A 72,089-nucleotide genomic window follows, 5' to 3' on the forward strand; every position below is an offset into this window, starting at 1 on the left:
TTAAGTTATGGAGATGCATGTTTTCAGGCTACCTTCAGGGTGCTTAATTGTCAAAAGTGGTGCCCCTTATCTTGCAACCACCCACTTATATATTTTTAAGTGCCCCCCTCAAGAAGCACCATAGGTTGTCTTTACTATTACTACTACTTTCTACTCTGTTTGATAACCTAAAACCTCACCAACAATGGCCCCCAACTACTTCCTACTCTATTCGATAACCCAAAACCTTGCCAATAATGATAAACTATCTTTATCATAGAACCCCACATTTCACTCTCAAGAATAGTGAAGAAGTTCTTCATCATAGAACCCCACATTCCACTCTCAAGGATAGTGAAGAAGTTCTTCATTAGCCTCTTGTGAGTTAATTGCATTCTTTTATAAGCCTCTCTACTATTTTTTTTCTATAGAAGCTACATGAAGATTTTGAATGACTCACCTTCATGCACTTCATTATATACTTGTAAGAGAGCTTAAATGATTCACCTTCATGCACTTCATTATATACTTGTAAGAGAACTTAAATGCACAAAGAAGCACATGGGATGAAGAATGTAGGGACAAGGCCCCCAGTTCATTTGAAAATATTCTTACAACAACAAGGAAATCATCAAACCAAAGAAGCTATAACTTTACAATGCTTCAAAGTATTAAATGAAAAATTAAGACATTATCATTCTAATGATTATGTTTACATTCCTCCATACCCCCCCCATCTCTTTGCTAACCAATAATACCAACAACAATTGCAGTAGCAACATCAACCTAGATATGGAAGAGGTGTAGGTGGATATGGTTCTAAAGGTAGGGCTACCTCTAGAGGGATATGGTTCTAAAGGTAGGGGTACTTCTAAAGGGAGAGGTACCCTACCTCTAGATGGATACGGTACTATAGGTAGGGGTACCTCTAAAGGGAGAGGGATATGGTTCTAAGGTTGGGGTACCTCTAAAGGGATATGGATATGGTTCTAAAGGTAGGGAGAGGTTCTTGGAAAAGAGACTCTAACTCAAGATGTTTTTTATGTTTCTTTTTTGTGGGAAGGAGACTAACATACAAAAGGAAATGACAGAGATGGGCAACAAGGGAATTTTAACTCAAGATGTTTTTTTTTTTTGTGGGAAAGAGACTAGCATGCAAAAGGAAATGACAAAGATGAGAAACAAGGGAATTTTTTTATTGACATAGCATGGGTTTGGCCCTTATAGATGCACCTTCGGATAATGTATGGCATGTTGACTTTGGGGCTTCTAACCACATGACAAGCCATGGAGAGTGAGTTGAAGCCCACAGCTAGTGCGGGTTATGTATCGACGATAGGTGATGAAACTACTCAATCTATTACCCATGTTGGAAATGTGCCATTGAGAATGCAATATGGTAAGGTCAAGAGTTTGTGTGGGGTGTCATATGTCCCACAATTGCAAAGAACCTTATTTTGGTTAGTCAAATCATAGACCAAGGTATGCAAGTTTAGTTCAATTCACATGGTTCTTAAGGATATCAATAATATGACAGATTGATTACCCCAAAGGGAAGAGAAAAGGAAGGCAACCATGCATAAAAGAGAGACCTTATAAGCTATGCATAAATGAGAGCTCTTTAATACATGAGCTATGCACATATGTTTACCCAATGCTATGAGATCTCTACTTTGCACTCTATGCATAGAGTATAATCATCTATTCCTTTGGTTGGGCATGCATAGAGTATATTGCATGCATTGAGTACGAAGAGAGCTCTTATGAGCTATGCATAAAAGGGAAATCTTATGAGCTATGCATAAAATAAAGCTCTTATAAGCTCTCTTATTATTCATAATGAGAGCCATGTATGAACTCTCATGGGCTATGCATAAAGAGTGCTCTCTTATATGCAGCATAATGAGATCTCTTATGCATAGAGCTCTTATGTATTATGGGAGTTATTTTTTCCCACATGCATGAGAGATCTCGTTTGTAAGAACTCTATGCACTTCCATAAAGTCTCTTATCTTATATGCATGGATATCTCTTTGAGCTATATGTATAATAAGGTAGAGCCCTTATGTAAATACATAGATCTCTCTTTGAGCTCTATGTATAAGAAGGTAGAGCTCTTACGCAAATGCATAGGCCTCTCTTTGAAGAGTATGAAAATAAGAGTATGCAAATAATATTATCTTTTCTTCTTATAGGCCATCACTCCGGTTGGGCCTTCACTTGCCTGGCTCTCCATTCTCTTACGACGTAAGCTCTAAACCAAACACTCTTTTTTTTTTCATGCTGCATACCCTTGGGTTCTTTGAGAGTGCTTTTTTTCACATGCATGAATGCAAATTCATTGAGCTCTATGCATTTGTATAAGGGCTCTTACCCTATACATAGATCTCTCTTTGAGCTCTATGTATAAGGTAGAGCCTTTATACAAATATATAGAGCTCTATGCATTTGCATAAGTGCTCTTTTGCATACCCTTGGGTGCTACAGGAGTAACTTTTTTTCACATGTATGAATGAAAATGTATTGAGCTCTATCATTAGGAAAAATATGGACTCAGAAAGGGGCCGTGTAAGAGAGCCCATGTGGTGGGGACGTGTAAGCAAAAGGCGAATACTTTTGAATATAATATTTGCTTGTGGAGCCTTGGATCCCTCTGAAAGGCCCAATTTTTTATTCAAATGCCTGACATGTGGTGTATTAGTTTATTCTAAAGGCTGACATGGTGTAATAATTTATTCCAATGGCAGGAATCCTAGTTCTTTTGAGGGGGAAGCTCTTTGGGTTTATCTCTTTTCCACCCTTTCTTTCCATTTCTGAGCCGAAATAGCTTGCCTGTTTCTCATTTCCCCTTCCATTTCAATGAGTGTCTCTTTGCCTCCACCTTTGAATCTGTTGCACATTCAATGAAACATTGATTTAGCACACGTCGAGCTTTGATGAGATCTTTGGGCGGCATTTTTGAAAGAAGATGGAAGGGGTCTTGATCTTCAAGCTCTGGCCTCTAGGCAAGAGACCATTCGTGCGCTCCGGCAGCAGCAGCAGATGAACATGGGATCTCTCGCCGTCCTCGGACCACGATTCAATTTGGGAATACAAGTTTGAGGTGTAGAATGCTTATTCCCCATGCTGGACGAAGAAGTCCAGATTTTGAATGATCCTCACAAGGAGATGAACGACAAAATCTTGCGGTGTGTTTTGAGGTATGTGATAAAGCTCACCTTCTCCAACCCCTTTTTTTGTAACTTACACTTTGTAACTTACACGATTCATGACAACGCGAGAAAGATAGTGTTTAATTTTACGTAAGGTTCAACTCGCATTGTGATGAATCTAGAGATTTTTGGGCCTGTTCTTCAAGCAATGGTATTCTGATGCTGATTCCAATTGTTGTGCAGCTATCTTATTTCAATTTTACCTCGCACGCCCCTGAAGGTGCCGGTGCCACCCAACACGGCGATCTCATTGGTGGCCTGATTGATGAGGCCCTGCAGGCTGATGGTGCCGTTGAGGGAGCCGTCATCGTAGGAGAGTACCTCCACCTCCACCTCCACCTCGTGGCTGGTGGACGTGTACTCAAGGCTTGAATAAGATCCTCACCTTCGTGAGTGAAGGTAGGCGAGGTCGTGTTTGTCGCGTCCACCAGTCGCGGCGGCATCAACGACGGAGGGCAATATGAGCGCGCTGATGAGAAGAAGAAAGAAGGTGGTGCACCAGCTAGAACTCATCGAAAGCACGTGGGACCTGATTGATGAGGCCCTGCAGAGTGATGGTGCCGTTGAGGGAGCCGTCGTCGTAGGAGAGTACCTCCACCTCCACCTCGTGGGTGGCTGGTGGAGGTGTAGCTGGCCTGGATGGTATAGCCCCGCCCAGCTGTGTGGAGGAAGGGTCGGCGCCCTCCGTTATGTTGAGGGCGAATGCCTCAATCTCACCGAAGCTGTAGGTGGCGTTGGTGTCAAGGGCGTGGATGAGGTAGCCAGTGTCATCCTCGCCAACCTCCACCTGGACGTAGTACTCCAACGAAGCCTCATCGGACGAGTTCGAGTTGGTGACATCTGCCCCTGGTTCCGGGATGCTCAAATGGAACTCGTTGGAGTTGAGGCTTCTAAGACTAGCGCTGAAGTTGTTGGCCAACATAGTGTCATTGTAAGGAGGAAGGGACACCGCCTGAGTCTTCTTTTTTGCATGCTTCAAAGAGTGAGTATTTTTTTTGGAAGATGGCGTATCCATGACATGTGATATTTTATTCCTCCCACCACATATCGAAATAAACTAAGATATCCCTACTCATGCAGTTCCCACTGGAGCCTGGTACTCGTTGACGTGCAAACAGCAAGGGTGTACCTCACAAATTCAATGGCCGGCGTCCACGCCAACGTCGAGTTGTAAGTACAACAAAAGTAATCTCAGACTTAGTTTGTGGATCTATGTAACAAATTTGTTAGTTTGAGTGTGGTGAAAATACTTTTATATTGCTGAAGGTCTGACAAACAAAGCTAATAAACATTATTTTATAATATGAGGGGCAGATAGCAGGCGTGACAGAAGAATTTAAAATTATCATAAGACTGACACGCAGGTTTTGTTAATATTTTTTGAAGATTTGGAGTATCTCCACGTTTTGGGTGGGTTTGTACAGAGGACCCACCACCAATGAAGCCCATTGGGAGGATTTCCTGCCCCACTGAACCCATGTGGTTATTATTATATAGAAGTCTAAAACAGCCCCCTTTTAAGTCCAAATTTTTCCTAATGGCATTTCCATCAGGGTTCTTACCTTATGTATAGATCTCTCTTTGAGCTCTATGCATTTGCATTAGGGTTCTTGGTTCTTACCTTATGTATAGATATCTCTTTGAGCTCTATGCATTTGCATCAGTGTTCTTACCTACAAATGCATAGAGCTCAATGGTAAATGCATTGATCTCTATGCATTTACATCAGGGTTCTTACCTTATGTATAGATCTCTCTTTGAGCTCTATGCATAAAGTATAGCCCTTATACAAATTCGTAGAGCTCAATGTATTTGCTCCGCATACGCGAGTGCTATGGGAGTGCTTTTTTTTTCTTCACATGAATGCATTTACATAACGGCTCTACCTTGTGCATTGAGTTAAAAATGAGCTATACGTATCTACCTTATGCATGGAGCTCTCTTTGATATCTATGCATTTACATAAGGCATCTATCTTTTGCATGGATCTCTATGCATTTGCATAAGGGTTCTACCTTATGCATAGAGCTCAAAGAAAGCTCTGTGCATTTGCATAAGGCATCTATCTTATGCATGGATCTCTATACATTTACATAAGGGCTTTACCTTATGCATAGAGCTCAAAGAAAGCTCTATGCATTTATCTTCTTATGCATGTAGCTCAAAGAGAGCTCTATGCATTTACATAAGGCATCTACCTTTTACATGGAGCTCTATGCATTTAAATAGGGGCACTACCTTATGCATAGACTCTCTATGAGCTCTATGCATAAGTTAGAGTCCTTATGCAAATACATTGAGATCTATGCATTTGTATAAGGGCTCTACGTTCTCGGGGAGTTCAACTAAAAATATGTAAGTCTACTATGTGTGCTCAAAAGGAGGGGTTTTTCAAACCAAGATTTTGATAAAACTTTACAAAAATCTATTTACATAAAGAGTTATTAAATGGCACTTGGTGGCAAAAAAAACTCGTCAAAGTTTATAAAGAAAAAGAAGTCATTTTATTAAGCCAAAACTCACATAAAATGATATTTTTTAATGTAACCCTTTGAATGCACATTATATGTAGTTCTTCTTAAGAGTACACCCCTCGAGTCTACCTTATGCATGAAGATCTATACATTTACATAAGGGCTCTACCCTTTGAATGCACATTATATGTAGTTCTTCTTAAGAGTACACCCCTCGAGTCTACCTTATGCATGAAGATCTATACATTTACATAAGGGCTCTACCTTATGCATAGAGATAAAATAGACCTCTATACATAAGGTAGTCTAGCCCTTATGTAAAATATAATGAGATCTATGAATTTATATAAGGGCTCTACCTAGGGCTCTATCTAATGCACAGATAGAGTTCTCTATACTCTATGAGCTCTATGCACTCTGTCAATGTAAATACATTGAGATCTATGCACTCTGTCAATGTAAATACATTGAGATCTATGAATTTACATGAGGGCTCTATTTAATGCATAGATAGATTGCTCTATATACTCTATGAGGTCTATGCATACATAGAAAGTACTCTCTACTATGAGTTCTATCCATGCATAGAGAGCTCTATGTATGGATATAGCTCTCCATTCAACGATATAGCTTTCCATACATATAGCTCTCTATGCATGCATGGATATAATATAGCTATGCATAAATATAGCTCTCTATGCATGCATGGATATAATATAGCTATGCATAAATATATCTCTCATAGAGAGCCCTATGCATGCGTAAAGCTCCATGGGGCTCTCTATACATAGGGCTCTCTATACATAGGGATCTCTATGAGCTATATGCATTCATATATATGCATGCATAGAGTGCTCTATGTATAGATATAACTATGTATGCATGCATAGGGCTCTTTATGAGCTCTATATGTATGCATTCATATATATGCATGGATATAACTATGTATGTATGCATCATGGCTCTCTATGAGCTCTATGTATTTATAGAGAGTGCTCTATAAATACATACATAGGGATCTCCATGCGTGCATAGAGCATAGAGCTCTATATGCATACATAGGGATCTCCATGCTCTATATGCATACATAGGGTTCTCCATTATTGCATAGAGCATAGAGATCTCTATGAGGTAAATGTATGCATAGGGCTCGCTTTAATCTCTAATATCTATGAATACATAGAATACTCTATGCATGAATATAGCTCTCTAAGCATGTATAGAGCTCTTTGTGAGCGCTATGCATGTATATAGCTCTCTATGCATACATATAGATCTCTATGCATGGATATAGATCTCCATGACCTTTATGCATGCATAGAGTACTCTGAGGGCTCTATGCATGCATAGAGTGCTATATGCATGGATATACCTCTCTCCAATGAATGGAGAGCTCTATGTATACATAAAACTCTCTATGAGCTCTATCCATGCATAGAGTAATCCATGCATGGATAGAGCTCTCTATGATATCTTTCCATGCATAAAGTACTCTATCCATGCATAGAGTACTCTATACATGGATAGAGCACTCTATGACCTCTATCCATGCATACATAGAGCTCTCTATGAGATATATCTATGTATAGAGTACTCTATCAAATGGACATAGCTTTCTATGCATTCATAAGGCCCTCCATGCATGCATATGGCTCCTCTATGAGCTCTATACATACATAGAGTGCTCTATGTAGGGATATAGCTCTCTATACATGTATAGCAGACTATATCCCTATGCATACATATAGCTCTCTATGCACATATATCCATGTGCATATGGCATGCATATAGTGCTCTATGTATGGATATATCTCTTTATGCATGCATAGAGATCTATATGCATGAATATAGCTCTTTATGCATGTATAAATCTCTCTATGAGCTTCATGCATGCATAGAGTGCTCTACATAGAGATATAGCTCTCTATGAATGCATAGGACTCTCTATGAACTCTATGCATGCATAGGGATCTCTATGAAATCTATGCATAGATATATCTCTCTATGTATTCATAGAGCTGTATGTATACACGCATAGATATAGCATGCATATAGCCATGTATAGAGCTGATAGGTAAAGCATAGTGCAGGCTCCCTATCCTAGCTATTTCCCAAACAAAGAGAAGTGGTCTAGAGAGAACCCATAAGGCTATGCATAACAAAGGGTGGAGAATTGTCGAGAAGTGGTCTAGAGAGAACCCATAATGCTATGCATAACAAAGGGTGATAGCTCAATGCAAATTGGTAACAATGGGCCACTCACACTATGGTTCAGGTGGGAATGCCACCTTTCTTGGAGAATTTGTAAGCATTACCATATTTTTTTCTCCTCATCTATCATCTTATGCATACAATTGCTTAAGACGATTTATTTATTGTTAATAGAAAGAACAAACTATTCTCTCTCTAACAAAATATGAATATGATTATTGTCAAAGACAAAAATTATGAAAAATATGGCAATGGCTTCTTGAAAAGGAGAGAATAGTTCAAACTCTTATTGAGGTGAATCGAATATTCTTTTTTATCTTTTCTAACAACATTATTCTTCTCTATGTAATTTATTTCTTTTCTATTTTGTATTGGATGATGATGATCAGAAGAATGATGATGAGGAGGAGGAGGAGCTTGAGGATGAAGATGAATGGGACACTTTAGGATAGTTTTTTTTGGTTTAAAACACATGTTGAGGGTGTGAGTCCTTTTTCTATATCATAAATGTACTTTTGATATTTTTGACATTAAATGTAATGTCTTTCTCTGCTCTTAAATGTTATGAGATCTTTGTCTTCTCAATGTGCTCCTCTTAATGATGTGTACTCCAAAATTCGGGCAGAATGGGAGAGATTAATCTCCCCCTTTTTGTCCCTAATTTTGGCGATTTTTCATTTCACGGTTAAAACATGAGCATAATTGTGGTTGAAACGTGGACCAACCTATGAATCAATCTCTAGATCCTTTGATTTCTATGCAGATTAGAAATGCAACTATACTTGCGAACTAAAGTGGCCACACTAATCATATTTGTTGTAGTGTTTGCTACCTGGAGACGAACGAAGGTGGCCAGCAAGCATACTTAATGTAACCACATTTACATTGTAATGTTCCTTCAATCAGGCTATATAAAAGTTCATGTAAGCTTCTTCTTCTTCTTCTTCTTCTTCTTTTGGGTGTGTGTGTGCACGGGCGGGGGGGGGGGGACGGGGTGGTGTGTGTGTCTTAAGAAACTGTGATGATGTAAGCAAAGATGTACTTAAATCTATCTTATCAAATTATAAGATCATGAAATTTTGAAAAGAGGGACAACAAAAATGTATGCTTGATATTGTTGAGCTTTATGGGATGATGATGCATGTGCTAGCATCATTTACATACATTAGAGAATCATCATGGTTTGGATGTGTTCAAACTTCATCTCTAGCTCCTCCAAATGGGAGGAGATACTCTTCTGTGTATCTACACCAACAAAGGAAACAACTCCAAATGGGAGGACTAGATACTCCTGTGTATCTACACCAACAAAGGAAACAACTGGAAGGACATGATTGGTCAAAGGAAACAACTGGAAGGACATGATTGGTGATCAAATCCACAAAGAATGCTGAAAATTGCACTTCAATAATCATCAAGCTAATCACTACCAGTTATCTTAGAGTTATGCCTCCGGCTTGGACCCGAGGGTGGCACAGGAACATCCCTCGGCAGCATACTCTTGAAAATGCTGTCGGTTGAATTCTCACCTTGTTGCGAAGGATTAGGACTAATCAAAACTTGGCTCGATTTCTCATCAATAAGTGCACGCCTCCTCTGTGCAGCTGCTCGATTATTAGTCTCTGAGTTTACCCCAGGAGAAGGCGGCGAAATCGGATTCGGATTAGGGCTTGATCCAGGGTTAGGCCCTAATCGGTGGGAGGCAGAGGTAGGGGAGGCGGAGATGATATAAGGAGCCATTTGGTCTTGGTGGGTGGTGCTGTACTGTACTGCTGCGATGGGTTGGCGGCGAAGCTCGCCATGGAAGCTGTGCGACTGTGTTCTTGTGTTGTGGAGAGGAGAATGATGATGGGTTTGCAGGTGGGGTCTTGCTGAATGGGCGAGGGGGGAGAGGAGGGCGAGGAAGAGAAGGGAAAGACAGAAGGTGTGCGCCCACATAGCCGAGCCTGTTCGAGAGAGAAAGGGAGGTAGAAAACAAGCTCTCTGCTGAGCGCCTTTATCATGAAAGAAACGGAGGACTTTTCAAGTGCTGCATCAACCGTATACTTTTCACACTTGGACGCCTCCACTCTGGACGCCGGTGCACGACTTTCTTCACGTCTTTTGGGCGGCCGACCGCCTATAGACTTTTGTGAGCCTAACAAAGAGCCTTCCACACGTTTGCCTTAGTACATGCCTTGACTAAGGGGTCACAAAAAGGTGGTTTTTGCCCCCTCTCACACGTCATGGCTCACTCTAGGAGCCTTTTCATGTGGCATGTAAATGAAGCCATTTTTAGCAAGAATTTGACCGGCCACCTCCAGAGTGCACTCCAGGTACTTTAGTCGTTTTCAATCTTCTCTCTTTGAGACACACCACCTCCCACGGTAATTTAACCGTTTTCAACCTTCTCTCTCTCAATCGTATTCGAAACAACATTCGCTCCCCATTGCTCCTTCGAATGGATCCAAAATAGCCATTGCCCCCTCGAATGAATTCTTGCCATTAGATGCTTGCAAAAAACCATTTCAGACATCATGACTATCACCACCCTCCCAAAAAAAATGAATGATGCTCGAAAATATTACTATTGATTTTCTTCTCTCTTTTTTCAAAATGTATTTTTTGACCCTAAAGACCTTAGATCAAGGTGTTCTTGTTCTCATGCTATTTTAATCATGACCAAAGACCAAAAAAGTCTCACTTGACAAAAAACTACTCTTCACCACCTTGAATAAATTGAATAAACATAATAAAAGCCTTTGAAATTGACAAAATCCAAACGTGCAAGAATCTACTATATTGTGGCATCAAGCAAGGATCGATGCTTCAATATACAACACCAACCACCAAGACAACCTTGACCCTTCAAATTTTTTTGTTAAGTATCAGTATGAATTGAAACCAAACTAATTATAGTAGGTATCAAAGCCTTATAAACATGAGCATTGAAATGGTCATTAAAATTTTGACTCTCTACATGTCATGCCAAACAAATTGATCCACACTTTTTGTGTCAATACTACAACTTCAATGGATAATCATAGCCCTTATGGAAAACATGTCTTCACATGATTGACAAAACTTAGGTTTGAATCAAACTTCCTCAATGTTTAACATTTTTTCCATGATGAAAACAATGGCATTTGAAAATAATAAACATATAATAATGAAAGTGTTGAGGTGTGAATATCACTATACCACCATTCAAGGATGTGTTTTCTATGGCACTATATTGCCATTTGGACACTATATCACCATTCAAGCATGTGTTTTTTATGGCCACTATATCACCATTGTTTTTCAACACATCTAATTTGATAGGATTATGGTTTAAAATGATTATCATTTTTAAGGTGTGTTAACATTGCAATTTATGTGTTTATAAGCTTTGTAGCATGTAAAATTTTAACATAGTGCATATTAATGTGTAGGTACCTAGTCAAAATGTCAAGATAATTAAAAAAGTATGTGTTTATGTTTTGTGGCATGTAAAACTTTAACATAGTGCACATTAATGTATAGGTACCTAGTCAAAATGCCATGATAATTATAAAGTATCAAAATTCAAATATTTGTGGAGATTTCTTCTAACTATTGTATGAGAACATGTTTTGATAAACTTTGGAATACAACAAGACCTATCTAAGCCCTAATAGTATATGCTCTTTTGTAGAGAAATCAATATTTTGGTATTAAAATAGTTTTATTTCTTGAATTTTCCCTTGATGCCATAATAATCATATTTTTACTTGCAAGGTAATATGTGATACTTATAAATAATGTCCATATGACCAATTTGCATCAGGTTTTTAAAATTGTTGGCATTGACCACCTACTAATACACAAGCATCCAAATCACATCCTCAAACACATTGTCAATTTCTATTGCACTTAGCTTTAGTAAAACCACCTTGTTATTGACTACCCTTGGCTATGTCCTTTCCATACATCCCATATCCTTTAGGTCATCCCTTATTGCCTTGGTGTCTTTTTTACCAATTAGATGGTCCCAAATCTCATTGATGCTACATTCTTAAAAATGTGCATTAGATCCAAAAGATGATTTATTCTTACCTATGTCCAATATGGTAGATGATAGAAGATTGAGTACCTTTTCATGCATGCGGGGTGCTGTGATGGGAGTCACCCTCCATCTCTTGTCCCAATCTCCATCCTTCCATCGTTCCTCCAATGGCATTATAGGAGGCGAATGCCACATGGCTTCCCAATCTGCACCTCTCATCACAATTGGAGAAACCTCTAATGGAGCATAATTAGGGTGGTTTGGAGGAAGAAATCTATGATGTTTAACATACACCACTTTCTTTAGTGCATGTGCTTGTTTTGGATACAAGTGATGGCCCACAAACTGGACATGCATTATATCCTGCAGCTATGAGACCTATCAAAATGGCATGTAAGAATTGAAAGTTAATAGACATTATAATACATTAGAGTTATAAATGAAAGTTATTCATGTGTACATAATAATCAATTTATTTAGTGATGTATGAGCACTCCGTATAGCGTGAAAAATCATGCATAGTCCACATCCACATCCACATACCCTTGACCATTGCATTGAATAAGCACTCCGTATAGCCTAGAAAATCATGCATAGTCCACATTCACATATCCTACCATTGCATTGCGCCATGAAATTGGACGAGAGACATCATGCACCCTTATGCATCTCCACGATTACTCGAGCTAATCAAAGAAGCGCAAGCATCACATGACCCTTCCCATGGAGGAATATTATACTTCACAACAACAATGGCTCATGTGGACCTCAATCCAAATGGTTTCACCCCATCCATACCCAATCCAAGTCGTAAATTACAGGGCTTATCTTTGAATACTGACCATTCATTCTCAATGTGATCCCAAGCCGGTGAGTCGACAAGAATCCTCATCATGCCATCAGTTGAACGATGGTTCACATGCCATGTCATTAACTCAACAATAATGGATTGATACCTAAACATATATTGAATGCGAGGTATAATAGGAAAGTGCCTTAATATCTTTTGCAGAATTTTTTCACCCTATAAATCCTTCCTACTAATAACGATCCTCTCCACAAACTGGACATTGTATGATAGTGGCAAAGGCACCCCTAAATAGTACACAATCATTATGGCATGCGTGAATTCGAGTGTAATCCATACCAAGCTTGTATTCACACTATTATTTCTCCATCCATATGTTGTTTGCAAGTTCAGGATTTCTAAGTATACCCACACAAAGTTGAGTACTTTGCACCCTCATACAATGGTGAATTAGCTTCCTTGTGTAACACATCCTCTCTGTTAGAAGTTTGAAACTTAGGTATCTCTTTCTCACCCTTGCTTTGAAAAAAGTGAGTGATCATCTCCTCCATAACATCCTCTTCCTCTATCTCATGTGGCGGCAATCCTGGCTCTTTCAAATGTACTCAACATGCTCCACTTCTCAAGTGCTCCTTATTACGATGCTTATACTCCTTCCTCAAGTTTCCCCCAATGGCAGTTTAATGAGGCATATTGTGTAGTACTTGTGCATGAATTTCCATGCCCTCCTCATCCTAAGGAATCATATTTAAAAATAATAATCAACATTACATATGTCAAATCATGAGTATAGATATCATCTCATAAGTTCATATAACCGAGGAATTGGCTTGAGGCATCATGTTGTGGTTGGCATTGGTTCAAAAGATCCCCATTTACTAATGTGATCCAATGTGACTTGATGTTCACGCACATATAAACATTCTTGGATCTTGCACATGAACAAGGGATTCTTCTTCGTAACCACTATGGAGCCCCAATGGATGGTGACCCATCACTATTTGAACTAGTAGAAGACATCTGTATAGGGAAAAAAAATGTGCAAATTAAAACTAAATATAAATATATGCACTAAATTTAGTGGTATCAATGGTATATGGAATGGTTTTCTCTTTGGAATTTTCCCAGCGCCATTGGGCATTGTTTATAGTGATGCTAGGAAAAGAACTTTTCAAACCTGTGACACCGTCGACGCAATTCTTTTCTCCCCCAAAATATTCCCTCCACTCCTTTCTTTGAAGGACTACACACCGGCTCTATCTACTCCATTAATCTACCTCTATCCCATGCATTTGTACTTCCTCTCTCTTGCTCTTTCTCTTTCTCCTTATTCATCACTACATGGCAATGATGTGACCTAATAAGGTATTCTTTTCTTATGCTTAACCCTAATGATTAATAGAGCACATAACGAGATTAGGGTTAAAGTTTAGAGTACTAACCTTCTTTTAGCTTCTTCTCCTTCTCCTTTTTGTGAGCATGCTTAATGTGTGTTGGTGTAAGGTCCCCCCCTTCCAAAATAGGGGAAACACTTAAGATAGTCAACTAAGTCTTAACTTGGAGAAAAATTTCCTATTCATCGACACCTTGACCATGCAGAGATTCAAGGATACGATTCATAGAGGTAAGGCCTAGTCCTATCCCGCAGGGGGAGCGTGATCTTCTAAAAATCAAATCACCCATAGGGTAATTGATCATAAATTGGGCAACTAGTAGACTTGATTTCTAGAGGCAACACTTTTTTCCTCATCCATGTAAGGCACAGCCGTTGGCCTAGTCTTCTAGAATAGAATTGCCCAAGAACCTATTTATCTAGCGTAGGGCTTTCACTTAATCTGTTGGAAAGCTACCCGACTAATCGGGTCCACCCGTCCATAGGATGGTGCCGTCGGGGCATTCCATCCTCCCACTTTCCACCCTACTCATGCGTCAATTTGTTTTATAATTAATCCTACCACATTGTTTGACATAAATAAACATGTTCCTTAATTAAGGCCCTTTTCACAAGTTTCGTTAAAATAGCCTTTTTCCACAGTACAATAATGCCAAAGACAAGATTTATAAAAACAATTTATACATGAATCAATTCCATACAAGCCAAACCAGCTCTCTTATTATTTTTCTTTATATTGTCGCGATGATCTAGAATTCCACCTTCCAGCCTCTACATGCTGGGCAAAACCCTACGGAGCTTCATACAATTTTATTTCATTATTATAAAATAAAAAGATACATATTTATTAACACTAATATTAAAAAAAACTCTTCTTTAAAAGATAACCAAGCTAACCTGGCCACCATTTCCTTGAGGAGCTTGTAATGGGAGGGTTGGGGCCGCATTAGGAGCATCTTCTCTAATTTCATTGTTGTGCACTCCTCCCCAAACAGTATTCTGACATTTCTAGGATGGGCCATCTTGGACGTCACCTTGTAGGGCTCGCTGTCGCGGTTGAAACGCTCCAGTCAGATCTCAATTCTGAGATCGTTTGCTCACCGTATGAGCAAAAGACCACAGCGCATAAACCCTCTCTAAGGTTAAAACCTCTTACTAAAGTCCACGCAAATGGAGGGGGGAGGAGGCATTGTGAGATGTCCTTAACACAAAAACGTTTTGCTGAAGGGGAGAAGGGTGCTACTGTCTCTTCACAGGGTAGGGGGGAATTGTGAGATGTCCTTAACACATAAACGTTTTGCTGAAGGGGAGAAGGGTGTTGCTGTAAGTCTCTTCACACAGGGTAGGGGGGAGAAGAGTTAAGGACATTGCCTTCTAGCATGGGGGGAGTAGAGAAAAGTTACCTTATCTGAAAAGTGGCAAATGAGGGGGTGTGGAGAGGGGCGACAACAAGGGCGGCTGCACTGCAGCAAGTCAGGGATAGATGGCGGTACGAACGACGACACGACAGAGTATAAGCTACGCAGACATGCATGCTACCCATGGAGCACCCTAGGGGTTTATATAACTGTGGGGTACAGGTGTGGCGCTGCGCAAAGCAAGGTAGAAAGCACGGTGTGCCAGCAAATGCTGTAGATCAGTGGCCGGCATGGCTCTGGGGGAAAGGTACGGTGGTGGTTAACAGGGAAAGGAGTGGTACGCATGTACCTTATCTAGGTAGAGGCAGCATGGGTGTCCACGTAGCGGTGCGTGTGGACCACACAGTGGGCAGTCGACCTTTCGTTCTTGTGCGGCCATCATAAGGGCACCCTAGTAAGTGTGTACGGTCCCTTTTTTGGGATGGGGTCTCCAAATTTGGGGCACCGACCTCGATTTGCATGCCGGGGACCCGCCCACGGGGGGGGGGGGGGGGAATTCTTTTCTTTTATTCAGGATGTTCCGTTGGGGTGTAAACCGTTCATCGATCGGACGCCTGGTCGTGCATTTATTAAGGTTTAAAGGTCGTTCTAAAAATAACCAAAATTTATGTATAAGCTTGATCCAGTGTCCATTTTGGATGTTGTAAAATCCTATATTAGGGTAAAATCGCACGCAAATTCCAAATTTGGGCTCGAATTTTGAAGATTGTAAGTAGAAATGGCTCATTTAATAAAATCATTGATTTTTATACCATAAAAACTCATAAATTTATCTATTTACAGGGACATTTCTTTATTAGTGAAGATGGGTATTATTTCTTTTAGGATTTTTGGAGCTAATATTTTTATTCTAACACTTTCCTAATGTTTCTAGCCTTATTGTCTCACTCTTCTCTAAGTGCACTCTCTTCCTTATTGAAATCTATATTAAAAGAGACACATACATGGCTTGGGAGGAACCTTACAAGTGGTATCAGAGCCAATCTTAGTTCTTAGGATTTGTTTTTCAAAGGTTAACTGTCAAGGGATTAAAACAAGTGAGTGTTTATCATATGAGGACGAATTAATCATCTCTATTGGCCATAGAAGTGATTTGAATATCCTCACTGTTGAGACAATCATCCTATGAAATTGTGCTTGTATCTTGGGGGTGCACACGCAAGATATTTGTACAATAAATTTGAGAAATAAGATTGGGGAGGAAACCTTTTGAGGAAAAACATAGGGTGATCAAATTAAGAAACTAGTGAGAGAGTGAATGACTAGAAGGATAGACCGAAACTTTGTTTAGAGAAATTTTTAGGATATATCTCATTAATTTGCATATTATAAATTATTAAGATTATAACTCCATTAAGGTTTTCTATTGGATGCTTTACACTAGGACGATCATCTAAGATCTTGAACCCATCTCAGACAAACATGGGTCTAACTTTGGATGTGTAATTTGCAGAGGATCATGCTTTTGGATGTGTTAATCCCAAGATACTAGATGTGTAATTTTCAAAAAACTGGATGTGTTAATCCCAAGATACTAGATGTGTAATTTTCAAAAAACTAATCATCTCAGACGTGTTAATCTTAATAATCTTTGGATGTGTCAATCCGAAGGCACCAGATGTGTAATTCTCAATAAATGAAGATCTCACTTCGGATGTGTAATTCCGAGAGGATCATGCTCTTAGATGTGTCCCAAGATACTAGATGTGTAATTTTTAGAAAACTAATCATCTCAGACCTGTTAATCCTGATAATCTTTGGATGTGTAAATCCCAAGGCACCAGATGTATAATTCTAAAAAAATGAAGATCTCAGATGTATTAATCATGAGTGCCTTTAGATGTGGTGCTATGATAAGTATTTGATAGTTTTTGAACTTTTCATGGATACAATGAAAGAAGCAAGTTTACCCTTGCTCGTCTAAAAATCATAAGAAATGCCAAATTAGTTGGAAGCTCTGTTGTCAATCTAACCACGGGAACCACAATCAGTTATGGGATGCCATGAAAGTATACCTTCGAGAAAGGTTTTGTCCTCTAGGATTCTAAGAGTATAAAATGAATGAAATTTTGTAGCTAACCCAAGAAAGGAATACCCTAAAAGAATACCACCAAACTTTTGTTAAACTTCTCCAATTTCCTCTAGAGATCGATGAGGTAACTCTTGTCCATCGATTCATTTGGAAGCTTAATCTACCATTGAATAACCTCATCAAGAATGCAAAACCATCCTCCATTTCAGAAGCCATAATTATAGCTGGAGACTATGATAAAGTTTTTTATATAGAAAGTGTCGAGAAGGACATTAGTCCCTCCATGTTAATCAAGAAGAGGTCCCCTAATTCAAGAGGAACGTCAAGTCCACCCTTGGCTACAAGGAATCATGAGCTAGAGAAAAATTAGGTCAAGAAATAGGGATAGCAAGGTTAAAGATAATTGAACTCAACAAGTATTTCTATGAGTAATTAAGAGAGGATTGGTGCAAGATTCATGTGAAGTAATGTGCATGATGAATAGAGCTATTCTACAAGACGATACTAAGATTATGAAATTGCTATCATAGGTTAGATTACGTAAAGGATTAATTCCCTTATGTTTTTCTATGACAATTTGTTAAGTACCATATTACATGGGGGTATAGAATAAGGAATTCGAAGGTTCATATCATATGAGAGATATATGGATGCATGAAATTAGGACAATAAGGCCAATTAACTTTAGAATAATAAAGACCTTTTGGAGGCACAATAAAATGAGCCAAACACATGAAATAAGGGACTCTTTTAGAACAATGTTTAGATAAAAGAAGATTTCTACCTAAAGGGGACACCACTTTGGATGAGATAGGAGGATTTACTTAGATACTACCCCAGATCGCGAGATGAGGACATCTCGAATCTTTTAAGTGGGGGAGATTGTAAGGTCCCTCCCAAGCCATGTATGTGTCTCTTTTAATATAGATTTCAATAAGGAAAGAGAGTGCACTTAGAGAACAGTGAGACAATAAGGCTAGAAACATTAGGAAAGTGTTAGAATAAAAATATTAGCTCCAAAAATCCTAAAAGAAATAAGAATACAAGAATAGTTCTATTAAGAGATAAGTAACTCCAAAAATAGAAATTTGAATTTAGGTGATAAGAGGTCGTATTTAGAGTACTTTTACATATTTAGAGTCCATGCATACTAAAAATGTGGAAAAGAAATGTGTTTCTAAAAATGGCACGTTTGCAGCTATATACAGACGTTTTTTCCTTTTGGAGGAAGAGACCAAAACTCCATAGCTTTTGCGGCACGTTTTGCAAACCTTATTCTTCCAATGGTACAAGGGATACCTTGTGCCATTCTCGGGCTTTGCTAACGATGTCGCCCGACTACACAAGCACGGAACGAAGTTAGCGTCGAAGCCAAGAAAAACTTGCACTCTTTAAAGATAAAAATTTCAATACAATTCATTGAATATAGCATCACTTCAAATCGTAGCTTCATATAATTTTATTTTATTATTTTAAAAGGAAAAGATACATACTTATTAACACTAATATTAAAAAAAAAACCTCTTCTTTAAAAGATAACCAAGCTAACCTGGCTACCATTTCCTTTTGAGGAGCTTGTAAACGGGAGGGTTGGGGCCGCATTAGGAGCATCTTTTCTAATCTTATTATTGCACACTCCTCCCGAGGTAATATTTTGATGTTTCCGGGATGGGGCCATCTTGGACGTCACCTTGTAGGGCTCGCTGTCACGGTCGAAACGCTCTAGTCAGATCTCAATTTTGAGATTGTTTGCTCACCGTATGAGCAAAAGACCACAGCGCATGAACCCTCTCTAAGGGCAAAACCTCTTGCTAAAGTCCACGCAAATGGGGGGGAGGGAATTATGAGATGTCCTTAACACAAAAACGTTTTGCTAAAGGGGAGAAGGGTGCTGCTGTAAGTCTCTTCACACAGGGGGGAGAGAAGCATTAAGGACACTGCCTTCTAGCAAGGGGGGAGAGAAGCATTAAGGACACTGCCTTCTAGCAAGAGGGGAGTAGAGGAAAGTTGCCTTATTCGAAAAGTGGCAAATGAGGGGGTGTGGAGAGGGGCGACAACAAGGGTAGCTACGCAGGGACAGATGGCGGTACGGATGGCGACATGATAGAGTATAAGCTACACGAAAATGCCTGCTACCCATGGAGCACCCCAAGGGTTTATATAGCTATGGGATACGGGTGTGGCGCTGCGCAAAGCAAGGTCGAAAGGACAGTGTGCCAACAAAGGCTATAGATCAATGGCTTGCATGGCTCTGGGGGGGAAAGGTACGATGGTGGGGTTAACAGGGAAAGGAGTGGTACACCTGTATCTTATCTAGTCAGAGGCAGCATGGGTGTCCACATAGCGGTGCGTGTGGACCACACAATGGGCGGCTGACCTTTGGTTCTTGTGCGGCCATTGTACGGGCACCTTGGTAAGTGTGTATAGTCCCTTTTTTGGAGTGAGGTCTCCAAATTTGCAATGCCGACCTCGATTTGTGTGTCAAACCTCTCGGGGGGGATTTTTTTTTGTCCGAGATGTTTCCCTGGTCGTTGGGGTGCAGAGCATTTGTCGATCAGACGCGTGGTTATGCATTTATTAAGGTTGAAAGGTTGTCGCTTTATAACTAAAAATAACCAAAATTTACGTATAAGCTTGATCCGGTGTCCATTTTAGATGCTGTAAAATCCTATATTAAGGTAAAATCACACGCATATTCTAAATTTAGGCTCGGATTTTGAAGATTCTAAGTAGAAATTGCTCATTTATTAAAATCATTGATTTTTATAAATGATTTTTTATACCATAAAAACTCATAAATTCATTGATTTTGAAGATTCTAAGTAGAAATTGCTCATTTATTAAAATCATTGATTTTTTATACCATAAAAACTCATAAATTCATCTATTACATGGACATTTCTTTATTAGTGAAGATGGGTATGTTACATGCTTCCCCCCTTAAAGAAACCAAGATGTCCTCATCTCATCATGAATTGGGAGTAATGCTTTAAGAGTGTAGCTTCATCTTCCCAAGTTGTATCCTCTTCAGGGTAATCTTTCCACTGTACTAGATGTTCTACAAGAGTTCTATTTCGGAGTTGCCTTTCCCTAGAATCTATGATCCTACTGGGCTGTAATTCAATGACTCCTTGAGTAGGGATTACAACTTGTTCATCATCAAGAATATGATCGAGACTAGGTACATAAGGTTTTAACAAACTTACATGAAATACATTGTGGACTTTGATATGGGCTGGGAGCTGGAGTTTATAGGCACTTTTACCTAGACACTTGATAACTGTATAGGGACCACAATACCTAGGGCTGAGCTTCTTATATTTCCCAAGTGATAGAGAACTTCATTTGGGTCGCACTCGTAGAAGAACTTTGTCTCCTTCCTTGAAGATCCTTTCAGACCTCTTGGTGTCAGCATAATGCTTTTGTCGATCTTGAGCAACTTTAATATCCTTTTGGATTGCCTTGGTTTGTTCCTCTATCTCTTCGAGCATTTTCCTGGATGCCTCAACTCTTATGTCGGATCAAAGAAATTTAGAGGAGACAAGCATTCTTGCCCATAGAGTGCTTTGAATGATGGTGACATTCCTATGCTCTGATGATAAGATGTATTGTAGGCAAATTCTACTAGAGGAAGGTATTGAATCCACCTTCTTGGTTCCCATCCACAATATGCTCTGAGAATGTCTTCAATTACTTGATTGACTCTCTCAGTCTGGCCATCGGTCTCTGGATGATAAGCTGTGCTAAAGCAAAGTTGAGTTCTCAGGGGGTTTGAAATAAGGACTGCCAGAACTTTGAAGTGAAGTCAGAATCCCAATCACTTACTATCCTTTTTGGGAGACCATGAAGTTTGAAGACTTCCTTGATGAATATTCGAGCAACATCAGAAGCTTTGAAGGTCTTCTTTGTGGTATAAGGTGAGCTACTTTGGTAAGTAAGTCCACTACTACCGGGATGGAGTCATATCCTCCTTGTACAATGGGGAGACTTGTGACAAAATCCATAACAATGCACTCCCACTTCATTTGGGGAATATCCAAGGGTTGAAGTTTCCCAGGTATCTTCACCCTTTTAGCTTTGATCCTTTGGCATGAGAGACATTGCTTCAAGTACCGAAGGACATCATTTTTCAAGCCTACCCAATGAAAGCTCCTTCTTACGACATTTAATGTTTTTGCATAGCCTGGGTGTATCATGAGCTTCATTGAGGGTTGGTTTCTTTAAAGCAAGATCCTTAGGGATACATAGCCTGTGATTGAAGCAGAGGCTTCCTTCATGAGTGGAGTATCCCTTGATTAGATTCTTCTCTTTCTCTAAATTTTTCTGTTCTTCTACTAACTTCATCATCCTCTGATAATCTAGATCATGAGATGAGACTTCTTCCACCTTGCCCAGTATGGGATTATTTGGCATTGAAATTGCACTTAAGAAAGATTTGTAGTGGCTAAGAGCATCTGCTACCACATTATCTTTCCCCCAGGGCAGAATTTGTTGTCGAAGTCATATTCTTGTAGAATTTCAATCCATCTCCTTTGTCGCATGTTGAGGTTAGGCTTGTTGAGATATCCAGCTCATCTAGTGAGGCGTGGGACACTGATGACCAGCCTGGGGGATAGGCCCCACACTTACATCACTAGCATATTCTTGTAGAATTTCAATCCATCTCCTTTGTCGCATGTTGAGGTTAGGCTTGTTGAGATATCCAGCTCATCTAGTGAGGCGGTGGACACTGATGACCAGCCTGGGGGATAGGCCCCACACTTACACCACTAGCATGGTTGGTGAGATTATGGGTGATATGCGGCCAGTGGGATGACAGGCTGTGTGACAGCCATTCTAGAGAGACTGGCATAGTTGTAGCGCCAGCTCATTTAGTTGGTTTCACACTATAGAGAACCCTAGTATGTATTTGGTTGAGTACCTTTTCATAGTGTGTACTCTTATCTTGTATATGGTGTGTTGAGTGTTGTGTGAAGAAGAAGAAGATTTTTAGCCTCTCACCTTCTGTGTTCTCTTTTAGGGTTTTGTGAGTGTGTGTGTGTGCTTGCAAGAGCTCAAGCTCTCTTCTCCCCTGCATCTTTTCATGGTATCAGAGCTTCATGCTAAGGGCTGAGATGCAAGCAAGAGAAGCATAGGAAGTGGTACGAGGGTAAGAGCTTCATCTACTCTTCCCTATTTTCGTTGGGACGACTACACCCTTATCGGGAGCTCTACAGGAGGCACCGGCAAACGATCTCTGATTGAGGAGCTTTCTTTGCAGAAGTAAAGCTATAGGGCAACTATTCTGTCCTATTGGACTAAATTTTTGGGCCAAAAACATGTTTCGGGTGCGTTACGACCTCCGTTTTTCAGAAAGCAGGCGATTTCGAGCACTACGGGTAAGTCATTGATTCTCTGCAGCAGAACTATGTTTTAAGAACCGCAGGAAGATAGATTGGTTGTGCAAACATTGTAAGGAGGTCAACAATTACCATTGGTGGGTGTATGTATGCACATTGAGATCACTAGTTGTTGTGACATTTGAGTGTAGTACAGTACCGCTGAGAAAATATAGCAGTTTGTGCAGGACAAACCAGAGTGTTGTTTCTGGCAATTTGTGTGTCTAGCAAGATGTCAAATGATGGCATAAACCAGATTGTTGCTGAGAAGCTAGGATAAGAACAACTTCCATGCTTGGAGGTTCAGGTTGACAAATTTCCTAATGGGAAAGGGTTACTGGGACTATATAGAAGGTGAGCATGAAGAGGCACCGGAGATACAGAAGATCAATCCGACTGCTGTAGATGTGAAAGAGTTCAAGGATTGGACCAAAGAGCCACAAAAGTTATGTATTGGCTCTCTATCAGTATACAGGACACCATGATTGGGCACATACAGGATGCCAAGATTTGGTGTCTATGTTGATTATAGAAGAGAAGAGCTTGGGTGAAGACCAATAGTCTTCACAAAACAAAAACAATTCAGAGCAACAGGCCTTCTACACAAGTTCAGGAAGAGGACGAGGTATAGGAGGCCATGGACACGGCCACGGAGGTGGCCGAACAGGTAATCAAAAATATGCACAGCAACAGTAACAACAACAGTCCCAGAATTTAAAACAACAACAACACGCAGGGGGAAGAGGCCAATTCAGAGGCAGGGGGAGTCAAGGAGGTCATGGAAATTGGCAAAGGCAGTATAATGATACACGTGGATGCTTTTATTGTGGCCTGGACATGTGCAGAGAGATTGTTATAAGAAGCAGACTGACATGCAAAATGGGAAATTGCAGCTAAACAACTATGCATCCTCGAGCAGAAACAATGAGGATAATGAAAGATTGTTTGTTATGCAGCATGTCGTTAATGCCATGTCTGAAAATGTTGAAGCAGCAGATAAAGATGATGTATGGTACATTGATTCAGGTGCTTCAAACCACATTACAAGTCATGGGGAGTGGTTGAAGAAGATGAAAAACCTTGAAAGACCAGGTTTTGTGGAAACATGGGATGACACTGCTCATCCAATTGCCCATGTTGGAGATGTGCCATTGTCTATGCAGGATGGCAAAGTGAAGTACCTTGTAGATGTACTTCATGTTCCAAACACAACAAAGAATCTGGTTTCAGTTGGCTAGATGATTGAGCAGGGTTAGCAGGTTCGTTTAAATCCTGATAGTTGTTGTGTTGAAGACTTTAAAGACAAGTGTAGGTTGGTTGCAAAAGGCAACAGAGTGGGCAGAATGTTTACATTGAATGTAAACATGCCTGAAGTGAGTGCTGTAATGTTTGCAAATAGTTTAAGAATTGTTGCAGATACACACATTTGGCATAAAAGAATTGGACATGTGAATGTGCAAAGAATGAAGTCTATGCAGACTAAAGGAATTGTGATAGGGCTACCAAAGTCTAAAGTTTAAGGTATGTAGAAAATATGTGAAGCATGCCAATTTGGAAAGCAAACAAAGCATGTATTTCCACGATAACAGAAATGTGAGTAGAAATGCACTAGATGTTGTGTATTTAGATGTATGGGGTGAAAAGATACAGGGGGGAAGAGAGCTTGAGCTCTTGCAAGCACACACACACACTCACAAAACCCTAATAGAGAACACACAAGGTGAGAGGCTGAAAATCTTCTTCTTCTTCACTCAACACTCAACACACCATATACAAGATAAGAGTACACATAATATGAAAAGTACTCAACCAATACATACGAGGGTTCTCTATAGTGTGAACCCAACTAAAATGAGCTGGCGCTATAACTATGCCAGTCTCTAGAATGGCTGTCACACACAGCCTGTCATCCCATTGGCTGCATATCACCCAAGATCTCACCAACCATGCCAGTGGTGTAAGTGTGGGGCCTATCCCCCAGGCGGGTCATCAGTGTCCACCGCCTCACTAGACGAGCTCGATATCTCAACACTCCCCCTCGAGCTCAACTCCATCTCATGTACACCAAGCGAAGCCCTGAATCTGCGGAGCTTCTCTGTACCCAATGCTTTGGTGAAGATGTCAGCTACATGATCCTCTGTGCTGACATAAACAAGGTCAAGATCTCCTGCCAAGACCCTCTCTCTGACAAAATGGTAGTGGACCTCTATATGCTTCGTACGAGCATGGAAGACTGGGTTCCTGGCCAACTGTATACTGCTAATGTTGTCACAGTAAATGACAACTTGTCTATTCACTGATAGACCCAAATCTGCAAGTAGCTTTCTCAACCAAGCTACCTCACATGCTACCATAGCAGCTCCTCTGTACTCGGCCTCTGTACTGGATAGAGCAACCGTAGGCTACTTCTTGCTACTCCAAGTCACAGCAGCACTCCCAAAAGAAAACATGAAGCCACTGGTAGATCTTCTATCTGAGATACTACCAGCCTAATCAGCATCTGTGTACCCATGTACACATATCTCTGTCCCAGTCTCATAGAATAGTCCACAATGCAAAGTAGACCTCACATACCTCAGTATGCGTCTCAATGCATCCAAATACGGTTTTCGTGGAACCTGCATAAACTGACTCACCAACCCAACAGCATAGCTCAAATCTGGTCTGGTGATCGTCATATATGTCAAGCTTCCTACTATGCGCCTATACATAGTAGGGTCCTCCAAAATCTCTCCTGAATCTGCACTCAACTTGCCATTCTGATCCAATGGCACTGAGATAGGCTTACACCATGTCATACCATACTTGGACAACATGTCCAAGCCATACTGTCTCTGCAGTAATCCAATACCATGTCGTGGCCTAATCACCTCAATGCCCAAGAAATATCTGAGCTCCCCCAGATCCTTCATCTCAAACTTCTATCTAAGCAAGATCTTTACATCAAAGATCTCTGCATCATGGTCCCCTATAATGATCAAGTCATCTACATAGATGACAACAACCCCTCTATCACCATGTCTCACATACAGCGAGAAATCTGCATTGGCTACATGAAAGCCAATAGTGACAAGATATTCTGAAATCTTGTCAGACCATGCTCTTGGTGCTTGTTTTAAGCCATACAAGGCCTTCTTCAACCTACAAACATGCTCAGGGTGACTCACATTCTCATAAGCAGGTGGCTGCAACATATACACCTCTTCTTGCAAATCCCCATGAAAGAATGCATTCTTTACATCCATCTGATATAAAGACCATTTCTTTGACGCAGCCACTGCTATCACAACTCTCACTTTTGCCATCTTGGCAACTGGGCTGAAAGTTTCCTCATAATCAATGCCATATGTCTGTGTATATCCTTTGGCTACCAATCTAGCCTTGTACCTCTGCTTATGCTTCCATCACTGTTATGTTTAGCCTATCTCAATGCCATTGGATCAGAATGGCAAGTTGAGTGCAGACTCGGGAGAGATTTTGGAGGATCCTACTATGTATAGGCACACCATCCAATGGCTTTCTTGCCTTCTTTAGGCAGTTGCACTAAATCCCAAGTCTCATTTCCATATAGTGCATCCACCTCCTCATCCATAGCTTTCTCCCAACACACATTTCCAACAGCCTCATCAATGCATGTGGGCTCTACAACCTGCACAACCTTTGCCATGTATGCATAGTGATGTGCCACATAACCATCATAAGTAAACCTCTGCACAGGGTTCTTCACTCTCCTACATCTTTGCAGCTTTTCATTCATGGCTTCCATAGCCTTCTTTACACCAGGTGTTCTCATAGCTGGGATCCCAAGCTCCTCATCAAGGCTCATCTCTGAGCCACTAGACTCTCCATCAACATGAGAATGCCCTGCAGAAATGTCAGGCATACTAAGGGGCTAAACCACTTTCTCTTTTCCTTTACGTGATGTACTAATCACATTTGCAGGACTGGTATTATGATGCAGCCTACCACTCCATGGTCTATCAACTGAACCACTAGATGAGGACTCTCCTGGTCCACTCAAAGACTGTGATTGCTGACTTGCATTTTGTGCAACCACATTTTCACTCACATTAGCCCCAACAGCTTCTTTTTCACTAGCATACCAACTGCTCATCTCATCAAAGACAACATCCCTGCTTACCCTCAACTCATGTGTAGCAGGGTTATAACACCTGTATCCCTTTTGCTCAAGGGAATATCCAATAAACACACATTTTTCAGCTTTTGGATCTAGCTTAGTTCTCAACTCATCTGGCACATGCACATATGCAATGCATCCAAAAACTTTTAGATGAGACAAGTCAAGTTTTCTGCCAGTAAACCTCTCCTCTGGAGTTACATCATCATGTGTAGAAATAGCCTCATCCCAATAGCTATGTGGCATATTCTTCTCTTCCATCAATGCTCGCTCAATCTCAGCAATGTGCCTGATTTTTCGCTCAGTAACTCCATTTTGCTGTGGAGTGTATCTGCATGTAAACTGTCTCCGAATACCATTCTTCTTCAAAAATTCAGAGAACTCATTGGAGAAGTACTCTCCCCCTCCATCTCACCTTAGGCACTTTACATATTTCCCTGTTTGCTTTTTAACCATAACTCTGAAATTTTGAAAGCGAGTGAACACCTCACCCTTCTCCTTCATGAAATATACCCACACTTTCCTTGTGTGGTCATCATCAATAAATGTCACATAATACCTGCAGCCTCCCATAGACATGGTCTTCGTAGGACCCCATACATCTGAATGCACAACATCTAGTGCATTTCTTCTCACATTTCTGTTACGTGGAAATACATGCTTTGTTTGCTTTCCAAATTGGCATGCTTCACATATTTTCTGCATACCTTCAACTTTAAACTTTGGCAGCCCTGTCACAATTCGTTTAGTCTGCTCATAGACTTCATTCTCTGCACATTCACATGTCCAATTCTTTTATGCCAAATGTCTGTGTTTGCAACAATTCTTGAACCATTTCCAAACATCGTAGCACTCACTTCAGGCATGTTTACATTCAACATAAACATTCTGCCCACTCTGTTGCCTTTTGCAACCAACCTGCACTTGTCTTTAAAGTCTTCAACATAACAACCATTAAGATTAAACCGAACCTGCAAACCCCACTCAATCATCTGGCCAACTAAAACCAGATTCTTTATTATGTTTGGAACATGAAGTACATCTACAAGGTACTTCACTTTGCCATCCTGTGCATAGACAATGGCACATCTCCAACATGGGCAATTGGATGAGCAGTGTCATCCCCTGTTTCCACAAAACCTCGTCTTTCAAGGTTCTTCATCTCCTTGAACCACTCCCCATGACTTGTCATGTGGTTTGAAGCACCTGAATCAACGTACCATACATCATCTTTATGTGCTGCTTCAACATTTTCAGACATGGCATTAACGACATGCTGCATAACAAACAACCTTTCATTATCCTCATTGTTTTTGCTCGAGGATGCATAGTTGTTTTGCTGCAATTTTCCATTTTGCATGTTAGCCTGCTTCCTATAGCAATCTGCCTGCACATGTCCAGGATTACCATAATAAAAGCATCCACGTGTATCATTATACTGTCTTTACCAATTTCCACGACCTCTTTGACTCCCCCTGCCTCTGAATTGGCCTCTTCCACTTGCGTGTTGTTGTTGTTGTTGTGAATTCTGGGACTATTGTTGTTGCTGCTACTGGTCATAATTCTAATTAATACGTGTTCGGCCACCTCCTTGACCACATCCGCGGCCTTCTCTACCTCGTCCTCTTCTTGAACTTGTGTAGAAGGCCTGTTGCTCCTTGAACTCTTTCACATCTACAACAGTCGGATTGATGTCCATCTCCGGTGCCTCTTCATGCTCACCTTCTATATAGTCCCAGTAGCCCTTTCCCATCAGGAAATTTGTCAGCCTGAACCTCCAAGCATGGAAGTTGTTCTTATCAAGCTTCTCAGCAACAATCTGGTTTATGCCATCATTTGACATCTTTCCAGACACACAAATTTACCAGAAATAGCACTCTGGTTTGTCTTGCACAAACTGCTATATTTTCTACAGCGGTATTGTAGTACACTCAAATGTCACAACCAGTGACCTCAATGTGCATACAAAGACCCAATGGCAACTGTTGACCTCCTTGCACACACAGTGTCTGCACAGCCAATCTATCTTCCTCCTGTAGTTCTTAAAACAGAGTTCTGCAGAGAATCGATGACTTACTCGCAGTGCTCGAAATCGCCCGCTTTCTGAAAAACAGAGGTCCTCATGCGCCCGAAACGTGTTTTCGGCCCAAAATTTTAGTCCAATAGGACATTATAGTGGCCCTATAGCTTTACTCCCGCGAAGAAAGCTCCTCAATCAGAGATTGTTTGGCGGTGCCTCCCATAGAGCTCCCGACAAGGATGTAGTCGCCAACACAAATAGGGAAGAGTAGTTGAAGCTCTTACCCTCGTACCGCTTCCTATGCTTCTCTTGCTTACAGCTCAGCCCTTAGCATGAACCAGGCTCTGATAGCATGAAAAGATGCAGGGGAGAAGAGAGCTTGAGCTCTTGCAAGCACACACACATTCACAAAACCCTAATGGAGAACACACAATGTGAGAGGCTGAAAATCTTCTTCTTCTTCACTCAACACTCAACACACCATATACAAAGATAAGAGTACACACATATGAAAAGGTACTCAACCAAATACATACTAGGGTTCTCTATAGTGTGAACCCAACTAAATGGGCTGGCACTATAACTATGCCAGTCTCCAAAATGGCTGTCACATAGCCTATCATCCCACTGGCCGCATATCACCCATGATCTCACCAACCATGCCAGTGGTGTAAGTCTGGGGCCTATCCCCCAAGCGGGTCATTAGTGTCCACTGCCTCACTAGATGAGCTCGATATCTCAACAAGAATAAGGTTCGTCCCATTGAGGTGAGAGATTATGATGCTGTCTAGTTCTGAGGGCCCAGGCTAGTGTGGTGAATAAGCCCACCCCAGTGTGCAGACAACCCTCTGAGGGGCGAGAGGATCGAGCGACAGATCCTGAGAGGGCGACAAGCACCGGCTTGAGTCCTCACTCACCAGCGACGGCTGACAATGAGGTGTATGGTCCCGTAGGGTTTTGCCCAGCATGTAGAGGCTAGAAGGCCAAATTCTAGATCATCGATAGTATAAAGAAAAAGAATAAGAGAGCCGGTTTGGCATGTATGAAATTGATTCATGTGTAAATTTTTTTTATAAATCTTGTCTTTGGAATTATTGTGGAAAAGGCTATTTTAAAATGAACCTTGTGAAAAGGGCCTTAATTAAGGAACATGTTTATTTATGTCAAACAGTGTGGTAGGATTAATTAGAAAATAAATTGACGCGTGAGTAGGGTAGAAAGTGGGAGGATGGAATGCCCCAACGGCACCATCCTACGGACAGGTGTGTGGACCCAATTAGTCGGCTAGCTTTCCAACAGATTAAGTGAAAGCCCTGTGCTAGATAAATAGGTTCTTGGGTAATTCTATTCTAGAAGACTAGGCCAATGACTGTGCCTTGCATATGGATGAGGAAAAAAGCATTGCCTCTAGAAATCAAGTCTAGTAGTTGCCCAATTTATGATCAACTACCCTATGGGTGATTTGATTTTTAGAATATCACGCTCCCCCTATGGAATAGGACTAGGTGTTACCTATGAATCGTATCCTTGAATCTCTGCATGGTCAAGGTGTCGATGAATAGGAAATTTTTCTACAAGTTAAGACTTAGTGGACTATCTTAAGCGTTTCCCCTATTTTGGAAGGGGGGAACCTTACAATTGGTATCAAAGTGATCTTCAAGGAAGGAGACAAAGTTCTTCTACGAGTGCGACCCAAACGAAGTTCTCTATCACTTGGGAAATATAAGAAGCTTAGCCCAAGGTATTGTGGTCCCTATACAGTTATCAAATGTCTAGGTAAAAGTGCCTATAAACTCCAGCTCCCAGCCCATATCAAAGTCCACAATGTATTTCATGTAAGTTTGTTAAAACCTTATGTACCCAGTCTCGATCATCATATTCTTGATGATGAACAAGTTGTAATCCCTACTCAAGGAGTCCTTGAATTACAACCTAGTAGGATCATAGATTCTAGGGAAAGGCAACTCCGAAATAGAACTCTTGTAGAACATCAGTACAGTGGAAAGATTACCCTGAAGAGGATGTAACTTGGGAAGATGAAGCTACACTCTTAAAAGATTATCCCCAATTCATGACAATATGAGGACATCTTGGTTTCTTTAAGGGGGGAAGGATGTAAAGTACCCATCTTCACTAATAAAGAAATGTCCATGTAATTACAAAAAAAAAATTACCTCCTCGGGCAGTCCGGCACGTAAAAATCGAGGTCAGCGCCCCAAATTTGGAGACCTCGCCCCAAAAAAGGAACCATGCACACACTTACCAGGGTGCCCGTACAATGGTCGCACAAAAACCAAAGGTCGGCCGTCCACTGTGTGGTCCACACGCACCGCTACGTGGACACCCATGCAGCCTCTGACCAGATAAGATACATGTGTACCACTCCTTTCCCTGTTAACCACCACCGTACCTTTCCCCCAAAGCCATGCAGGCCATTGATCTACAGCCTTTGCTGGCACACCGTCCTTTCGACCTTGCTTTCACACACCGTCCTTTCGACCTTTCTTTCACACACCCATACCCCACATCTATATAAACCCCTGGGGTGCTCCATGGGCAGCAGGCATTTGTGCGTAGCTTATACTCTGTTGTGTCGCCATCTGTCCCTGCGCAGTGTACTTGCTCCAGTGCAGCCGCCCTTGTTATCGCCCCTCTCCACACCCCCTCATTTGCCACTTTTTCAGATAAGGCAACTACCCCCTTGCTAGAAGAAGGCAGTGTCAACTCTTCTCCCCCCATTTACGTCGACTTTAGCAAGAGGTTTTGGCCTTAGAGAGGGTTCATGCGTTGTGGTCTTTTGCTCATACACAGTGAGCAAACGATCTCAGAATTGAGATTTGACTGGAGCATTTTGACTGCGATAGCGAGCCCTACAAGGTGACATCCAAGATGGCCCCATCCTGAAAATGTCAGAATATTACCTCGGAAGGAGTGCGCAACAATGAGATTAGAGAAGATGCTCCTAATACGGCCCCAACCCTCCCGTTTTACAAGCTCCTCAAGGAAAAGGTGGCCAGGTTAGCTTGGTTATCTTTTAAAAAAGAGTTTTTTTTAAATATTAGTGTTAATAAATATGTATCTTTTCCTTTTAAAATAATGAAATAAAATTGTATGAAGCTACGATTTGAAGTGATGCTGTATTCAATGAATTGTATTGAAATTGTCATCTTTAAAGAGTGCAAGTTTTTCCTGGCTTCAACGCTAACTTCGTTCTGTGCTTGTGTAGTCAGGTGACGTCATTAGCAAAGCCCGAGAATGGCCCAAGGTATCCCTCATACCATTGGGAGAATCAGGTTCGCTAATTGAGGCGAGATATTATGATGCTATCTAGTTCTGAGGGCCCAGGCCAGTGCGGTGAATAAGCCCACCCTAGTGTGCAGACATCCCTCTGAGGGGTGGGAGGATCGAGTGACGGAGCCTGAGAGGGTGACAGGATGGCTTGAGTCCTCGCCCCAGCAAGCCAACGATGAGGTGTATGGTCCCGTAGGCTTTTACCCAGCATGTAGAGGCTGGAAGGCCGAATTCTAGATCATCGGCAGCAGTATAAAGAAAAAGAATAAGAGAGCCGGTTTGGCTTGTATGGAATTGATTCATGTATAAATTTTTCTTATAAATCTTATCTTTGGCATTATTGTACTATGGAAAAATGCTATTTTACGAACCTTGTGAAAAGGGCCTTAATTAAGAAACATGTTTATTTATGTCAAACAGTGTGGTAGGATTAATTAGAAAACAAATTGACGCGTGAGTAGGGTGAAAAGTGGGAGGATGGAATGCCCCGATGGCACCATCCTACGGATGGGTAGACCCGATTAGTCAGGTAGCTTTCCAATAGATTAAGTGAAAGCCATGCAGTAGATAAATAGGTTCTTGGGCAATTCTATTCTAGAAGACTAGGCCAACGGTTGTGCCTTGCATGGATGAGGAAAAAAGCATTGCCTCTAGACATCAAGTCTAGTAGTTGCCCAATTTATGATCAATTACCCTATGGGTGATTTGATTTTTAGAAGATCACGCTCCCCCTGCAGGATAGGACTAGGTCTTACCTATGAATCGTATCCTTGAATCTCTGCATGGTCAAGGTGTTGATGACTAGGAAATTTTTCTCCAAGTTAAGACTTAGTGGACTATCTTAAGTGTTTCTCCTATTTTGGAAGGGGGGAACCTTACAATCTGTAAGGTCCAAGTTAGTCCACTAAGTTAAGACTTAGTGGACTATCTTAAGTGTTTCTTCTATTTTGGAAGGGGGAAACCTTACAATTTGTAAGGTCCAAGTTAAGACTTAGTGGACTATCTTAAGTGTTTCTCCCATTTTGGAAGGGGGGAACCTTACAATTTGTAAGGTCCCTCCCAAGCCATGTATGTGTCTCTTTTAATATAGATTTCAATAAGGAAAGAGAGTGTACTTAGAGAAGAGTGAGGCAATAAGGCTAGAAACATTAGGAAAATGTTAGAATAAAAATATTAGCTCCAAAAATGCTAAAAGAAATAAGAAGACAAGAATAGTTCTATTAAGAGATAAGTATCTCCAAAAATAGAAATTCGAATTTAGGTGATAAGAGGTCATATTTAGAGTCATGCATACTAAAAATGTGGAAAAGCAACGCGTTTCTAAAGATGGTGCATTTTCAGTTATATACAGACGTTTTTGCCTATTCTTCCCACGATGGCTTGTAGACCAGATGGCTTCCGGTTCTTTTGATTGGTTATATGACCATATTCTGAGTCCTTATCGGGGATTTACGGCCGAAACAATTTGCTAATTTTGTCAGGGTCTCTACACAGGGAAAACTGTAAGAAGGCAGCAAGTAGCCTCAAGGTAATCCTAGAGCTTGAGATGTATATATTCCTTCATTCTTATCTAATATCTTAGAAAAGAAGATTAGATTGTTATGGTCTTTCGGAGGAAGAGACCAAAACTCCATAGCTTTTCTTATAAAGGAATAGTATGTCGTAGCCCTGCAAGAGAAGGCTATTTTGCCATAGACCTTCAAAAGAGAGAAAAGTCATAGTATGAGTAAGAGGAGATAAAGCTTGGGGATGATCAGATGATTTCACTCGTAAGAGAAGGTATTAGAAGAGTCTCTATTCTCATATGTCAAGTTCTAAAGCTCTTGTTAATGAGCAAAGGCAACGATAAACGACAAATTTCTATAAGGTATATACATATTTTTTTTTTCAATTATATATCATTCTTAGGGGTTGAGGTATGGCCCCGGCTTTTCTATTAATTGTTAATAGTGATCTATTTGATTGATTTACTAGTTAAAGTTTATATTCTTTTAAACAACAGCATATGCCTTAATAAAGAATGTCTTATTATCGCAATCTCAAGTTGAAATGCTAAAATCTTTGTGAAAAGCATTATTTTCTTAAGAAGGTAACATGGATTCTAGTCCTATGGTTTAGTTGAGTAAATGGATTGTTATCTTGGTTAAATTAAGGTACACGTACAACTTCTCCTTGCCTTGACGCTGCCTCGATCTTGTGCTTATGTAGCTAGATGGCGAAGACGTTACTAAGGCCTAGAGTCAGCCCATGGTATCCCTCATACCATTGGGAGAATGAGGTTGGCCAATTGAGGCGAGTGATTGTGATGCTGCCTAGTTCTGAGGGGCTAGTGCGGTAAATTAGCCCACCCTAGTGCGTAGACATCCCTCTAAGAGGCGGGAGGATCGAGCGAACGGAGCCCGAGAGGGCGACAAGCTGGCTTGGGTCTTGGCCAGTGGCCAACGATGAGGTGTATGGTCCCATAGGGTTTTGCCCGGCATGTAGAGGCTGGAAGGCCGAATTCTAGATCATCGGCAGTATTAAGGAAAAGAATAAGAGAGCCAGTTTGGCTTGTATGGAATTGATTCATGTATAAACCTTTTTTATAAATCTTGTCTTTGGCATTATTGTACTATGAAAAAAGGCTATTTTAATGAACCTTGTAAAAAGGGCCGTAATTAAGGAACATGTTTATTTATGTCAAACAATGTGGTAGGATTAATTAGAAAATAAATTGATGCATGAGTAGGGTGGAAAGTGGAAGGATGGAATGCCCCGATGGCACCGTCCTGCGGATGGGTGGACCCGATTAGTCGCGTAGCTTTCCAACATATTAAGTGAAAGCCCTACGTTAGATAAATAGGTTCTCGGGAAATTCTATTCTAGAAGACTAGGCCAGCGACTGTGCCTTGCATGTGAGGAAAAAAGCGTTGTCTCTAGGAATCAAGACTAGTAGGTTGCCCAATTTATGATCAATTACCCTATGGATGATTTGATTTTTAGAAGACCACGCTCCCCCTTCTACGGGATAGAACTAGGTCTTACCTATGAATCGTATCCTTGAATATCTGCATGGTCAAGGTGTCAATGAGTAGGAAATTTTCTCCAAGATAAGACGTAGTGGACTATCTTAAGTGTTTCCCCTATTTTGGAAGGGGGGAACCTTACAAGTGGTATTAGAGCCGATCTTAGTTCCTAGGATTTGTTTTTCAAAGGTTAATTATCAAGGGATTAAAACAAGTGATTGTTTATCATATGAGGACGAATCAATCATCTCTATTGGGGCCATAGAAGTGATTTGAACATCCTCACATGTTGAGACAATCATCCTATGAAATTGTGCTTGTATCTTGGGGGTGCACACACAAGATATTTGTACAATAAATTTGAGAAATAAGATTGGGGAGGAAACCTTTTGAGAAAAAACATAGGGCAATCAAATTAAGAAACTAGTGAGAGACTGAATGACTAGAAGGATAGACCAAAACTTTGTTTAGAGAAATTTTCAGGACATATCTCATTAACTTGCATATTATAAATTATTAAGATTATAACTCCATAAAGGTTTGAATAGTTGACGTGTGAATGCCATCCATTGGATGCTTTACACTAGGACGATCATCCAAGATCTTGAATCCATCTCAGACAAACATGGGTCTAACTTTGGATGTGTAATTCGCAGAGGATCATGCTTTTGGATGTGTTAATCCCAAGATAGTAGATGTGTAATTTTCAAAAAACTAATCATCTCAGACGTGTTAATCTTAATAATCTTTGGATGTGTCAATCCCAAGGCACCAGATGTGTAATTCTCAAACAATAAATGAAGATCTCAGATATATTAATCCACAGTGCCTTTAGATGTGGTGCTATGATAAGTATTTGATAGTTTTTGAACTTTTCATGGATACAATGAAAGAAGCAAGTTCACCCTTGCTAATGCCAAATTAGTTGGAAGCACTGTTGTCAATCTAACCATGGGAACCAAAATCAATTATGGGATGCCATGAAAGTACACCTTTGAGAAAGGTTTTGTCCTCTAGGATTTTGAGAGGATAAAATGAATGAATTTTTGGAGCTAACCCAAGAAAGGAAGACGCTAAAAGAATACCACCAAACTTTTGTTAAACTTCTCCAATTTGCTCTAGAGATGGATGAGGTAACTCTTCTCCATCAATTCATTTGGAAGCTTAATCTACCATTGAATAACCTCGTCAAGAATGCAAAACCATCCTCTATTTCAGAAGCCATAATTATAGCCAGAGACTATGATAAAGTTTTTTATATAGAAAGTGTCGAGAAGGACATGAGTCCTTCCATGTTAATCAAGAAGAGGTCCCCTAATTCAAGAGGAACGTCAAGCCCACCCTTGGCTACAAGGAATCATGAGCTAGAGAAAAATTAGGTAGGGATAGCAGGGTTAAAGATAATCGAATTCAACAAGTATTTCTATGAGTAAATAGAAGAGGATTGGTGCAAGATTCATGTGAAGTAATGTGCATGATGAATAGAGCTATTCTACAAGACAATACTAAGATTATAAAATTGCTATCATAGGCTAGATTTCATAAAAGATTGATTCCCTTACATTTTTCCATGACAATATGTTAAGTACCATATTACATGGGGGTATAGAATAAGGAATTCGAAGGTTCATAGCATATAAGAGGTATATGGATGCATGAACTTAGGATAATAAGGCCAATTAACGTTAGAATAATAGACCTTTTAGAGGCACAACAAAACAAGCCAAACACATGAAATAAGGGACTCGAAACAATGTTTAGATAAAAAAAGATTTCTACCTAGTGGTGGGGACACCACTTTGAAAGAGACAGAAGGATTTACTTAGATACTACCCCAACTCGCGAGATGAGGATATCTCGAATCTTTTAAGTGGGGGAGATTGTAAGGTCCCTCCCAAGCCATGTATGTGTCTCTTTTAATATAGATTTCAATAAGGAAAGAGAGTGTACTTAGAGAAGAGTGAGACAATAAGGCTAGAAACATTAAGAAAGTGTTAGAATAAAAATATTAGCTCCAAAAATCCTAAAAGAAATAAGAAGACAAGAATAGTTCTATTAAGAGATAAGTATCTCCAAAAATATAAATTCAAATTTAGGTGATAAGAGGTCATATTTAGAGTCCATGCATACAAAAAATGGTTTAAAGCAATGCGTTTCTAAAGATGGCGTGTTTTCAGCTATATACAGACGTTTTTTCCTAATCTACCCGCAATGGCTTGTAGACTAGATGGCTTCCGGTGCTTTTGACTGGCTATATGACCATATTCTGAGTTCTTATCAGGGAGTTATGGCCGAAACAATTTGCTAATTCTGTCAGGGTCTCTACACATGGAAAACTGTAAGAAGGCAGCAAGTAGCCTCAAGGTAATCCTAGAGCTTGAGATGTGTATATTCCTTTATTCTTATCTAATATCTTAGAAAAGAAGGTTAGATTGCTATGGTCTTTCAGAGGAAGATACCAAAACTCCATAGCTTTTCTTTTAAAGAAAGAATAGTATGCCGTAGCCCTATAAGAGAAGGCTATTTTGCCATAGACCTTCGAAAGAGAGAAAAGTCATCGTATGAGTAAGAGGAGATAAAGCTTGGGGATGATCAAATGATTTCAATCATAAGAGAAGGTATTAGAAGACTCTCTATTCTTATATGTCAAGTTCTAAAGCTCTTGTTAACAAGCAAAGGCCAACGATAAACGATAAATTTCTATAAGATATATATATTTTATGTTTTTCAATTGTATATCATTATTAGGGGTTGAGGTATGGCCCCAGCTTCTCTATTAATTGTTAATAGTGATCTATTTGATTGATTTACTATTTAAAGTTTGTATTCTTTTAAGCAATAGCATATGCCTTTTAAGCAATAGCATATGCCTTAATAAAGAATTTCTTATTGCAATCTCAAGTTGTCTCAAGTTGAAATGCTAAAATCTTTGTGAAAAGCATTGTTTTCTTAAGAAGGTAACATGGATTCTAGTCCTATGGTTTAGTTGAGTAAATGGATTATTATCTTCGTTAAATTAAGGTATAGGTACAACTTCTCCCTACCTTGACGCTGGCCCGTTCTTGTGCTTATGTAGCCGGATGGCAGAGACATTAGTAAGGCCCGGAGTCAGCCCATGTTATCCCTCATACCATTGGGAGAATGAGGTTTGCCGATTGAGGTAAGTGATTGTGATGCTGCCTAGTTCTGAGGGCCCAGGCTAGTGCAGTAAATTAGCCTACCCTAGTGCATAGATATCCCTCTGAGGGGCGGGAGGATCGAGCGATGGAGCCTGAGAGGGCGACAGGCCGGCTTGAGTCCTTGCTAGCCGGTCGATGATGAGGTGTATGGTCTTGTAGGGTTTTGCCCAGTATGTAGAGACTGGAAGGCCGAATTCTAGATCATCGATAGTATAAAGGAAAAGAATAAGAGAGCCAGTTTGGCTTGTATGGAATTGATTCATGTATAAATCTCTTTTATAAATCTTGTCTTTGGCATTATTGTACTATGGAAAAAGGCTATTTTAACGGGCCTTAATTAAGGAACATGTTTATTTATGTCAAACAGTGTGGTAGGATTAATTAGAAAACAAATTGATGCATAGGGTGGAAAGTGGGAGGATGGAATGTCCCGTCAGCACCATCCTACGGACGGGTGGACCCAATTAGTCAGGTAGCTTTCCAATATATTAAGTGAAAGCCCACAGGTTCTCGGGCAATTCTATTCTAGAAGACTAGGCCAGTGGGGCTGTGCCTTGCATGGATGAGGAAAAAGGCATTGTCTCTAGGAATCAAGACTAGTTGTTGCCCAAATTATGATCAATTACCCTATGGGTGATTTGATTTTTAGAAGACCACGCTCCCCCTCTATATACGGGATAGAACTAGGTCTTACCTATGAATTGTATCCTTGAATCTCTACATGGTCAAGGTGTCGATGAGTAGGAAATTTTCTCCAAGATAAGACTTAGTGGACTATCTTAAGTGTTTTCCCTATTTTGGAAGTCTGGTAGCTTTCCAACATATTAAGTGAAAGCCCTACGCTAGATAAATAGGTTGTCGAGAAATTCTATTCTAGAAGACTAGGCCAGCGGCGGCTGTGCCTTGCATGGATGAAGAAAAATGTGTTGTCTCTAGGAATCAAGACTAGTAGTTGCCCAAATTATGATCAATTACCCTATGGGTGATTTGATTTTTAGAAGACCACGCTCTCCCTGGGGATAGAACTAGGTCTTACCTATGAATCATATCCTTGAATCTCTGCATGGTCAAGGTGTCGATGATTAGGAAATTTTCTCCAAGATAAGACTTAGTGGACTATCTTAAGTGTTTTCCCTATTTTGGAAGTCGGGTAGCTTTCCAACATATTAAGTGAAAGTCCTATGCTAGATAAATAGGTTCTCGGGCAATTCTATTCTAGAAGACTAGGCCAGTGGCTGTGCCTTGCATGGATGAGGAAAAACGCATTGTCTCTAGGAATCAAGACTAGTTGTTGCCCAAATTATGATCAATTACCCTATGGGTGATTTGATTTTTAGAAGACCACGGTCTTACCTATGAATCGTATCCTTGAATCTCTGCATGGTCAAGGTGTTGATGAGTAGGAAATTTCCTCCAAGATAAGACTTAGTGGACTATCTTAAGTGTTTCCCCTATTTTGGAAGGGGGGAACCTTACAAGTAGTAGCCTTGTAGAATAGAATTGCCCAAGAACCTATTTATCTAGCATAGGGCTTTCTCTTAATCTGTTGAAAAGCTACCCGACTAATCGGGTCCACCTGTCCATAGGATGGTGCCGTCGGGGCCTTCCATCCTCCCACTTTCCACCCTACTCACGCGTCAATTTGTTTTCTAATTAATCCTACCACACTATTTGACATAAATAAACATGTTCCTTAATTAAGGCCCTTTTTCCAAGATTCGTTAAAACAGGCTTTTTCCATAGTACAATAATGCCAAAGACAAGATTTATAAAAAAAGTTTATACATGAATCAATTCCATACAAGCCAAACCGGCTCTCTTATCATTGATTTTTATACCATAAAAACTCATAAATTCATCTATTACATGGATATTTCTTTATTAGTGAAGATGGGTATGTTACAATTGGTCTTTTCTATGTCTCTTTTTTTGGTAGGTAGAGCTTATTAAATGTGTTACTAAACAATTTTTTTAATTTTATGTTTTATAGGTCTTGCACTAATCCTCTCTTTTAGCTTGACAATAAAGAGGTAAGCCCTCTTTTTCTTGTATTCATTAATGCAAGCTCTATGTTTATATCACCCTTGGGTGCTGGGTTTAGGTTTACCTTAGTGCATAAAGCATGCATAGATCTTATACATGCTTTATGTTTATTGCACCCTTGGGTGCCAGGTTTAGGTTTACCTTAGTACATAAACATGCATAAGGCCTTATGCATCAAGCTTACTGCATGCTTAAAGCTTATGCATAAAGCTTTATTCATAGAGCTTATGCATGCTTTAAGCTTATGGATAGATCTTTATGCATGCTTTAATCTCTATGCATAGAGCTTAATGCATTAAGCTTAAATCATGCATAAAGCTTAATGCATGCTTTAAGCTTAATACATTAAGCTCTATGCATAAGGCTTAAATCATGCCTTATGCATAAAGCTTAATGTATGCTTAAACCTTATGTATTAAGCTTATGCATAGAGCTTACACCCCGACTTACAGTTTAATGACCTTAAGATGTTTGATCGTATGCGGGGACATGTGAGTCATAGGAAATCAATTATTGCTAAGGACATCAAGCATGGTGGCCTCAAGTCGCCAGGAGAATTAGATAAATATTGGAAGAAGGTAAAAATACATACCGAGAAAACCCCGATCTATTCAAGTAACAAAGAGAAGCAACCTGAGTACGACAACATAAAAGAGGGGCTTCTCATCTTGGATTGGGTGGAAGGCCATCTTTCCTTGCTTAATTTGTAAGTATTTCAACCCTTAACATTTTGTATTCAAAATTTTGATTTTTCAAAGAATTTAAACCTATATAAATTATTCTTTTTTAATGTGTGTTTAATGTTGTAAAGTGTGGTAGGTACATCTCCTTCTCGTGAGGAGTACAACTATGCTTAACTAAGGTCTTTTGCTATAAATACTAGCTTAGGGTCCCTACAGCCAAGTCTACTTCTTTTACTTCTATCTCAGACCTCCTCATGTGGCATTATCAAACACTAACTTGCAGTCCCCAACTATAAAAAAGTTATAGTGTTCTGGGACAAGGCGCAAGTTAAGTGTTGGCTCCTGATTTTCTTCAGTTGGCTAGCTTCCGTTTGTCTCTTTCTGCGCCAACTCTTTGTTCTTCTACCACCTCGTGGAATGATTAAGATTTGGTTCATCCACGATATTGATTTTGGCTATCAACTCAATGAGATGAGGGTTGCAATACATAATGTTTTGTAATTTCTCTCCCCAGTTATCAAGGAACTTGTGCAAATGCACCAACATATTGTAGCCATTGGGCAGTGTTGTCATGTATTGCAACCTTCTATGAGATAATTGGCTGCATAGCATTTATGTCCTTAGTTTTTTGAAGAACTTGATCCCTTTCTTTAGAGATTGGGACTCATCACAGTATCAAATTCAGACCTACTCCCTACAGATACTTTTGATGTTGTTAGCTCTGTTTTGCTTGTAGTAACTGAGGAGTTGGTGTTACTTCTGGTCTCTATTTAAAACTCCTCACCACCATTGGTGCTTGTGTCCAAGTCATCCTATGTGGACTTAAGTTCACTATAATCATTCTTCTTAACATCAGAAAGTAAAGCATGAATCATTTGTAATGGCAAAACCTTGAGCGATTCTCCCCTTCAGGTGTTACCCATGTAGATCCTTTGGTTACCCAACTATCTATTGTAGCCATCATATGTATCCACCTTAGATCATCTTCAAGCTCAATATCTTGTTTGTCAGCATCTTTGTAGGCTGGGTCCTTCCCTATATCGGTCTCTTCTCTATAAGCATAGTAGTATTGTAACAGGGCTGAACGAGTGGTGGTGTCCGAATGATTTTCAAAAAGTCCTCCACTACCCATAGAATATACGCGACCAGTCACAAGATTAACCTTGATGATGGAATCATAGAATTGGAGGTAGACATGGCTCTTAGACTAGTCGTGCACCATCTTTTCCTCTCTCATGAAGGGGCATCCTAAGATCATTTCATATGATTTGGGTTATTTGGAAAATTCCATAATAATGAAGGTATGTTTAACTTGATGTTTACGAACTTTGATCTTTAAATCTCATAGCATCCCAATAGATTTGGTGACAGTTCCGTCGGCCATCTTGACAATGATGTCTAAGACTTATAGACGCGGCTTAGACATCTTCTCACAACATTTCTTGGTGATTATGCTCACTTCTACACCACCATCTAGGACTCCCATTACTGTGATACCCTTGGCGAGGAGACTGGTAGTAATGCATTAGAATTATCACCTTCAAAGTATTGTCCTAGTCTATTAAGTGAAATTTTAACCACATATTTGGCATTTTCTTCTTCCACTGGGGCTACTGATTTGGGCACAACTCGAGGTGTATCCATTGTATAGTGGGGACGTGCCTTATGCATGTCAACAAATGGTGGGAATTCTACATTGAGTTCTCCATTAAGGAGAGCTCTCATCATTTCAAACAATTCAAGATCTCCACTTAATCAGGCAGTTATCATTGTACTTGTTTGTGAGGCCATAAAATCCAACAATTTGGGGATGTTTAGCGAACTCATGACCTCCTTTCCATAAAAAGTTTTCAGTGAGACTAGAAAATTCATCTTCTCGCGAGATGGGCTTAAGAGCACATCTAGAGGTTTGTGAATCTCAGTATAGTAGATGTTAAGGTATTTGAGATTCTCACTTGCTTGGGATTTGGTTCAAGCTCCTCTTGTGTTTTTGTTAACTAAATCACTGAATTCTTAAACTTTCTCAATCTTCTTCTAAGGTTTAGGATAAGGCCTCAATCTCTTCCATAATGACACTCGGCACATCTAGAGGTTTGTGAATCTCAGTAGTAGATGCTAAGATACTAGGGTGTATAGTATCTAAGATTCTCACTTGCTTGGGATTTGGTTCAAGCTCCTCTTGTGTTTTCGTTCTAAATCACTAAATTCTTGAACTTTCTCAATCTCTTCCATGATGATACTCAGCACATCTAGAGGTTTGTGAATCTCAGTAGTAGATGTTAAGGTACTAGGGTGTATACTATATAGTATCTGAGATTCTCACTTGCTTGGGCTTTGGTTCAAGCTCCTCTTATGTTTTCGTTAACTAAATCACTAAATTCTTGAACTTGCTCAATCTCCTTCTAAGGGTCAAGATAAGAGACAAGTTTTGTCATGTGTGATTTGATTTCAGGTATTATAAGCTCATGTGGGGTCTCCTTTCTCGTGCTCTTGGTTTTAGGTGGCCAAGTTCAGAATCGGCCTTTGTGTCCAAGGAGTTGGAGTCCTCATCTAGGTCCCTAATGAAGACTGCCACTTGAAGCGTTCCCAAATTTGTCTTTTTAGTCTCCTTCATTCTCCATTCTTAATCAACTTTTTTTCCCTATTTTCCTTAGGGGCAAGTTGGTAAACTGGCTTGACTCTCCTCTCCCATCCACTACATAATAGTTGGGATGAAGCTCCGTGGGGTCCTCAAAGAGGTGTGGAATAGGATCGACATCCACCTCATATTCTTGATAATCAGTAGGCTCCTCAAAGCTTACTTGATTAAGAGGTGTCACCCTTGGTGGAGGTGGTTGTGGTCCTAAGACTGGTGGAGGTAATGGCACACTGGGTGCATTTTACATGCCCTTTGATAGGAGTTATTACGTGGGATGCTTAACCGCTGCTTGATTTGTTATAGGACCAAGGACTAGTGTTTGTTGTGGTGCCAGCAAGTGTAGTTGTGGTCTCGTTATATTGGCAATAGCCTGTACGGCCATGTTTGGCAGTATCGGGCTTCGTGACTGTAAAGCCCGCAAAATCGACAGTTACCATTGTAATGAGCTCTTAAAATTGGGGATTCACTAGTGGTATATCCTTGATGGCAAATGAAACACCAATGTAACTCCCTCCTTGTGTACATGTGTACATTGTTCAAAGCTTTGATAGCCTTCATTTCCTCTTGGAGAGCTTTTGAGAAGTCAGTCCAAGTCATTTCCAATAAGGCATTACCTTTAGCTTACAAGTTTTGCAGTGGTGGTGCTATGACCGTTGCCTCTGCTGGGCTGATGCAATAGACTTAAAATCTAAAGCGTTGACTCCACTTATCATCAAGCTATCCTCAAGTTGGATGGCATTACATCCTCCTAGGTGGTGATACCTCTAATGACCAAACCCTTATGGATATCTTCATGTTTAAGCCTATGGATAAATCGATCAAGTAGTTGATTATTGGAGAAGCGCTCATGTAGAGCATAGTGAGAGTTCAAATGCTTTAGATGACTAATAAATTCTCTCACTTACTCATTTTCTTCTCTCTTAGATTTTTGTAACTATGAAGCCACACTCCACAAAACTCCCTCACACACAAATTGCTTCAAGAATAAGCTCCAAATCTTGGTAAAGTTCAAAAGTTCTTCAACTCTCAGGGTCTGATACCAATCACCAGCCTTACCATCTAGTGTAAAGCTAAAGGCGTTGTTCTTTGCAAGCTCATTCCTAAAAGATCCATGTCCCTCCGCGCAACAAATTCAAGGGTGCTAGCAGCACTTCTTGCACGGGGTAGGGTCCTTCACTCAGGGCCTCGCCCACGTATATCCAAACAAGAGACTAATCCCTCGGTTCTTCCAAAATTGAACCTGGAAAAACGTCCATTGCCCGAAAAGCACAGGCAATTCCTTCAGGATATTTTTACTCTAACGTAGTCAAGAGCCTTAACTAACTGAACTAATCTGACCAAATCCGTAAGTCCCATAGTCAGATCAAGGAAAAGACTCACTTGGATCATAGAGACCAACGTTTTTTCCTCATTGAGAGGCATAGCCATTGATTCTTATCCATAGAACAATTTTTATCCGGGATTTACTTCATCTATCGTACCATAACAGAAATTGACTCTTATTTTATGGATCCATCAGTCCAGCCTAACCCCATCCAGTCACGTGGGTTAACCAACCGCCCAACCACTGTAGTGATGGGATCCATTTAAGAATTTGGTTAGGTTTTGTCCCAGGTACCAGGGAAAAGAGTTCCCAAGCCCTCTGGCCAGATATTCATGCAAACTTAAAACTAGTCACACCACTTGCACACCCAATATGAAATTACCTTTTTCACAAATTCAACTATCTTTAAAACAATCTTTTAATAAAACTATAGTATCACTGATCATAATCCTGCAAAATATCCGATTGAATCCTAATTTCCAATTTTTCCTTCATCGGTGTACCTACTGTGGCATCATTGGCAAAGCAGAACGCTCACCACCTGTCCACTCTCAGGGGCCTTTTCGATAGTTCATAGCTCATAGTACTCGACAATATATTCACTTAATAAAAATCAAAATGAAATCTTTGTTGAAGATCAGCAAGATCAACCAACAGATCCATATAAAAGAGCCATGGACTCATCCGTTGAGGACCAACAAGGTCAATCAACCAGATCCATGCCCGAATTCAGCAAACAGCTCTTATTCCTTGTTCCAATATCTTCCATGACGCATGTGTGGGTATCTTCGCGACCCAGAGCCCGAGCACTGTATGGTCAGCACCCTCTAGGATCCTTCGTAGGTCACCTAGTGCTTCACTCATAGGCCTCCCTCATCCACCGTACCAGAAGCTCACCATTTAAATCGAACCGAGGCTGGTCAAGACCTCGGCCCGACCTTGCTACGCAAGACGTCCTCCGTTGACTCTCCATCAGCTGTTGCAAATTTAACAAATAGGTGTCCACGACCTCATTCACAAGACGGTCAAAATGCTTCCCAGCATTATTGACATAAAACAGTCATTTAAAAAAAAACAGGTCTCATAAGTACAGTTTCTATAATGAACTCTCATCTTTCCACATTGTTCCACATCAATCCACATTACTTAATCCACATCGAATTCATATGTATTCCCATTCTCATCCAGTCACATCATTTTCCATCTCATCTCATCTTTCCTCATTTATCCTCATTACATCTCATCCACTTGCATCTACCCATATTCACATCACATCACACCTCATCCATTCACATCACATCTCATTCATTCACATCTATCCTGTTTCACATCACATCACATATCATTCATTCACATCTATCCTGTTTCACATCACATCACATATCATTCATTCACATCACACCTCATCCATTCACATCACATCTCATTCATTCACATCTATCCTGTTTCACATCACATCACATATCATTCATTCACATCCCATATCATTCATTTACATCCCAATTCACATGACATCACATCTCATTCATTCACATCCCGTTTCACATCACATTACATCTCAACCATTCATTCACATCTATCTGATTCACATCTCATCCATTCATTCACATCTCATATCATTCATTTACATCCCAATTCACATGACATCACATCTCATTCATTCACATCACATTACATCTCATCCATTCATTCACATCTATCTGATTCACATCTCATCCATTCATTCACATCTCATCCATTCATTCACATCACATTACATCTCATCCATTCATTCACATCTATCTGATTCACATGTCATCACATCTCATTCATTCACATCCTGATTCACATGTCATCACATCTCATTCATTCACATCTCATTCATTCACATCCTGATTCACATGTCATCACATCTCATTTATTCACATCCCGATTCACATGTCATCACATCTCATTCATTCACATGTCATCACATCTCATTCATTCACATCCCGATTCACATGTCATCACATCTCATTCATTCACATCCCGATTCACGTCACATTACATCTCATCCATTCATTCACATCTATCTGATTCACATGTCATCACATCTCATTCATTCACATCCCGATTCACATCACATTACATCTCATCCATTCATTCACATCTATCTGATTCACATCACATCATTTCACATCACATCTATTCACATCACATCTCATCCATCCATTTATTCACATCTATCTGATTCACATGACATCTCATCACATCTATTCACATCACATCCCATTCATCCATTCATTCACATCTATCTGATTCACATGACATCTCATCACATCTATTCACATCACATCTCATCACATCCCATACATCCATTCATTCAAATCTATCTGATTCACATGACATCTCATCACATCTATTCACATCACATCTCATCACGTCCCATCCATCCATTCATTCACATCTATTCACTAAGGGACCGCTTCATCGGCCCTCGCCCATCGTACACCGGAAGAAGCAAACCATTTTTCAACCATACCGAGGTTGGTCAAGACCTGGGCAGGCTTTGCCCGCTGAGCCGTCCTTTGACACTCCCCGCCAGCTGATTGCAACCAAACTTTCCTTAGAAAAACAGATAGCAAATGCTCCCTCCAGCATTCTGGCATAAGACAGTCCTTTAAGAAAACAGGGTTTCTATGCAAGTTTTCAGTTTGATTTTCTTTTGAATACAAGAGTATTTCTTGAATCAGTATCCCCAAAACTTCTTGATTGGAATTCTGAATTTCATACGAGAATTCCTCGAATTCTATATCCTTGATCCATAGATCAATTCGAAGGGTCTCAAACTTAGTTTCAAATTTGGCGAAAATTTTGAGTGTATTTTTCTAAACTGGTCACACCTTCTTTCCTCGAAACTGATGAAAGAGTTTGGTGTTGGTCATAGTCTGATTTTAGGTTCAAGTCGGATAAGATTTTTCCTGAACTATATTTCTCAAAAAGGTTTGATAACTTAGTTACTATTTTACTGAATTTCTTTCCTTAACTGATTTCTAAATTAGTTATGAACTCCAATGAGGAATAAAATAATCATTTATTTGAATATTTTGATCTCAATAGATTTCTTGAATTTTCTTTTTACAATCCGTGTGAATATAAAACAATATAGAAATTTCTCTCTTAGAGTATTTAATTATTCATTTATCAAATACTCATAAAATTTAAGAGAATTCTAATTTTGATATAAAAATTCTTTATGCATCTTTTTATGCATAAAAATCAACTTCAATGGGAATAACACTTTTATTTAAAAAAAATCCTTTTATGCATCTATTTATGCATAAAATCAAATTTAATAAGAATAACACTTTTAAAATAAAAAGAATTTCTTTATGCATCTATTTATGCATAAAAATCAATTTTTATAAGAATAACGCTTTTATAATTTAAAAAATCCTTTATGCATCTTTCTATGCATAAAAATCAAATTTAATAAGAATAACACTTTTAAAATAAAAAAATTTCCTTTATGCATCTTTCTATGCATAGAAATCAATTTTAATAAGAATAACACTTTTGTAATCAAAAAGAATTTCCTTTATGCATCTTTCTATGCATAGAATCAAATTTAATAAGAATAACACTTTTGTAATAAAAAAATTTCCTTTATGCATCTTTATATGCATAAAAATCAAATTTAATAAGAATTAACACTTTTGTAATAAAAATTTCTTTTATGCATCTTTCTATGCATAGAAATCAAATTTAATAAGAATAACACTTTTGTAATAATTTTTTTTCCTTTATACATCTTTCTATGCATAGAATCAAATTTAATAAGAATAACACTTTTGCAATTAAAAAAATTCCTTTATGCATATTTCTATGCATAAAAATCAAATTTAATAAGAATAACACTTTTATAATAAAAAATTTTCCTTTATGCATCTTTTTATGCATAGAAATCAAATTTAATAATTAATATCAGTGATATCCATGCATATTCATAGGTGAATATGTACATGGAGTAATTTAATAATTAATATCAGTGATATCCATGCATATTCATAGGTGAATATGTACATGGAGTAATTAGAATATTTCTTTTAGATGCAAAAATGGTGGGAATTACTCTTTTGGAATGACATAAAAACAAACTTTCTTTTTCATAAAATTCTGGAAAATTTTACCATAACCTCCTTTGTATGGCTGAGCATTTCTCATTTTTATCTTTCATCACTTAACTTAATTAACCCAATTTAGAATTATAGAACTCTAATCTACATAATTTTCTAAATTCAAGAGAGTTAACAATAAGAAGAGTTTAATCAATCACTTAGTTAATCTTTCTAAGATTAAGAAAGGTTGGAATGTAAAGAAGAGAAGAAGGTGGCCTTTTCATCAAAGGTTGGAATGTAAAGAAGAGAAGAAGGTGGCCTTTTCATCAAAGGCATAGCATTTGAATTTAATTCAATCATTTGCAAAACATAAAAATCAAAAAAACCATAGATTTTTCATTAAAATTCATAAACAAAGTAAGAAAATTAGCTTTTTCTCAGCCAGAATTCTAAAATCATATCAACCAGCATTCAAACTCATCATCTGGATAGTATTTTTGCTTATAATTTCAAGGTCTTATATTTACTCGTATATATTACCAGTAAAGAGCTGCAGTTATACCCTCGGTATATACGAGTAGTCACGGTCCTTGGAATTATAAGGTAAATACCATCATGTCTAGGCCTCAAGCAAGTCAGGGATTCTATGCAATTGCGGTACTTCCATCTGAAGACCCAATTACTAATTTATGAATTTCAGTCTAAATATCAATTTGTATGAATTTCATCACATTTCTTACTTTTTACTGTTACTTCATAAATTTTTGACATTTTTGGCTTCTCGGTTGATCCACTTTAGCCAATTCGCTCTGATACCAACTGAAAGATCCCTGCCCCCACCGCGCAATAAATTCAGGGGGTGTGCTAGCAGCGGAAGTAGCACTTCTTGCGCAAGGCAGAGCCTCGCACTCGGGGCCTCGCCCCCACCACGGATATCCGAACAAGAGACTAATCCCTCTCGGTTCTTCCAAAACCGAACCTGGAAAAACTTCCCTCGCCCAGAAAGCACGAGCGATTCCTCCAGGATATTTTTACTCTAACGTAGTCAAGAGCCTTAACTAACTGAACTGATCTGACCAAACTCGTAAGTCCCATGGTTAGATCAAGGAAAAGACTTGCACTTGGATCATAGAGAACAACACTTCTCTCCTCATTAAGAGGCACAGTCGTTGATTCTTTTCCATAGAACAATTTCTACCGGGATTTACTTCATCTATCGTACCATAACAGAATTGAGTCTCATTTTAGGGATCCATCAGTCCAGCCTAACCCCATCCAGTCCCATGGGTTAGCCAACCGCCCAACCATTGTAGTGATGGGATGCAATTAGGAATTTGGTTAGGTTTTGTCCCGGGTACCAGGGAAAAGAGTTCCCAGGCCCCCTAACCGGCACTTCATGCAAACTTCAAGATAGTCACACCACTTACACACCCAATATGAAGTTGCCTGTTTCACAGATTCAGCTGACTTTAAAACAATCTTTTAATAAAACCAAAATATCCAGTTGAATTCTCATTTCCAATCATTCCTTCATCGGTGTACCTATGGCATCATTGTGTAAGCAGAACACTCACTACCTGTCCACTTAGGGGCCTTATTGATAGTTCCTAGCTCATAGTACCCAGCAATAAATTCACTAATAAAAATCCAGATGGAATCTTCGTTGAAGATCACCAAGATCAACCAACATATCCATATAAAAGAGCCATGGACTCATCCGTTGAGGCTCAGCAAGGTTAATCAACCAGATCCATGCTCGAATTCAAAAAACAACTCTTACTCCTTGTTCCAATATCTTCCACAACGCACGTGTGGGTATCTTCTGTTGAAATATACAAGTGAATAGGGTGTGTGCGGGAACAAGCCCTTGGTTAGAGGCTATAAAAGAGGATGTGTAAATGTGAAAGAACCTGTGAAAAGGTGAGAAGAATCTACTGGGAGAGAATAAAGGGTAGCATGAGAAGATTTAAGAAGTGTGGAGATATTTTGGGAGATATTCTGGAAAATATTCTGGGAGAGAATAAAGGGTAGCATGAGAAGATTTAGGAAGTGTGGAGATATTTTTGGGAGATATTCTGGGAAAAGTGAAGAGGTGGAGAGAATCAAGCAAAAGAGGTGGAGATATTCTGGGAGAGGTGGAGTGAATCAAGGAGAAATCAGTGGGATTTGATGCTTGGATGTAAACTCTATAAATTGAAGCATTGGCCTAATGAGAATTTGCTGGTTTTTGATTATCCATGCCTACATTAAGCTATTTTCTAATTACTCACTAATTATATCTTAATTATTTGCTAGTCACTAATTACGTCCCTAATTATGTCTTAATTATTTGCTAATCACTAATTACTCACTAATTACGTCTTAATTATTTGCTAATCACTTTGTTAATGATGTTGATTCTAGTATTTGATCCACCATAGCTCATCACATTGCTCAAATTTCAACATGGTGTCAGAGCCATGCCTAGAATCCATCAGGTTTATGAGCCCATTATCTAATTAATTAGGATTAGTAGATAATTAAAAATTAATCAATTTTTTAGTTATTTTTCAACTCACCTCTGCACCCCCAGCCAGTGGAGGAGCTCCCTCTCCTTGCACACATCAAATTAGCCCAAACCCTTCTAGCATAACATAGCTATCTCATTGCTCTTCAAGCTCATCAAATCAGCGCAGCAAACCGCCAACGGGTTCAGGAGAAATCATGAATTTACCAGGCGCCTATTTTTGGGAGAAAATTTGAGATCTTCACTTCCACAGTTCAAATGGGTCTAATTCCTCTTAGCCCCAAGTGTTTTCAAGCATGCTCTACAAGCTGGTGAAGTCAGAATTCAATTTGATCAAGTCTACACCAGTAACCTTTTTTGGACCGTCACTCATCTTGCCATGTGCTTTAAATACCAAATAAATGTATAAACCGAGCACACAATGTTAGAATCTTGTCTTTAAGATATAAAATCTCACTTTATTAATCAGAGACACATGTGACCATACATCTAAGAGGCTTCACAAATCACCAAACTATCCATCAACATGCTTGACATCACCATAATACTCCACATAATCACCAAACTATCCATCAACATGCTTGACATCACCATAATACTCCACATGTACCAAAAATAGCATCACTCTCGAGCAGCTTCACTATAATGAATGTTTAAGGCACTTAACAGTCCAATAACATATGCAAATCCTTTGGCTATAAATTTTCAAAATATCACAAAATCCTTTGACTAAGTCACCGATAAAGTCAACAGTGTTGACTCAAAGTTAACCTTGCTAAAAATAGCCTTTTTGAACAATGCAATCCAAAAACCACTTATGAATGCCCTATTTCTCTGTAAATTTTTCTTGATTAACTTTGATTCAGCTCCTAATTCATTAATTCTTTAGTAAACTAGCTCCAAATGCATCATATACATCAACCACACACTCCAATTAGTCGAAGTTGACTTAAGAAGGTGATTTGAGCTTACTGTATTTGCTCTTTACTTCACTAATTCTCTCTTTGCTCCATAACTCCAATGGAAAGCTCAAAAAACTAGATTGTTTTCTCTCTCACTCACTCAATAAACCCTAGATTGAGAGCTTTTAGCTCTGATACCATGAAAAGAGATTGAAAGAGAATGCAAGAGACATACCTAAACACTCATAGCTCTCAATTCATCATCTCACACTAAGTAGAGAAGCTCAATAGCTTTCCTTCATTATCTTCCACAAAATAGCACATCTACATAATGATAAGTTCACATTGAAATAAACCTAATGCTAATGTCCACACGTGGCTAGTTGGGCATGGCTATTATTATACACACACACACTGCTAGCCTGGTGTCCACACCATACTAATGCTATCCACCAGTTTGTGATGAGCTTGCATTCTCAACACGTGTCTTAGATTGTAATTGAGCGACGTGTAACATACCCTGTGGAAGGACGTCTCGACACATCATCATCTTGGGAGGAGCCTAAGCTATTGTGACTAGGATCCCCACTGGTGCTCAACTATGTGATGCGACATGTGTGAGACCCTCGCCCCCTCCGAGGGGCGTTGTGGCCATGGAAGCAGCGTCAGCCTCTCGCGGGGGGGCAGGGATCCACACTCGGGGCCTCGCCCACGAATATCCGGACAAGAGACTAGTCTGGCGGTTTCTCCAAAACCAAACCCGAAAAAACTTCCCTCACCCGGGCGATTCCACCAGGAAATCATTTAACGGGAGAGTTAATCTAACGGGTCAAAGTCTTAACCATTCAAACTGATCCGACCGAACCTGAAGTCACATTTTCAGAGATCAAAGAAGAGACTTGCACTTGGTCCATAGAATCACCGCTTTTCCTCCTTTAAACGAGGCACAGCCGTTGATTCCCTCCCACAGAACAAGCATCTTCCTAGAACTTAATCTAACTAACGTAACTAAACGTAACTTATTTGTATGGCAGGAATCCCCCGATCCAGCCTAGCCCCAACAACTGGCTCATGGGTTGCCAACCACCCGACCACTGTATTGGTGGGATTCCTTTAAGATTTGGTTATGTTTTGCCCAGGTACCGAGGAAAAGAGTTCCCAAGCCCCCTAGCCCGGTGTTTCATACAAAAATTAAGATAGGCATACCACGTACACACCCAATATGAAATTGCCATTATAACAGAATCGGCTATCTTTAATGTTGAAATATACAAGTGAATAGGGTGTGTGCAGGAACAAGCCCTTGGCTACAGGCTGTAAAAGAGAATCTGTAAATGTGAGAGAACCTGTGAAAAGGTGAGAAGAATCTACTGAGAAGATTTAGGAAGTGGAGATATTCTGGGAGATATTCTGGGAAAAGTGAGAGGTGGAGAGAATCAAGCAAAAGAGGTCGACTGAATCAAGGAGAAATCAGTGGGATTAGATGCTTGGATGTAAACTCTATAAATTGAGGCATTGGCCTACTGAGAACTTGCTGGTTTTTGATTATCCATGCCTACATTAAGCTATTTGTTAATTATCCATGCCTACATTAAGCTATTTGTTAATTACTCACTAATTATCCATGCCTACATTAAGCTATTTGTTAATTACTCACTAATTATATCTTAATTATCCATGCCTACATTAAGCTATTTGTTAATTACATCTTAATTATCCATGCCTACATTAAGCTATTTATTAATTACTCACTAATTATATCTTAATTACATTAAGCTATTTACTCACTAATTATCCATGCCTACATTAAGTTATTTGTTAATTACTCACTAATTACATCTTAATTATCCATGTCTACATTAAGCTATTTGTTAATTACTCACTAATTACATCTTAATTATTTGCTAGTCACTTTGTTAATGATGTTGATTCTAGTATTTGATCCACCATAGCTCATCACATTGATCTAATTATCCATGCCTACATTAAGCTATTTGTTAATTACTCACTAATTACATCTTAATTATTTACTAGTCACTTTGTTAATGATGTTGATTCTAGTATTTGATCCACCATAGCTCATCACATTGATCTAATTTTAACATGGTATCAGAGTCATGCCTAGAATCCATCAAGTTTATGAGCCCATTATCTAGTTAATTAGAATTAGTAGATAATTAAAAAATAATCAAAAAATTTAGTTATTTTCAACTAGCCTCTGTACCCCCAGCTGGTGGAGGGGCTTGATCTCCCTCCATGCTCAACATTAGGCCCATTGCTTCTAGCCATACTTAGCTACGTCAGTGCTCCTCCAGCCAAGCTAATCAAAAGTGCAAACCGCCAAGAAACGCAGCAGTTCCATGTTGAGATATCCAGCTCATCTAGTGAGGCGGTGGACACTGATGACCCGCCTGGGGGATAGGCCCCGCACTTACACCACTGGCATGGTTGGTGAGATCTTGGGTGATATGCAGCCAGTGGGATGACAGGCTGTGTGACAGCCATTCTAGAGACTGGCATAGTTATAGCGCCAGCTCATTTAGTTGGGTTCACACTATAGAGAACCCGTGTATTGGTTGAGTACCTTTCATATTATGAGTACTCTTATCTTGTATATGGTGTGTTGAGTGTTGAGTAAAGATGAAGAAGATTTACAGCCTCTCACCTTGTGTGTTCTCTATTAGGGTTTTGTGAGTGTGTGTGTGCTTGCAAGAGCTCAAGCTCTCTTCCCCCCTGCATCTTTTCATGGTATCAGAGCCTGGTTCGTGCTAAGGGTTGAGCTGCAAGCAAGAGAACCACAGGAAGCGGTACGAGGGTAAGAGCTTCAACTACTCTTCCCTATTTGTGTTGGTGACTACACCCTTGTCGGGAGCTCTACGGGAGGCACCGGCAAACGATCTCTGATTGAGGAGCTTTCTTCGCGGGAGTAAAGCTATAGGGCAACTATAGGGTCCTATCGGATAGAATTTTCTGAGCTAAAAACGCGTTTCGTGTGCGTCTGGACCTCCGTTTTTCAGAAAGCAGGCGATTTCGAGCACTGCGGGTAAGTCATCGATTCTCTGCAGAACTCTGTTTTAAGAACTGCAGGAAGACAGATTGACTGTGCAGACACTGTGGGTGCTGCTAAGAGGTCAACAGTTGCCATTGGGGTGTATGTATGCACATTGAGGTCACTGGTTGTGACATTTGAGTGTACTACAGTACCGCTCTGCAAAAAATACAACAGTTTGTGCAAGACAAACCAGAGTGCTGTTTCTGGTAAAATTGTGTGTTTGGCAAGATGTCAAATGATGGGATAACCCAAATTGTGGCTGAGAAGCTTGATAAGAATAACTTCCATGCTTGGAGGTTCAGGTTGACAAATTTCCTGATGGGAAAGGGCTATTGGGACTACATAGAAGGTGAGCATGAAGAGGCACCAGAGATACCAGACATAAATCCGACTACTGCAGATGTGAAAGAGTTTAAAGACTGGAACCAAGGAGCCAGGAAAGTTATGTATTGGCTTTCCATTAGTATACAGGACACCATGATTGGGCACATTCAGGATGCCAAGTCTCCCAAGGAGGCGTGGGACACCTTGGTAAAGCTCTATGAAACAAATACCAAGGCACGTAAGATACAGTTGAAGAATGAACTATACTGTGGAGAAAAAGAGCATGTCTATGAATGACTATGCGCTGAAAATAAAGGGTATTGTGGAATCCCTTGCATCTATTGGTGTGTCAGTAGATGATGATGACAAGGTGGAAGTCTGTCTACGTGGTCTCGGACCACAATACAAGGCGTTCAAGATGTCTATTCAGACTCGAGAAAACATTCCCAACTTTACAGATTTGGTGTCTATGCTGATTATAGAAGAGAAGAGCTTGGGTGAAGACCAACAGTCTTCACAAACCAAAAACAGTTCGGAGCAACAGGCCTTCTACACAAGTTCAGGAAGAGGACGAGGAAGAGGAGGCCGTGGACGCGATCAAGGAGGTGGCCGAACAGGTAATCAGAATTATGGCCAGCAGCAGCAACAACAACAACAGTCCCAGAATACACAACAACAACAACAACACACAGGTGGAAGAGGCAAACTCAGAGGCAGGGGGAGTCAAAGAGGCCGTGGAAATTGGCAAAGGCAATATAATGATGCACGTGAATGCTATTATTGTGGTAAGCCTGGACATGTGCAGGCAGAATGTTATAAGAAGCAGGCTGACATGCAAAATGGGAAAGTGCAGCAAAACAACTATGCATCCTCAAGCAGAAATAATGAGGACAATGAAAGGTTGTTTGTTATGCGGCATGTCGTGAATGCCATGTCTGAAAATGTTGAAGCAGCACAAAAAGATGATGTGTGGTATGTGGATTCAGGTGCTTCGAAGAACCACATGACAAGTCATGGGGACTGGTTCAAGGAGATGAAAAACCCGAAAAGACCAGGTTTTGTGGAAACAGGGGATGACACTGCTCATCCAATTGCCCATGTTGGAGATGTGCCATTGTCTATGCAGGATGGCAAAGTGAAGTACCTTGTAGATGTACTTCACGTTCCGAACATAACAAAGAATTTGGTTTCAGTTGGCCAGATGATTGAGCAGGGTTTGCAGGTTCGGTTTAACCCTGATGGTTGTTATGTTGAAGACTTTAAAAAGAAAAGTGCAGGTTGGTTGCAAAAGGCAACAGAGTGGACAGAATGTCTACGTTGAATGTAGACATGCCTGAAATGAGTGCTACGATGTTTGCAAATGGTTCAGGAATTGTTGCAGACAGAGACATTTGGCATAAAAGAATTGGACATGTGAATTTGCAGCGAATGAAGTCTATGCAGACTAAAGGAATTGTGACAGGGCTGCCAAAGTTTAAAGTGGAAGGTATGCAGAGAATATGTGAAGCATGCCAATTTGGAAAGCAAACAAAGCATGTATTTCCACGTAATAGATATGTGAGCAGAAATGCACTAGATGTTGTGCATTCAGATGTATGGGGTCCTACAAAGACCATGTCTATGGGAGGCTGTAGATATTATGTGACATTCATTGACCACACAAGGAAAGTGTGGGTATATTTCATGAAGGAGAAGAGTGAGGTGTTCACTCACTTTCAGAATTTCAGAGTTTTGGTTGAAAAGCAAGTAGGGAAATATGTAAAGTGCCTAAGGTCCGATGGAGAGGGAGAGTACTTCTCCAATGAGTTCTCTGAATTTTTGAAGAAGAATGGTATTCGGAGACAGTTTACATGCAGATACACTCCGCAGCAAAATGGAGTTGCTGAGCGAAAAAAAAGGCACATTGCTGAGATTGCGCGAGCATTGATGGAAGAGAAGAATATGCCGCATAGCTATTGGGCTGAGGCTGTTTCTACAGCAGTATACATCATGAACAGGACTCCAACTATAGCCATACATGATGTAAATCCAGAGGAGAGGTTTACTGGCAGAAAGCCTGATTTGTCTCATCTGAAAGTCTTTGGATGTATTGCATATGTGCATGTGCCAGATGAGCTGAGAACTAAGCTGGATCCAAAAGCTAAAAAATGTGTGTTTATTGGATATTCCCTTGAGCAAAAGGGTTGCAGGTGTTATAACCCTGCTACACGTGAGTTGAGGGTAAGCAGGGATGTTGTTTTTGATTGAAAAAAAGCTATTGGGGCTGATGTGAGTGTAAGTGTGGTTGCACAGAATGCAGGTCAGCAATCACAGTCTTTGAGTGGACCAGGAGAGTCCTCATCTAGAGGGTCTGTTATACCAGTCTTGCAAATGTGATTAGTACATCACGTAAAGGAAAAGAGAAAGTGGTTGAGCCCCTTGGTATGCCTGACATTTCTGCATGGCATTCTCATGTTGATGGAGAGTCTAGTGGCTCAGAGATGAGCCTTGATGAGGAGCTTGGGATCCCAGCTATGAGAACACCTGGTGTAAAGAAGGCTATGGAAGCCACGAATGAAAAGCTACGAAGATCTGGGAGAGTGTGGCACATCACTATGCATATATGGCAAAAGTTGTGCAGGTTGTTGAGCCCACATGCATTGATGAGGCTATTGGAAATGCATGTTGGGAGAAAGCTATGGATGAGGAGATGAATGCACTATATGGAAATGAGACTTGGGATTTAGTGCAATTACCTGAAGGCAAGAAAGCCATTGGATGCAAGTGGGTGTACAAAGTAAAACATAACAGTGATGGAAGCATAAACAGGTACAAGGCTAGGTTGGTAGCCAAAGGATATGCGCAGACATATGGCATTGATTATGAGAAAACTTTCAGCCCAGTTGCCAAGATGGCAACAGTGAGAGTTGTGATAGCAGTGGCTGCGTCAAAGCAATGGTCTTTACATCAGATGGATGTAAAGAATGCATTCTTCAATGGGGATTTGCAAGAAGAGGTGTATATGTTGCAGCCACCTGCTGGTTATGAGGATGTGAGTCACCCCGAGCATGTTTGTAGGTTGAAGAAAGCCTTGTATGGCTTAAAGCAAGCACCAAGAGCATGGTCTAACAAGATTTCTAAATATCTTGTCACTATTGGCTTTCATGTAGCCAATGCAGATTTCTCGCTGTATGTGAGACATGGTGATAGAGGGGTTGTGCTTGTTGTCATCTATGTAGATGACTTGATCATTACGGGGGACCATGATGCAGAGATCTTTGATGTAAAGATCTTGCTTAGACAGAAGTTTGAGATGAAGGATCTGGGGGAGCTCAGATATTTCTTGGGCATTGAGTTGATTAGGTCACCACATGGTATTGGATTACTGCAGAGACAGTATGGCTTGGACATGTTGTCCAAGTATGGTATGACAGGCTGTAAGCCTATCTCAGTGCCATTGGATCAGAATGGCAAGTTAAGTGCAGATTCAGGAGAGATCTTGGAGGATCCTACTATGTATAGGCGCATAGTAGGAAGCTTGATCTATATGACGATCACCAGACCAGATTTGAGCTATGATGTTGGGTTGGTGAGTTAGTTCATGCAGGTTCCACGGAAACTGCATTTGGATGCATTGAGACGCATACTGAGGTATGTGAGGTCTACGTTGCATTATGGACTATTCTATGAGACTGGGACATAGATATGTGTACATGGGTACACAGATGCTGATTGGGCTAGTAGTATCTCAGATAGAAGATCTACCAGTGGATACATGTTTTCTTTGGGGAGTGCTGTTGTGACTTGGAGCAGCAAGAAGCAGCCTACGGTTGCTCTATCCAGTACTACAGAGACCGAGTACAAAAAGGAGCTGCTATGGCAGCATGTGAGGTAGCTTGGTTGAGAAAGCTACTTGCAGATTTGGGTCTATCAGTGGATAGACAAGTTGTCATTTTCTGTGACAACATTAGCAGTATACAGTTGGCCAAGAACCCAGTTTTTCATGCTCGTACAAAGCATATAGAGGTCCACTACCATTTCCTCAGAGAGAAGGTCTTGGCAGGAGATCTTGTCAGCACAGAGATCAGGTAGCTGACATCTTCACCAAAGCATTGGGTACAGAGAAGCTCCGCAGATTCAGGGCTTCGCTTGGTGTACATGAGATGGAGTTGAGCTCGAGGGGGAGTGTTGAGATATCGAGCTCATCTAGTGAGGCGGTGGACACTGATGACCCGCCTGGGGGATAGGCCCCGCACTTACACCACTGGCATGGTTGGTGAGATCTCGGGTGATATGCGGCCAGTGGGATGACAGGCTGTGTGACAACCATTCTAGAGACTGGCATAGTTATAGCGCCAGCTCATTTAGTTGGGTTCACACTATAGAGAACCCGTGTATGTATTGGTTGAGTACCTTTCATATTATGAGTAATCTTATCTTGTATATGGTGTGTTGAGTGTTGAGTAAAGATGAAGAAGATTTACAGCCTCTCACCTTGTGTGTTCTCTATTAGGGTTTTGTGAGTGTGTGTGTGCTTGCAAGAGCTCAAGCTCTCTTCCCCCCTGCATCTTTTCATTCAACGCTAATTTGTAGGCGCTATTTTTTTGGAGAAAATATGAAAGTTCTACTTCATCAAATCAAATTTCTCTAATGCCTCATAGCTCCAAGGGTTTTCAAGCATGCTCTACAAGTTGGTGAAGTTAGAATTCAATTTGATCAAGTCTACAACGAGATCCAAGTTCTTTATCAAATCTGCAGAGCAGGTGACTTTGGTAAAATAGAGATTAAGCATTCAATATTTGGTCAAATCTTGTGTTTATTGGCTTAATCCTCTACTAGACTCATTGCTATTGATGGCCTTGAAAGCATTTGAGCTCATTTGAAGTCTAAGGCACCAGATCTGTTAATTATCCATGCCTACATTAAGCTATTTGTTAATTACTCACTAATTACTCATTAATTACATCTTAATTACTCACTAATTATCCAAGCCTACATTAAGCTATTTGTTAATTACTCACTAATTACTCATTAATTACATCTTAATTACTCACTAATTATATCTTAATTACTCACTAATTACATCTTAATTATTTGCTAGTCACTTTGTTAATGATGTTGATTCTAGTATTTAATCCACCATAGCTCATCACATTGATCTAATTTTAACATGGTATCAGAGCCATGCCTAGAATCCATCAAGTTTATGAGCCCATTATCTAGTTAATTAGGATTAGTAGATAATTAGAAAATAATCAAAAATTTAGTTATTTTCAACTAGCCTCTGTACCCCCAGCTAGTGGAGGGGCTTGATCTCCCTCCATGCTCAACATTAGGCCCATTGCTTCTAGCCATACTTAGCTACTTCAGTGCTCCTCTAGCCAAGCTAATCAAAAGCACAAACCGCCAAGAAATGCAGCAGTTCCATGCTAATTTGCAGGCGCTATTTTTTTGGAGAAAATATGAAAGTTCTACTTCATCAAATCAAATTTCTCTAATTCCTCATAGCTCCAGGGGTTTTCAAGCATGCTCTACAAGCTGGTGAAGTTAGAATTCAATTTGATCAAGTCTACAGTGAGATCCAAGCTCTTTATCAAATCTGCCAGGCGCAGCAGGTGACTTTGGTAAAATAGAGATTAAGCATTCAATATTTGGTCAAATCTTGTGTTTATTGGCTTAATCCTCTACTAGACTCATTGCTATGTACTCATCGAGACCTTTCCAATGATATATAGCATGATGGAAAATTTTGATTATTTAAGAAGTCCCCAAATTGGTGATGATGTGGCATCATCAACTTTTGATTTGATTTGCAAAAATTTCACCATGAGCCCATTTTTCTAGAGAGGAGAGATGTGGAAATCCTTAAGGGGAAAAAGTGAGAGTTCATATTTCGCCTAATGTAAAACATGCTATCAAATTAAAAATCTAAAAATATGCACCATTTAGGAGAAATTAGAGGGTAAATTTTAGTTTTTTAGATCAAAACTTAAAAAAATTCTCTGTGATTTGCCTGCATACATGGTTGATTAGACCTGGGTACACACCTTTGCAAGTTCAAACGCATGTTCGCAAGCCTGACAGGGAAGATTTGTATAATGTTTCCATTAAGAAAGGGTCAAAAAACATTCTTTACAAAAATGCTCATAATGATAAATGATTACATTCCAATACTACCAACCAATTTGACTATAAAGGGTTGGATGGATGGAAAGTTAAAAGTGGGAATGGAAGAACAACCAATTCAAGATTCCTCGGATGATGAACCAAGCCTTTCACTAGGACACTACTTTGAAAGTGATGATATGAATGCCATCCTCCCTACAAAATACAAGGACAGCCAAATCACCACCATCTTAGACAAAGGGGATGGGGTTAGCATCATTACCAACAACAAGCAATGTTGGGAAAAGTGGGGGCAACCATCACTTGACACTACTAGCCTGATAGTCAAGCTCGCTGGACAGAGCCACTGCAAAATCCATGGGGCTATTGAGAAACCTAAGAATTAAAACTTTTAGCCTAAGTTTCTCTACCACTCTTTTGTAGTGCTGAACTTTTCTCAGCAACCTAATTCCTATGACTGCATCCTAGGTTGACCCTTTATGAGAGAGACCTGAATGGTCCATGATTGGGAAATTTATGTTGGCTCCTTAATCCAAGGAATTCCAAGCCTATGGAAGGACTTAAGGATTGGATAGATGGAAAGTTGAAAGTGAGAATGGAAGAACAATTGATTCAAGATTCCTTGGATGACGAACCAAGCCTTTCACCAAGCCACTACTTCGAAAGTGATGACATGAATGCCATCCTCCCTATAAAATACAAGGAGAAGTCACCGCCATCGTAGATAAAGGGGCTAGGGTCAACATCATTACCAAGTAGTGTTGGGAAAAGTGGGGACAACCATCACTTGACACTACTAGCATGATAGTAGTCAAGCCTGCTAATGAAGCCATTTTATCTATGGGACTATTGAGAAACCTAAGAATTAAAACTTTTGGCCTAAATTCTTGCCACTCTTTTTTGGTGATGAACTTTTTTCAAGAGCCTAACTCCCATGACTGCATTCTAGGCTCACCCTTCGTGAGAGAGACCTATCCATGATTGGGACAAGGAGCACATCTATGTTTGAAAAAGGAATGAAACCCTCAAAGTGAACCTATGAACATGGAAAAGTCATCCAATGAGTGGTGAACCTTTTGCCAAAGACTCCACAACCACCAATAACGCCACTGAGCTAAACACATGCCAAACCTGTCTCTCACAAAACATTGGATGAGGAATGTGAAAGTTTGGAGTTTACCTCACTTCCAAAATTGGAAAATAAAAAAAATTAGATTCAATGCACATTCTTGCAACTATGTATATCCTCCCAACAAGAACAGGCACAAGATATGCCATGGTAGATGGCAAGGAAATCACTTCCATATATATTTTGAGCGTTGTAGCAATGTAATGTGCACCAAAATTTGAAGACAATATCCATGACCAAGAGATGGTAACTGACCGGGCCCAAAAAGATAAAAAAATAATGGCCTATATCTTTTCAACAAGGAGGAAAAGAAGACCATTAGTTTTGATGTCACAAAGCCATAGATTCCCATGTAGACTAAGATCAGAAGGGGAGGTTCTTACACCTGCACACCTCAAAAGCCGAAGGGAGGAATCTTACAGAAGGTAAGGGGCTAGCTTTGCATAGGAAGGTTGAATTATGTTCGTGTGCATGACATGCATGTTCTCTTGATTAAAACTTCTGATGTAGAGGTGCTAGTTGGGGTAGATCACGAGAGGAAGTGTGCACATCATGGTGTCTGGCATGTTCATGAGTGAGTTATATTAGTGCAATGGATAGTGCATGGAGAATGAAGGACGTTGAAGTAGAGCAATGCGATACCGCCGCTGTAGGCAGACAAAGGCCTAAGGGAATTAGGGGTAGCCGCATCATGCGCAGAAAGATTTTTGGAAGGGTCCCCACGCTAACAAGAGAAAGTATGAAAAAATCAAGAACCTCTAAGGCTGGGTTCAAACCTTGGTGGCAACCAACTCTCAGCACAAGTATGCTGCCCCTTCCCAATTCACACATAATGGCCCTCCTTGAGTTCTAAGGAGGTGGAATGGCATATTTGAGACGTGGCACACTCATCTTGGCTTCTTGCAGGGGGTGGGAGATCATCCCCATGTGATGCGTTGAACCTTGCTTGTGGGGCCGATGGATTGCCAAGGGGTGAGGTCAATCCTCCTTGCTATGTCATTGACAGAAATCTCTTCAATCTTCCTGTGCCAACTCACACGCAATGCCCCTACCCTATGACTTTTTGTTGTGGTTTGCCGTTTAGTTTGAACTCTCCCTCAGAGATCAAGAGAGAGAGGAAGGACATGAAGAGCTCCGAAACAAGAGGCAAGGAGACCAAGAAGGAGAAGAACAAGTAGCATTAGGAAGAGCTCCGAAACAAGAGGCAAGGAGACCAAGAAGGACAAGAACAAGTAGCATTAGGAAGAATGTCACTAAAATACCCAAAGTTCAAGGGCAAAAGTGAGGAGGACCAGATGCTCCTGTCTATACCTTTAAGACCACCTTCTTGTGGCTATAGCAGCAAAGCCCCATTGTCACAAAAGATAGAGTATTTTGTAACAACTCTAGGAAGCAAGGCCACCATCTGGTACACACAGTACAATTTGGACCAATTGCAGATGTGAGGAACTAAAGAGAGCTTTCCTGAAGAGGTTGCAGAGAGACAAGACCACCACAAAGGTTCGAGAAAAGCTGCAAAGGCCAACAAAATATTATGCAGCAGAATTTAGAGCATTATTAATGCGTATGGACTAGCCACCCAAACCTACAACATCCACACTAAGTTAGCGGTTTGTGAGAGGATTGAGGAAGAAGCTCCAGACGGCAGTAGCCTCCTACAACTTGGAGATAGTCACATTTGAACAAGTAGTGGCAAGTGCAACCAAGGCTGAGGGAATCTTGAGGCAGATAAGCAAAGACCCCAATAAGAAAAAGAAAAGGGCTGACAAAAGTAAAAAGAAGGAAGATCAAACTTCTGAGTCGGATTCTGGCGAAGACACCTTGGAATCAGACTCTAGTCAAGACTCGGATGCCAAAAAGTGGAAGCCCTAGAAGAGGAAAGGTAGGAAGCACGTAGTGCGATGTCCAAGAAGAACTAAATGCCACCCTAGCCAAACTTGCCAAAGGACACACATGATCCAGATTGAGACGACATTTGGTGCACCAAATGCAATAACCAAGGTCACACAAAACAAAAACCACCCAGCAACCATGTGCCATTTTGTAATAAGAGCAACCACACCACTGATACATGTTTTTACAACACTCGAAACAGGAGTCCAAGGGTAGTAGAAAGATAACATTATCGGCAACATCAGATTCTAGCTATCAATCAAATCGCCATTGGGCCTCAAAATAATAGACCTTATGGAAGAGGAGGTGGAAGATTTGGACAAAGAGAAGGTGGGCGAATATTCTATTACTGCAATGCCCCTAGGCATAGGCAAACTAACTATCCTATGTGACAACGTCATCAGTGGAAAATGCAGGAAGTAAGACCACAAAGGGAAGCAAACCCAATAGGAGGTGATGCAATAGTAAACATGGTGAAATTGGATGAATGGACAGGGACGCATCAAGAGAAGCCACCAATAGTAATGGTAGTAATAAGGTCGCAAGGACTTGTTCAGATAGTGACAAGCAAGAATGTTGATCCAGAAGAAAAGCAGAAGCCAGAACAGTGGGTAGGGCAACAGGGTCCGAGAAAAAATCACTAAGCTTGTGTAGAGTGCACAAGGAATGGTACGGCGGACGATGCAGGAAAGCCCACTCCTGCATGAGCATGCTGACACTAATCCGACAGGACAAGACTAGTTAAGAAGGGACAAGACTAGTCAAGAAGAGACAAGACATTGCAACAGACAAAAATCCACTAGGCAAAGTGAAGATGACTCAAGAAGGGGTGCAAGAGTGCCAACTTGAGCCTACAAAAACAACAGTCCATAGTAGAAAAAACATCTTGCAAAAGGAATCGAAAAAGAATTTGGAGAGCAATTCTAGATAAAAGAATTGACAGGAGGAAGTAAGGAAAAGCAACTTTGAAGATGAGTACGACCTATGGAAGGATCTCAACAAAATGAAGCTGAATATAACACTAGATCAAATGTTGAATCTGGTACCTAAAGTTTCTCCATGCCATAGTGTCAAATGAAAAGTTGGTGCAAATGCCCGTTTAGGAAATGGAGAATCCAACTGCGGAGTGTAGAAATATTGAAACAGTTCAAGACTTTGACACAGGTGCTCTTGAAGTGACTATAAAAATAAGAGGGCAGATGGTGTCACAAGTTATCCTAGATGGAGGATCTAGAGTCAACATAATATCAAATAGTCTGGCAAAGAAACTAGGAATCACATAAATCCAACATGCTCCATTTCAGATCAAGATGGCTGATCAAAGGAGGGGTTATACCAATCGAAATTATCAGAGGAGAATAGATTGAAGTGGTAGGATGTATGTTCACTTTTGTATTCATAGTTTTAAAAATGACTAAGATCTCTGGAGCATTTCCCATGTTGTTGGAAAGACCGTGGCTCAAGAGAGTGGAAAAATAAAACATAATTGGAAAACTAACACGATCACAATCCGGAAAGGAAATAAGGTGGTCTGCATCTCAATTTCAAGAAAGGAAAAGATAAGTTTGGCCAGTCAACCATTACATGCAAAATGATTGAACTACTTGTTTGGAAGGAGTAGAGGATGATGAAGAAGAGAAGATCCTGAGAGAATCCAAACTTGTCACTCTTTGAAGTGGATATAGAATGGATTGTTCAAAGGTATGATCCAAATTCATGATGACTCAACCAAAATTGCCAATGAATGAAGGGATTCAAAAAGAATAGGATGGGGGAAAAGTTAAAGACAATCAGGACGAGATAAGAGAGGTACAAGTAGAGCAGGAAAAGGATATGTTCGTTCTCAAGCAAGAAGAAGAGAAAATGAAGAGACAACATCAAAGTACAAGAAGATGAACTTGAAGAAATAAACCTAGGAGATGAAAAAGATCCCAAGATAGTCAAAGTTAATGCAAAACTAAGTCAAGAATTCAAGGAAGAACTTTTGGAGCTATTTAAATCCTACAAAGTTGTATTTGCTTGGAACTATGCTAATATGAAGGGAATTGATCCTAACTTCTATCAACACAAAATCAATGTGAAGGAGGATGAAATTCCAATAAGGCAAAATAGGTTCAAGATGAATCCCAACTATGCCAAGCAAGTCAAGGAAGAGATAAATAAGCTCTTAGGGTTAGGATTCATCTACCCAATAGATAGAGCAGAATGGTTGTCACCTATACTGATTGTCGCCAAGAAAAATGGGAAGCTCAGAGTTTGCATAGACTACAAGAAGCTAAATACCTCTACAATATCAAATCCATTCCCTCTACCATTCATAGATTCACTATTGGTGTGGATGTTGTAGCAGGACATGAGATATATTCATTTTTGGGTGGATGCAATGGTTATTACAGTCAGGTCTGCAAGGCTCCAAAAGATAAAGAAAAAACAACATTTGTGATCGAATGGGGTGCATTTGTCTCTAATGTGATAACCATCCGATTGAAGAATTCTCTAGCTATATTCCAAAGAATGGTGTAGGAAATAATCTATGGACATTTGACCACCTGCATTCAGTGTGTTTGGGAAAAAGAAAATTGCATAAAGCACTTAATGATGTGTCTAGAAAAATGTAAAAATCCACACACTGTCTTAACCTAGTGAAGTGCACCTTTGCAGTCACACAAGTCGATCCTTGTGGGACATAGTGTGTCCACAAAAGGACTAGCAGTGGACTTGACGCGAAAGTGGAAATCATAGTGAAGCTACAACCACCCAAGAATAACAAGGAATTAGCCAGATTCTTGGGATTAATCAAGTGGCAAAGAAGGTTCATGATATTTTTAGCAAATGTAGTGATACCTATATATAGTCTAACTGTGTGATAGATGTGGACTACATCTGGTCAGGAGCATGTCAGGAAGCATTCCAGAATTTGAAACGGATGCTGTCTTCACCAACACCAATTCTTCAACATCCAAACTTTGAGCTACTATTCCAAGTGTTCATGGATGCTTCCGACTTAGCCATAGGAAGTGTCTTAATGCAAGAATCACATAAAGGATTGTTCACACCAGTGTATTATGCAAGCACAAGACTGTCTAAACCAGAAAAGAATTATTCCACCGTAGAGAAGGAGTCACTGTGGGAATGATTTACTCAATCAAGAAATTTAGGCATTATCTATTGGGAAATGTTTTCAAATTTCACGTGGATCATAAGGCACTCTTGTATCTGGTAAACAAGCTAGACATAGCAGGAAAGCTAGCCAAATGGATGCTATTGCTACAGGAGCTTGAGTTCACAATTAAACACACCCCACAAAATAAATATGTAGTGGTAGATTTCCTATCGAGACTAGAGTCCGGAGAAGCTCTAGATGGGATGGAGGATGATTTTCCATATGCACACCTCTTCATCATAGATGGAGAAAAACCAAGTTGATATGATGAAATGGTGCAATTTCTCTTTGACTTGTCTTTTCCAGAGTACACGTTAAGAGATTAGAGGAAAAAGATGACCCTCTGGAGCAAGTCATTCATGGTGGCAGGACATTTATATAAAACAGGCATACAACAAATTCCAAGAAGATGCAAACATGAACAACAAGCTATGCTAGCAAAGACACATCAAGGAATCAATGGAGGCCACTTTTTCGGAGAAATCACACAAAGGAAAGTGTTCCAAGAGCAGGACTATGGTGGCCAACAACATTAAAAGATACCCACACATTTGCAAAAGAGTGTGACATGTGGCAAAGGCTAGGGCAACCGAATGATTAAGATAGAATGCCTCACAACTCTATATTACCACTCGAGCCATTCCAAAAATGGGGTTTAGACTTTGTAGGCCCGTTTAGGTCAGTAGCTCTCAACGGATAGGAAAGAAGCACATATTGATTTCCACAGATTATTGCACACACAAAGGGGATGGAAGCAATAGCTCTGAAAGACTGCAAGGCATCATAACAAAATTTTTGTACGAAACAATCATGACAAGATTCGGATGTCCCATTGAGATAGTCAGTGGAAGACATTTCCTGAATGAAGTGATCAAGAGGCTGGCAGAGTAAAAATTATGAAGGCTCAATGATGGGATAGTATTAGAGATAAGTGTGGGATAGTATTAGAGATGTGTGATCATATAGGAAAAATAGGTTATCCACTTCAAATCTCATTGGATTTCCTATCTATGAAGGCTCAATGATGGGATAGTACTAGAGATGTGTGATCATATAGGAAAAATAGGTTATCCACTTCAAATCTCATTGGATTTCCTATCTAAGATTGATTTGATAATTAAGATAAGCATAAAGATAATTAAAGATAAACTATTATCCACTTAAAATTTACTATTATTAATAATACTTAACAAGTCTGAATATTTAGCATTACTAGATATATAAATATATCTTTTATTTTATAATTATATAACTGCATTTTCTTTTATAATTATTTTTTTTACAAAAAATCAACAGTCTATTACCCACAAGCCAATGGACAAGCAAAATCCTTGAATAGGATCTTGAAAAGGAATTCTAAACAAGACAGTGAATGAGAATAGGACAGACTGGGACATAAAACTTCACTCCGGATTGTGGGCATTCATGACAGCCTACAAGAATGCGACAAGACTTACACCATTTAGCATGGTGTATGGGCTAGAATTAGTGGTGCTTATGGACTTTCTAACATAAAGTCTCAAAATTGCCATGATAGAAAGGTTAACCTCGAAAGAATAAAAAATTCATAGGATTGCTCCTGAAATTAGATGAAAAGTGATTGTATAGTGCATGGATAACTAAAATTGTGTAAAAGAGAAGGAATCTCCAAGTGGATAGGAATAGAAATTTCAAAATCTTTAAGGAAGAAGATACACTTTTGTTATTCTCCTCAAGAATGGAACCTCGCCCATGAAAACTCAAAATGAGATGGATAGGCCCATACAAGATCATCAAGAAAATGGGGATAGGAACTTTTGAATTAGCAAGCCTGGATGGAGAGAAGTTAAAGAGGTTGGTGAACGGATATAGGCTAAAGCCGTATCATGGAAGGGTGTCAGGATGGGAAAGGACACATGCAATACAAGCACATCAGGAACCGAAAATTACCTAGGGGACAGAATTCGCATTCAGTCAAAATCAAGATCAAGATAGGATTCGAAAGAGTAAAAAAGGAGAAGCACAAAATCTAAATTTAGAAACTATTGATGTAAGTGTGATTTTAGCATGCATAAAGGGAAGATCTAGCTATCAATTGCATGGAGGCGGTGAAAAAATCAATGGTAGCACCCCGTAAAAGAATGCATGGACAGAAAGGGAAAGGTATCATATCGGTCTTCTCCCACCACTACCCCATCATAATCAACCTCGTGATATGTGCAATAGGCACTAAGATCTAAAAAGAATTTTGAAGAATCATGAAAGCATCAAGCAATTATGGTCATACCAAGGGGAAGCATGCGCCATGACACAGCGGCGGTCGGGGTGCACTGCAATTTCTCATTCAAATGCACGTCTTTCTTGGTTTGCATTTCTCTATTGTGCAACACTAAGCTTCATTGTGTTCCCTACTCTCCCTTCACTAAGCTTTGTTGTGCTATCTTCACCAAGTTTTGTTGTGTTTCTTGCTCTCTCTTACCCTCTTGTAGCTAGGTGTTTTCTGGTAGGATGGTTGATTTTGGGTACATGTTGCCCACCTTGTACAAAGAAGCATACAAGCATGCATACTGGCTGGAGAAGATGGGCTTAAAGGAATTTGCAAAACTGCCCTCGGAAGAGTTCCCTCGGAAGAGTTGCAACACAATTTCAAGGCAAGAGAATAGTTGGAGCAGCTTTAGCACTCCAACGTCATCACACTTCCCTTAGTGGAGAACAAGGAGTTCACACCAATGTATGTATCAGAAGTATTCCACTTATGGCTGGGCAAAGGGAGAGGTCAAAGTTAACCAAGCAAAAGACAAAGATCTCATTCACGGAGTTTGGCCTGCTCTGGAAGGCAAGGCAAAGGAATATAAGATAACTAGGAATGCTTATGTGAGGACAAGAAAAAGCACGAGGTTTATAGTAGAGATGATCAGCCTCACACAAAAACCCTACTGCATGTCTGGGAAAACCTTTGGGATGGTGAAAGCTACATAGGCTGGCAAACAGATGGCATGGGTGGAAGTCCTCTACCATAACCTCAAAGAGTAGATCGGCAAGCTCACAAGGATGAATATCAAAACCAAGATCGGGCCATATCTTGAGTCACTGCTTAAAGGTAGAGTTCAAGTGGGAGAAGAAAGTGAAAAGGTGGAAGTCACAAAGAACCATGCCCCTGGGAAACCTGAAATCACTAAGCCGTCTGGAAAGACCGCGGAACTAGCCACCACAGGATAGGCAAGAAAATATTGTTTGAGTTTGTGGAAAGAAAGGTCAGCACCAAGAAGGGGAAGCTCCTTAAAGGAGGTTCTAGTGGAGGAATGGAGGTGCCTAATTGTCAACAGATGGAAGAGGAGCTGGCTGCACTAGGCCGATTCGTGTTGTTGACCCAGAGGTTGGAGAAATAGTAGCAGAACAACTCCGAACAAGAAACGGTCACCCATCAACTTCTTTTGATGCCTCATTGTGTGGGAATCCATCACCAACACGACTGAGGATGCAGCTCTCTCAGTCGGGATCAACCATGCCCAATGAGACCGAATGGTGCTAGGCTCATCTAGTTTTCTAAAAACCATAGAAATGGACTAGGTGTAGGGGGCACTAAATTACCTACATAAGTGCATGACAGATGGCCTCAAAGAAATTTCCAGACTACAATCATTAGGGAGAAGGATGTGGCATGTGCTCATAGCACAAAGGCACTGCAGGAATTGAGGAGCCAGTAAGAGCCACCACCACAGGAAGAA

Source organism: Cibotium barometz, chromosome 42 (assembly GCF_041138505.1).
Source record: "Cibotium barometz isolate CiBa-2024 chromosome 42, ASM4113850v1, whole genome shotgun sequence".
In the NCBI taxonomy this organism is placed as follows: domain Eukaryota; kingdom Viridiplantae; phylum Streptophyta; class Polypodiopsida; order Cyatheales; family Cibotiaceae; genus Cibotium; species Cibotium barometz.